This window comes from Solea solea, chromosome 1 (genome assembly GCF_958295425.1).
Source record: "Solea solea chromosome 1, fSolSol10.1, whole genome shotgun sequence".
Classification (NCBI taxonomy): Eukaryota; Metazoa; Chordata; class Actinopteri; order Pleuronectiformes; family Soleidae; genus Solea; species Solea solea.
This window is the reverse complement of record NC_081134.1, coordinates 2,721,352-2,777,796: the sequence shown is the minus strand read 5'-3', so window position 1 is coordinate 2,777,796 and position 56,445 is coordinate 2,721,352. Positions and strand designations below refer to the sequence as shown.

Genomic DNA, 56,445 nt, shown 5'->3' with positions numbered 1-56,445 from the left:
CAAATGTTCAGTCGGATCCAACGACACGACCTTCAAATGACATAGTGACTCTGTCACGAAATAAAAACAAGCACAATAATAAAAATAAAAGTGGGTCGATATAGAACAATGTATAATTAACAATAAAAAAAAAAGTAGTTAAATCTATTTATAAAATCCACCTGCAGCCTAAGATAATTAGTTAGTACTTAACCCAAACCTTAACTGAACTTAACCAGTTGCTCAGAAATGAGGTTGTGCCTCATTAGGACCAGGTTTTAGTCTCAATGGGTGACTACTGGTCCTGACATGGTCAGTGTTTATGACAGACAAATTCCTTAAGATAATAGTACATACACATGCTTGCAGTCTGAATTCATCAGTAATCCAAAAATATCTCTCACAATCTCACTTTGATTTCAACATCGAATTAACAGTATATCTAATGTCTAATATCTGTCTCACACACAGAGACACTAAAGAGACATCATGCAATCATGTAGCCAGTGAGGGCCTCTCCCTCTCTTCCTCCTGCTGCTGCTGCTCGACAGCGAGACTATGGGATGTTGTGTTCAGCAGTTAAGTGGGCCGCTGTGACATTAGGATCCTCTCACCACAGAGCACTTTTCTGCTGACACCAACAAAAACTCATAATTGAGTTTTTGGTCTATTCTCACGCACATGAGCCTCGGTAAAAAAATAATATATATATATATATATATAAAAATAAATCACAGAAATAAGATGTTCCCTGTATACGGTCGTTTACCCGTGACGCTCTTTTCTAACCCGTTAATGAATTTACCTCGACGTGTTGCAGCCCGACACGGAGTCCAATGCAGACGTGGGCGTCACCATCACCAGTCACGAGCGCGTCAACGCAGATCCATTAGAATCCTGAAAACATGCGTTAACGTCCGACACTAAGCAAAGGAAAGGTTTGGTTGATTCTAATGATTCAGTTAGACTGAAAACAACTGTTTTACATGCTTGTGTTTCATGTATAAAACCAAGTCACGGCAGTTTCATGTCACTGTGCTGTGATGACTCCACCCACATTGAGGAGGAACCATTTCGTAATGGAAAACCAACCAAAGAGTGTAGTCTAGCTGTACGGGGACCGTGCAGTGGAAAAGCAGCGTTACGGACGGTTTCAGCACAAGTTACCAAAAGTCTTTAGTGACCAATTATAAACTTTATTGGAGGTTGTACACAGAACTCTGACGTCTGAATCGAAGATGTTTTCAATCATTATCCAAAGTTTAAATCACTAAAATGACCTTACAAAGTGCAATTTTCTCCTTAGCGACAACAGACAGGAAGTTAAGGACTCGTCTTACCATACAGCAGCAGTAAGTTTCCCCTCAATGTCACACAGACTTTATGACGGACAAAGACAACACAAAAAAAAGAGACGTGCTGGTCAAAACACGTAATGCCCTGTATTTTTATTTCATTTTGTGACAATTCAAGAGGATTCTTAGTCTTTCCCATGAGTGTGTGTGTGTTTGGTGGAAGAGACTCTATATATAGTATATATTAAAAAAAACAAAAACAATTCATGAATCAGCTGGGCCACTGGAATGGGCATTGGGACTGTGGTACAGACAAAGAAAAACTACAAGTAGCCTTGTTCAGTACCAAACTCTTCACAGAAGAGAGCATTTGTTGTTGTTTTTTTAAAGGTTTTTTTTCTTTATTTCCCAAATGAAGGCACCCGATAACTTGTAGTTCATGGCTTTTCAGCCTTCTGGAGTTTTTAAAAGTAGACAAAACGATCTTTATTCTGTATTTTTTTTTTTTACCCCCCCAATTAATATACATCTTTGTATTATGTAGAAGCTGGAATGATAAATGTCAGTTACTGCATGGTTGTTGTTTTTTTTACTCCCTTATAATTGTTTTTTTCTTTTTTTGATCAAGTAACAAAAAAATGAAGTCTTTTCTGAGGACAATAAAAAAAAGAAAAAAAAAAAGTGGGACATACAAAAATATCTGTTTATAAATGTACGGGGAGGTGAGAGGAGGGATCATCTTTGAGAGAAAACCAAAAGAAATAAAGCCAGTGGTGAAAAACCAGAGGCTGAAATCATACAAAAGCAGCATCAATCAATTAAAAAAACAAAATTATATAGTGCTTAAATACATCAGAAGCAGCAAAGTCTTCTGGGAAAAAGAGTCTTTAATCCCCATTGTTTTGTTACTTGTCTCAGAAATAATTTACGTATGGAAGAGCTGTGGAAACTGACAAAACTGATGCCTGCGACAAACAACATCCACACCCGCCTGCTGTCCTGCGTCTGCACATGGACACGGAACCACGCCCACCACATCCAGGGGGGAGGAGGAACGTAAATATGCAGAGTTGTAGTTCAACGCTGAATACAGCAGGGGGAACCAGTGTGGGGGGGGGGAACCAGTTCAACAATGTATATTTAAAAAAAAAAAAAGTTTGAATAAAAAAAAAACTTTTGTAAACACGGCACAATAAATAGATCAAACAGCAGGTTCCGCACCATGCATGTGATGACATACATTTCTCTGTTCACCTCATACTCGCACCAGTTGCAGTTTGTCGTTTTCTCTTTTTTAAATTTGATTTTCTTTTTTAATATCTCGAGTGCAAAACATCACAAATGAACATTTCTGTATTCAAGTAATGTTATATACAAGAAGAGGGGGGGTGGGGGGGTGGTGTTGGGGGGGGCTGGGGGGGTTGGTATTACAAATATGCAGTACTGTACATATAATTGCCATATTAAGAATTTACAGACGATCTCTTATTAACAGTAACAAATAGGGGAATGTGGGGGAGGGGAGAGAAGAATTGTACGAGATGAGCATTGCAATTAAGTCCCAAACCGGTTGCCGTGGAAACCCAGCCTCGCTCATCCTGCCACCACTTGCATTCATGACTCACAAATGATGCATAGCACCGAAAAAAAGCCGACGGGGGGGAGAAAAAAAAAAGGGGGGTGGGGGGGTAGAGAGTCACGTTTGAGTCCGCGCTGCGTATAACGCGAGGCTACGTAACCTCCATGGCCACTGTGTTCTCTGATAGACTGTTCAGTGCTGGCTTGTCTTGTTCATGATTCTCCCTGAGGACAGAAGAGGAGAAGAGACATGAGACATGTCGTCAACATCCAAGGCATCTTTAATAAACACTTATTAAACACTTCAGGAAGCAAACTTTAAACTCAGACTTTGCACTTTAACACACTTTCAAGATGCAGAAATGCACTTGTTTTAAGGAAGAATAAAATAAATATTTTGTTAAAATAACCATTATTGCAGTGTTTATACAAGTATTATACTATAGGATAGTTTATCAGTATCAGTGCGATACTGATCACTGGATCGGATATCGGACAGATCCAAATATATATATATATATATATATATATATATATATATATATATATATATATATCACATGCTTCACTATGCACAGAGTGTAACTACATATCAGCAAAACCATTTTTAGCTGAGTCATATTGTTTGGAACAATATTGTTCTGTTGAAATGACTCGGCACTAATGTGTTGTTAACAGCGTTATAGTTCATATATGGTTGAAAATGACTGTAGAGGAATATAATTGTATTGGTAGATACTGGAGTTTGTGATATCAGTATAATCCAAAGAAAAGTGGTATGGGGACATCCCCAGTTTATTCTAGGTTTTTATTTGCATATTTATATACATAAATGTTATAAACTCTCCCATATTTACTAACAAAAATAACTGAATTAGACAAATATGTGCACACATACAGACATGTAAGACGTCACAAACATGTCTCATCAGTGTTGAGTTTTGACGCTTATTATCCGACGCCCTTGTTCATTTTCACTGTTTATGCTTTGATAGAAAACGAAAAGAAAGTTTCTACTCACATGTCACTATGATTTTTTTTCACTCAACAACGAACGGTCCTCACCTGGGCACGATGTCCAGCGCCGAGGCCGCGGTCGTGGTGACCTTGGGTTTCTGACAGTTGGCGGTGGCGTGGGTGAACTTTAAGGCGGATGACGACATGGAGGCGCTCAGTGTCCGGGGGGCGTGGACGCGCTTGCCGGTGGGGACGCCCAGACGGAGGCTGTTATTGTTGTTGTTTCCCGGCAGGACCTGAGTGGTGGCGGTGTTGGTGTTGTTGGCGGGGTGGGCTGTGCCATTGTTGTTGGAGCTGGTGGTGGTGCAGGGGTGGAGCAAGGCGGGTGTCAGGGAGGTGGTGGGAGGAGCCGGGGCGGCGGGGGATGGGGACACTGTGCTCGAGAGGTGCAAGCCCTTATAGACACCTGAGGGGTCAGAGGAGGGGGGGGAGGGGCAATTGGGGGAGGGGGGTGTTATGACAAGGGGAGGGGTTTGAAGGTTTTGATTATTGAATGGTCTTTGATGGCAAATTCCCAGCTGAAACTGACTGTACTGGGACATGACTATGATTATATATCAAATCATTTTTAAGTTCACCATCAGTTTCACAACACAGGAGATTTGAAATTCAATATTATTTTGAATCTCTGGAGTAAAGTTCACATTCAATCTGTAATGACCCGTTTGAAAATGTGTGCTCCAGTCTCATGGACCATTTGAAGTAGTACCCCTTAGGATCCAGCAGGGGGCACTCGTAGGATTCCCTACCATTAAGATCCTGTTTGAATTCATTCAAACTATTACAGGTCAATAGGATTTATTTTCCCCTCAAACTTGACTTTTATAAAATCTAGCACTAATAACTTCTTCAACTTACTGGAGGATAAATAAATGTGTTTTCTTTCTTTGCACCAGAAACACAATAAAAATATCAGAATAAAATTGATGCAATGGCAAGATTGGCTGTCTTTTACTTTTGTGTGTGGATCATTGATCACAGCACTTCCAGAATAATCTCACATTAAAATCCAGTTAATCTCCTCTCAGTTTTCCTCTTAACGCTCACTGCTGCCTGACGGGGTGTCGGGTGTCGCACATCTTTGTTCTGTCTGCTTTGTGTCATTATCTGAAGTCAGTAATTGGAGTTCATTGAAAGAGCAGACAGTGATTACTCCACTGTCATCATTAACTATGTTTGGCACATGTTTTTGGACATGCGGTTATACGAGGTGCTGACACAGACACATCTCTGCCTAAATCACTGCAGGCTTGCTCATCATGAAAACATTTTAGCTACTTCTAAAGCTCACCTAAAACAAAATAAAATAAATAAAAGTTTAAGCAAGGCTATGAGAATATGGAGCTTGCCGTTAGGATTTACATTACAGTACAGCGCAGCCAGATGTGATTATATGTCAGTGACTTAAACAACCACACCTCAAGAAACCACAACAGTCCCTGCAACAGCTTGATAATAATGACCCTCATTCATTCGGTCAACGTTTTTACTGTCATACCTGAGGGGGAGAGGACGCCGTTGACTCCACCTCCCAGGGCGAGCTCCTCCTTGTTCTTCAGAGCCAGCAGTTGGTCGGCGGTGACGAGAGCCGAGGCGGCGTACTGGGCACTGGCCTGGTCCAACGTGTTTGCTGAGCCCTGTAAGAGGAGGAGGTGAAGAGTTAGGGAGGGGAGAACGATCGAGGGGAGGGACGCAGCTCCGTTTGACAAACTGACAAAACACTGACCTGTGTGCTGTTGGCAGTGGCGTTGCTGTTGGCTTGCTGTTGCAGCTGGACCTTTTCCAGCTGCTGTTTGTGCATCAAGGCCAGCTGCTCCTGATGCTGCTGGTACTGTTCGGCTGTAAAAGCTGAGAAAGAAAGAGAGACGATGGTATTTTTACTTATTTAGATTAACAATATTACGCAGGTTTGAAACTACGCATGAGATACAAGCAGACAGCGGTTTCATTAGTAAACATGTAAGATATGCATTGCACAGACTCGACACATTTCTCAGACAAACAACTTATTTTGCTAAGGACGAGGACTGAGAGGGAAAGTTGAGGTCAGAAGTTATGGTGTGACACATTCATGTAAAGATACACTGCACAGATGACTGAGGTACATGCAGCTGTTTGAATCCAGTTTTACTCTTCATCTTTATCCTCCTTGTTGCGCAGTAACTCACTGACAGTGATTATGTACAGAAAGGTATTTTGTTTTCAGTTCTGTTGAACTCAATCACACCCAGTTACAACAGGTTCAACAGTTTCCCGCACCAGCTTTCCAGCAAACCTTCAAGGTTCCTGGCAGCGTGCCCCAAATGCAAAATTATGCAGTTAACCAACCCACTCAGTACAGTGCTGTTTGTTTGAATGCAGAAAAAGCAAGGCTCGGTTAGCAAAACTACAACTCTACTCTCAGACTTCTGTTACAGGGGAGATATGACTGGGACAAATAACTGAATATACACCTACAATATACTCTTGGCAGCCTGTTCTGCCCATGTCTAACTTTCAGCCAAAATTCACAGTTCCACTACAAACCACAAGCTCCCAGAGTTTGAGAGGTGGCGATTTAATGGGAGAGCTGATGGGAGGGGGTTGTAATGAGAGCTATTGCTAGGTTTTCCACACTTCCACCCTTGCATTTCCACTAGTCAAAAACCTGCTCAATCCCAAGTTTGAATTGTTTTTTTAACATCTTAAATCAGTAATCACTCCCAGGTCAAATCAGCTTCAGCTCTGATTGGCATTTATGGGAAATCAAGACCCACTAATTTCTTTTTCAATGCACGAATTCTGACAGTGGCCTTATTTTCCCACCCAACACCTAAATGCTCTTTCATCTTCGGGCCACGACCACAAACAGGGAGCCTAGCAGTTTTCCACGTACATTTCTAGCCATCTTTACTTTTTTGTTTGACTGTAATCTTCAAGAAGCCACTGGGGTTTTGTGTGTGCACTGCATTTTGAGCCATGGCCCGATTTGCATCCCAGCAATTTAACCTGTCACGAGGTTTGAAATGTTTTCACCGGTTTTCTATTCATTATAAAGGCCGACTCCCACGCTTCAGAGAATAACATGACCTTGAACCTCAGTGTGATGATGATTCATTTATTCCCAGTAAGCATTTCAGCTGTAGACTTCACAAGAAGCAGGTTTCCTCACTCTGCTTCTTAAAGTCTGGCACCACTGACGTATGAGACACGCGTCACACTTATTGTCATTGAAATATTTGTAAAATCATATTCCATCTCTGCCCTTTTTTTTAAGGTGTTTTGCATGTAGTTAAAAAAAATTCCAGCTAATCAATAGGCAGTTAAAAACAAAACTTTTGTAAGCTCCTTGTAGAGGAAAAACCCACCACCTGCACCGCACTCACAATAATACCACCAGAGAACTGAGGCATTTACTCTGCATTCAACACTCACACTACACACGGACACCCTGACAAATCCTGTGCATCTCATGAATTTATCAAACCCAGTTTAATTGACAACTTGTGGACAGAGTTGGATGAAGTGAGGTGAAGCTGTCTGAATGCCAAGCAACAAATATCTAATTTCACAACAAAGCTGGAGGACGGAGCGGATGCCAGACGTGCTATTAAATTACTCCCAACATCGGAGGGAAAGAGGCCACAGTGGGGCTGGGCAGAATACAGATTTTCTTATTTTTTGTAATATCAATAAATTTTCAAAACGCAGTACAGAATTTCACAATTTTGTTAATACCGCTACTAAAGCTGTGCTCACATTTGCATCTCATCAGAAAGCGGCGAGCAGAGGGTCCTCCATCACAGTAAGCGACGCACAGCTCAAGTGACCCCTGAAGGCTTTTGACTGGAGCGAGGAAAAAATAACCCATCCATGTTCAATCTTGCTCCAATGTTACTCACAATGTCGTAGTAGAGCTTTGATTCACTAAGCACCTCCAAATGTTTTTTCTCACCCTCCGACACTTGTGCAGACACACAAACACAGTCACACACCAACAACGGACACAAAAGAAAGACTCTAGATTTGATTTTCGGGGATCAAAGATGCAACTGATGAACATGACATATGCAATATATTAATATTCAGTCACCCAGCCATAGGCCACAACAACCAGCATCAAAATAAATGCACCCTTTACAGTATAATTACAAGAGAATCATAATCCAAGCAATGAGTGTCAGAGACAGAATGTCAAGCACTGTGTGAAGCCTCTTACCGACAACGGGTGATGGTGCAGGGACAACCCTTCCCAGGCGTTGAGAACCAAAGGGTTGTCCTCCGGGTGTAGAGGCAGAGGTCAGGCGCTTCAGGCTCCGACTCAACCTCCTGAATAGCGGGTGGGCGTTATCCAGCTCGTGTAGTGGTAGTGTCCGTGGTCTAAAGTGCCTCCATCGGCATGACTTAATATTCAACAGTATCTGACTGAGGTCCGTAGATGAGTGAGAGGACGAGGAGAGGGAGGAGGAACTTCTGTCCGAGGTATTTGTTTCTGAGGTACTGGCAAACTTGTCGACGGCCGGCGAGCGTGACGCAGGTGTGGGGGGAGGATGGGGGGAGGGAGGATGAGGCAAGTCGAGTGTTTCTGGATCCAGACTGTGGAAAATGTTGTCATAGTCTGTGTGTGCCCGGTCCAGCAACACCCTGAGAGAGAGAGAGAGGGAAAAGGTCAGAGATTCAATGAAAATATAGAGATTAATAAAGTCCAGTGTTAGAACGTGGGTGTTATTTTCATGAAAAGAACAGTTGCTATAAAAGAATGTTTCCAAAAAAGTTTTCAGTGAGCTACTCCACACAGCTATGGAGGGCTGGGTTAGAAGTTGAGTATTTTTGTGGTATCCACTAGGTATCAAAGTTCCCGTGTCACAGAAAATTGAAAACTATGCAAGCAGCATGTTATTTGACGGTGTACAGGAAATTATGTTCAGAGATGGAGCTCATTACCCAAAGGAGATGGGAGTGAATGTCTGTTTCAGAGGCTGGTGCTTGTAAAATGAAGATATAATCGAGAAAATCTATATTGCATAAAATAAAAATGAGCAGAAATTTGCTCCTTGTTTGACAGCAACAAGACAACTAGGCCAGCTAAAATTCATTTTACTCTAATGTTTTATGATAGATTTAATAATACTGGTATTGTAAAAGTATTATTCTGCATTCAGTATTGGCAATAAGTAAAGATACTGATAGCAATATGGTATCACATACCCCGGCCTAACCCTGTGAGATTCAAAATCATACACTTAACATGCCTCATGTTCAGCATAGCATCACACATACCACAACTTAATTACTTTTTTGGCCACTGAAGTAAGTGGAGTGATATTTCGATAGCTGACATTACAAAGAAAAAGTCTGAAGAACTAGGTTTACTGACCTGCCGCCTCGTCCCACACGTCGGCGAGCCATGCCCAGGCAGCGCCGCGGCACCGTGAGTGTAGTGAGACTGTAGCGAAACCGAGCTTCTGCCAAACCGCCCTCCCAGGGTTCACACCACGGCCAGCTACCCACACGGTCCTGACGAGCCTGAACAGAGAGAGGATGGAACATTTATTCACATTTATTCAGATATTTACTCTGTTTGGCTGCTTTCCATCCAAGTACAGTGTACTGTGATGTATGTACTAAATGCCAAAAGTACAAATAATAAACTTGAAATCTGTACAAAAAAATTTCCTTTTGCAATTTAAGTTCAGAAAATTACACAATACATTTCTACAGCAGGAGAATATCAATATACAAAATTGCCCTTCAGCTACTTAATATATAAAACGTAATATTAATGATGCGCAGGTTTAACAGAGCAGTGCAGCAACTCAGTGTTCCTTTTCAAACAGAATACAATAAGCATCAAATTAACCAAGCAACCTTGAGGGAACAAGCATGGGCAGAAACAAAATTCACAAGGGAGTGTTCTTGTCATCACAACTGGATTGACCTATAAAGGCAAATTACCACATTCATGGCTGTCCACACGATTACGCCATTTACAAAGACGCTCGAAACCTCATGTTATCCAGTACAGTGCAAGTCAGCTTATGTAACTTACAGCATAGTACTGGCAGCCTGCCTTCCTGCGAAATGCGTAGGCGCCATCTGGGTCGTTCTCCTCCTCCGCTTCTGATGAGCCTGAGTGCAGCTGTGAACACAGAGGTCAAAGGTCAGTGTGAGGTCAATGAAAGAGCAGTACTGACACCAAAGTCAGAGGCTCTAGTTTAAATACATTTCCCAGCCAGTAATAAGGTTTCGCAATTAGCCGCCTTGGTACAATGTTCTCATCTTTCCATTGGGGGAGCGGTTGTGATTTTTAAACTGCATATACCTGGGAGAAGGGTTCATCATCCGAGCTGGGGAAGTCGTATTGGTTAAGGTCCTTGGCATTGAAGACGACAGGACCTGTGTGGTGGGGGGCGCCCGACGAAAGTGGCAGGGCCTTCTGCTTCTTCTCGTACTTCCTTTTCTGCCGAGGAACTTCCATTTTCTCGGGCTACAGGAACAAGTAGAGATGGGTTGTCAGACTTAAAGCATTATGGGAAAGTTTTGTTTTACGTGCATTTCCTACACCGGGGCGGAGCTTAACCAAAGAAATGTTTCAATTAACTTGCTCCCTTACCTTGGACTTGTAGTCTTTAAGGTCCATGTGGTCCTGGTGTCGGTACTGGTTAGTCAGGGGAACCAGAGGAATGATCTGCGGCCTCACCAGCGCCCGCTCAGCCAGAACCTCTGCCATTACCTCACCACCAAAGTCTGACATGACATTTCTGGAAAAGTAAAGGGAACAAACGATTATTGGCCGATCAGAATAAGAACAGTACCTTTACTTGTCACACTGCATTATATTTCTGTAAGGCAGACTCACCTCTTCTCAAAAATCTCCAGAGTGAGGTGCAGCAGCTCCCTCTTGCTTTTCTCTCTTCTCTTGATCATTTCGAGGATGGTGACGGCTCGACTCAGATCCCTGCGCAGCTTCAGCATCTTCTCATAGGACGCCTCATCATTCTTGCGATTCTGGATATTGAAACAGAAACAGATCTTTTTAATATTTTTACCCATTTATCACCTCAACTCTGATATATATAACTGAACATCAGACAAAAGATAAGAATTCAAAGATGATTACATGAACTACATTTGGCTAAAATTCTTCAAATGGCCACCTGGTGGCGTATTAGTCATAAGGAGGGTTTACAAGTTAGGATGGATGCAAGTGTTAGAATTTGTGTTAAGCCACTTAAATAAAAAAATAAATAACAGACTGGGGTAAAAGCTAAATTAGTGCTATACAGAGTTGCAGTGTTTCTCTTAATCTTGCCAATTGCATTTATGGGTTGAAATGGCACTTTAATGTATTGATTTGCATACATTAAACTTCTTCTTACCACTCTGCTCGTTGGACAGTCTGAACAACGCAGACTGCATCTCACACTTTAATTTATTATTTTTAAAGCAAAAGGAGTCAGAGAGTACTTTTTAAGGCAAATGGCAGTCTAAACAGGATGGCGTTTCATTTGGATTCAAAAAACACATGAACATATGAGCACAACATGGATAACATCTGGACCAAGTAGCTCAAATCTGCATCACAGTAACTTCATGAATATTTGTAAATTACAAATCGAGAGAGCAAATCTTTAACAGTTCACTATTTTGACTGTTAGCAAGTTAACCAACCTTCCTAGTTTGCATCTTCTCCGTCCGTCGTCGAAAGGCCACGTAGGGGTCACTGGTGCTGGAGCCGTCCCGCTTCTCCTGCTTGACAGTGGGAATGAGCGAGTTCGCCTTGCTGCATTTCCTCTTCCGACTCCAGTAGTCGAACACCTCCTTGATGAGCTCGTCATCCTCCTTCAGCAAAAGTTTTGCCTCAGGAAGGCTCACCGCCTGAAAGATACAGACAGTGGTTATAATTTTTTTGAATAAAACATTTAGACACTGGTGAGGGAGACCAATCTGTTTTCAGAGACTACTTGTGCACAGATCTGTATTAGGGCTTTCTTCACTGGGGGTTGTGTTTAAGCAAAGATTCTGAAATAAGGTGCCGACCTGCTGCCCACTGCCTTTCTCCAGCCGATCAATCATCTCTTCGAACTGCAAGAAGCTGATCTCCATCTTCTTTTTCAGCTTGTTGAGGAATGCCTCGTCGTCCGAGTCCAGGTCATAGTCTGGCTGCTCTGCGTCCAAGCTGAAAGCTGGAAGGAGGAAGAGGAAACGCTTCAGATACAAATCTGTTGACTGGCAAAATAGATTGCAAATCAGACATTTCATATTTTCTAGGTATATTCCTCTTATTCTCTGCTACATCTGTTAAATGCATGCAAGTTCTCTTCTATTGTAATCCCAATAGGCCTCGATACTTTTAAATGTCAAGTACAACACAAAGAATATATTTATATATTCACTGTCACAAGTTCACACAACGATGATAAAGCCAGTCAGATCGACACAATTCTGTGTTTCTCAGTTTAGTGTTGTTTATATCGTGTGTCTTCCAGAAACATTCCTGCACTACACAGGAAGTTATTTGTGTCAAACACAGTAAAGTGGCGATCATTCAGTAGCTTGAGCCCTGTCTGCCCATGCACTGCAGCTCTATACACTGATGCTACTTCAGTCAGGTCTGATAGTATTGCTCAACAGAGCCTGTTTTCAGATTAAGGATGCAGCATACAAATATGGTGACAAGCCTTAAAAACATTCTGATGTCGTAAGTAGCACAGTAGGAGACCTTTCATGAGCACTCAGCATGGTCAACACAAACCCATCTGAAGGCAGCACAGTCCAATGATTCTTATAAATTGGCCAAACCACAGCAAGTGTCGCTTTGGGCTGTTTACCATTTCATATTTGAAAGAAAATTCTTCAACTTGAACCAGCAGCACGGAACATGAAGGGTGCTATATCAGCAATTTGGCTCTGCACAGTCAGATATGTTCCAAAGTCAATTAAACTTCGCCAGGTGACGGACGGGCAACACTAAAGCACTTCAAACACCTTAAAAGAAGCAGGTGAGGGAACATACTGAGCGTTTCTTGAGTTCTGAGTATTTGAAAACTTGTCATTCAAAAAACAAGATAGCTTGAGATCCTTAATTTATCTTGAACAATGTGAGGTGGAACTGCAGAGTTAAATATAGGTCTACAGCAATGTGACTCTTGCACAACAATTTGACATGTTTCAGCAGGAAAAGCACAAGTGGTAAAATTAATGATGCCTCTTTTCAGTTCATACAAGTCAGGAGCGTGCAACAGTGAACCAAACTGAGAAAGCTAAAGGAATTCAGCAATCATTGGTAAATAACGTTGTAAAAAGTACACCACAATTTTTTCCTGCATTAATTCATAATCCTTCAAACGAAAAAAAAAAACAATGCATTGGAGAAACAATGTCCCCTATACCCTAAAAAGAACAATATCCAAACGTTAAATCTGCCATTTCTTTATATAACATTTCTCATGGCACGCCATTATAAATGAAGCACTGTGGTTCACCCCCAGCCAACAATTCATATTCTCCAGAAGTGGAAAACATTCCGTTTGGTACAGACCACAACAAATGTTTAATTATAGTAATCACTTTAACAACTTCTTTCCCCCCACAGCACAGACATTATGAATAGAAAACAGATAACCCATGGACATGCCAACTACAAATATTCACAATATATATTTAACTTGAGATGCAGACATACCAACATTTACTGTGAAACACAGAACATTGTTTTTGGTTGGAGCAAGATTGTCAAATATCTAGTTATACTTTTTATGTCAAGTATTGGGTTTTCATTTGCTATTCAATGTTTTTCTCCCTCAAAGCAGTGAGAGGGCCTCAGTTTACCTCAGCACTCATGGTAAAGCAAGTTTACATGTAATGTGTGTGCGTCAGCAAGACAACACAATGTCATTTACAGAATATAAACATAATTACTCACTGCAGCACAGCCAAATGTCTACACAAAAGGACCTCAGCCTTGTCAGAAAATATTAAATTTAGAAGTGCTGAAACAAAACTGAGGTGTGCAAGATTGACATGACAAAAAAACTGAAAACATATTGGTAAGCAAACCAATATCGGCCAATATAATTACCCTGTCACTGTGGTGAAAGCTGCTTTTCTTCTGCTGTATGAATATGATAAAAAAAAAAAGACATGCACTTCTCTAGCACCACTGTAACGTTAAACTGGTCATTATGTGTGATGAGACAACATTAAAAAAAGAAGCTGTCCATGAGGTCAAACAACTGCATCTATATCATCATTATTACAAACAGCGCTGGGCGGCTCACCGGTCATACTAAAGACCGTTTTCGTATACTCCAAGAGCAGTATGGGAAAAACGGAATGTGGCGCAGCAAAACACTGTTCGAGGGGGGACCCTTTTCACTGCTGCACACATGCAAAGGTCTTGGCTGAAGAAATAACTGTGGTAGCAATTGTAGCAATAAGAAATGTACTCGACCACCTTAGCAGAAAACATGCCCGAGCGCACCAAGAATATTGACAGAAAATTAGCAGACACAGCGTATATATGCTCATTAATAAAAATACTGTTGTATAGCACAACCATAGACATTATGGAAAAAGGAGCAATATAAATTCTTGGTCATAACCCCCCAGCACTAATAAACAAAGACATTTTAGTGGGTAACAAATGGAGTGAACGTCACACTCAGTCAGTTTTTTTGTACAGTTAACGTTAAGCTACACTTTCACCAAGTTGGTCACAGTTTAACGATGTACTGTACACAATCACAGAGCTAATTTAGATACAGTCAAAGCCTGTCTCTCTCCCTCTTTCAAGTCAGCAAAACCTGTCGCCTCAGAGCGGGAGTCTTCATCTCCTCCTCTTTAAGAATTTCAAATATTAACTACAGTGGCTTATCTGTGCGTTTTTTCATCTGGGTAAGTCTGGGCATTCATATAGGAGAAGGTGCGGTTACTCACAGGTGAACTGGTGTAACCACTGAGGGTTTTTATATAGTTACAGAGTTTGAGCAGGAGTTATGCCAACTATGGTTTTGCTTCATCAAGACATATTTTTAGACACACCTCAACAGCCCTGAACAAATGACAATTTAAGTCTTTACTCCTCAAGTTATCTTTATTTTTTCATGTTCTTTTGCACAATTTTCTGAAATATACTGTATAACATGTGTAGTGGAAAATCTCTGCCTTTGCATTATAAAAAAAAACGATCACCCTGCATCTGTTGAACATTTAATTAGCGATGCATTGAATGATTATTATGAAGCAAGAATGACTAGGGGGTAACAGACAAAGGATTATCTGGGTGTTTATCATGTTCATAGAAGAAGAAAATTAATGTACATTGTAATTTTAATAGGACAATGGAACAAATTGTGTCTCTTGGTTATTATTTTGGTGTAATGGGAGCACAAACAGAAAAAAATGTATAGAAGCTATTCATTCAACAACAGCTACATGCCAAATAATTCTTCCCACTTCAGCTTTAAAAAGATAAACTCAGGACTTAACTTACGTTGGGCAGCCATTAAGGCCACTGTGACCATCAAAGTTTTACTTTGCACAAACAGAAACCATTTAAAATGTGAGGGAATTTCTGCACAAAATACTAAACTTTCAAAAACTGTAAATTACTTGCAAATTACATCCAAACTTTAATGTTTCAGAGAAGTTTATAACCCCAGAGAACGCACTGAAATGTGTCTGTCTGTCGGCCACTTGATATAACATTTGTAATTTCACCTTCCAACTGATAACTGTGTCTCAGTTTGGGCTTCAGCAAATTGCTTTCCTTTTAAAAATGTGGCAAATGCTTGTGACACAGCTACAGTTACTGAACAAAGCAATCTAGCAAAAATGCCGTTACTGAAACTGGAAATCTCTCACTCATTTCCTTCTGACAAATATTTAACAACTCAGTTAAAGTACAAAAACACATGCCTGAAGCCATTAAATGGATCACTGACACAAATAACTAATCACTGTAACACGAGAGTCACAATAAGGAATCAACATAATTTCAGCTTTTCTGCAGCTTAACTTGTGTAGCCAGGAATCAGCTCCATACAATTCACTTTTCATGCTACATGGATTCAAACATATCAGGCCATGGTTTTCTTTGATTCAATCAAATTTTTATAGTCCAAAAGTTAATTTAATGGAATGACATAGGTCTTAAGTGGTGATTTACATTAGAAAATGCTTCCGAATGTTCACTGATGTTGACTTTTCTGCTCGTTATTTTGATCAACAATGCCTAAGAGTCATTTAACGCATTCAGAATAAATGAGAAAAACACCATTATAGCCAAACGAAACAAGTGAGGTACTGAAACTGCAGCATCAAAAACATCATCTCTGCTTTCTGCATCACATATTTGCCATTAGAGAAGCCCACTTACGCTGTATGTGAATTAGCTGCTTTGGCATCTTGAAGTCCCCGAAGTAGAGGGAGTCGTAGTAGGTGATGTTGCTCTCTGCCTCGGGGACTGGGATAACCATGTTGTCCCGCTTCTCGCCATATACCTGATGTGCCGAGATGGCTCGCTGGAGATGGTGTTCCTGCAGAGACAGAGGCACAGGTGATCAGACACACGGATCAATGACAGCGTTCTCTTACAAGACACAAAACTAGACCATACAAATCAAATGGTTAAGACAAAAGAGGGTGTTACCATACTAATTAAAGAAAGCTGGTAGGGTTTCTCTTTGCGGAAACAATGCCAAGACAAATTATGTAACTATTAATAAGCTTTAGTTCATAATTTATAGAAAATGCTTTTACAGTTAGTGTTTGTTGGAAAAAAGACTTGAGGTCAGTTTTAGACTAAATTATCACATTTGTCCAATACATTTGGTTTTTTTTTTACACCCCAAAAAAACTTTTTACTTTAGCATTAAGACAAAACTTTCAATATCAATTAAACTACATGGCAAACTACATGGTTATAAGCAATTGGATGTTTCATATCAGCTGTGAAAGAGTGTTAACTAATTAACACAAGTGTGACAGAACAAATGCTACACTCCATTTATCCATGAGCTTCAGCAGCTAAGTCTATACTTCCATACAGAAACACCACTACTAATATTCTGTACCAACAACACTAGCAAAGAAAATCTAGAGCTAGTTTCAATTTAGCATGTCATAATGCAACAATAAGGATTACCAAGTACTAGACAGGTTGAACCTTCAGCTAGTTTGTGAACCAGTTGGAGCAAAAAGTACACCCAACAATGGCTGAATCTACACCTGGAAAATGAGATGCGGAGGGAAACTGCAGATTACATAGTTACAAGATGATTAATATTTGGCATCCAGACCATACAATAATCTCTGAAAAGACAATTCCACTACAGAAACAGAGAGCCGTTAGACGGAATAAGCCCGGTTCAAACATTGACACTGTCACTCAAGGTTTTAAAAGTGTTTGAATCATATGCGTTTTTGTCTCCAACTCCAACTCAGTTAACCTTTTCTACATGCTGCAAATTTGACAAGTGCCTGCTACTGCCAAGCCTGCCGAGGGGGAGTGTGCTGAAGGGAAGGCACACAGGCTGATGAACTGGTTTGCTGGCATGCTGCTTGTCTGAACAGTCCCAGTCAGTCGTAGTAGTAAGAGCCTTTGGCCCAGAGCCGGGCACCAAGCCACTGGCAGGCAGTCTGTCAACAAGGCAGCGTGCTGCTGGCTGTGTACAACAGCTCTCTGGGGAGAAGGTGTGTGTTTATCATTTCCCCTGCGGCTGTCAAAGACACAAGGGTAGGTGAGTATTTGTGTCAAGGGAAGATGACAGAATACATGAATTAGTCAGTTATTAGGCAAGTGTGTGTGTGTGCACGCCTGAATGAAAAAGCACAACATTGTGCAAATGCAGCTGATCTGTTATTGAGGATGAACACTTAAATGTTTTCAAAACTAAAACACAATTTAAAACAATTAGGACATCTCATAAGCTTAATTAATTTATTCTACGTGATAGTTGATAGTGTGTTATGCAAATTAAAAACCTGTGATACAAAACAGCCTGAATCCTAAATAGTCATTAGTTTACATTAGACTACAGGTTGGATAATATTTCCATTCATGTATTAATGCTCTATCATGTCTTAAATCCTTTACACAATGAAGATCATACTGAATCTAGACTGAAAAAATGAAAACATATTGCAAGTCAAATTGCATTGTCTGACTTTCCCCCACATAACTCATTCCCAGCTGTTCTGGCTGCATATTTGGTGTTTTAAAAAAAACAACTAGTTTGTTTGTGTGTGTAATACATACAAGTAATGAGGATATACAGCATTAGCATATATGGAACACATTCATTCAGATTCAACCTATACCACTGACTTCGACAAAGAGATAGCAGCAGGAATTTGACTACCAAGTTTGCCAATGCTGCTCAAACAGTATACCCGATACCCGTTTCTTATTTACAGATAATATAACCCTTCATATTGACTACTACTGTGGCTATGTCAAACCATCACCTGCAAGCATCTACACTACATACATGATCAGCCCCAGTGTGCAACTGGCCAGTATTTCAAGTTGTTGCTATATAATATTATAATTGTTATAATTCTTAAAACAAGTAAATGTGACATACACGCGCAAATGGCACAATATGTTAAAGCAATAAGGATAACCAGATTAAAAGAAAATCGTAATTTCGAAGATGTTTTCTGCTTTCATCAACTGCCTAATGTAACAGATGGACACGACAATAAAACCCGACTTGTCTCAATCACCAACTGATCCATTAACCAACTTTCAGCTGTAGCACAAAGCAACATTATGCATCTTTACTTAGTCTCCACTTTTTTTTTTTATCTCTGTGCAGATGTAGGATGGAAGGAAATGGGTTGATCAAGTAACGATTATATTATTAAACGCACAAAGCTTCAAGTTAGTTGTTCAAGAACAGTTATTTAAATTAAACGTCTGCTGAATGAAGAGTTCCTAAGTCTTGTAGCTCCTGGGACTAACACTTCTAAATGATATGGCATTTCCACCTTACATTTTTAAAAGGCTGTTTTCGCAAAAGGTTTTTCTTCTGAACTGTAGCAGGCACCACGTGGGGGGGAAGCCAAACTGTTTTTACAGGTTAAATCAGGCCAAGTGTGCTGCTTCTCAGAAAGACCTCAAGCAACATTGAGGACACAAGAGAGCATGGATCAATTTGTGTTTTTACAGCACTAAAAACAGACAAGATTTGCAATGTTACAGCATTTTTATAAAGCTGGCCTTTAAACTGAAAACGTTAGACATATTTCAGCACAATGTGTAACAATGGACTTGACTTGTTTATTTTCAGCACCTTAGCTAAAACCTGTGTCCATCCATGGTCATCTGGCAAAGAGCTCAAGAAAAGGGCTACAAGCCTTAAAAATAATTTACACGATTAATGTACAGTAAGTGGTGCTGGCAGGAAGTAACACATTTCACAGTTAAAAACAAAAAGAATGTTTGGAAAGTAAACTTTCTAGTGTGACCTTCTGTTTTTCTCCATGTTGATTTAGTTTCAGTCTACTGCATTAAATCTGATTTAATGCCTCCCTGAGCCCCATATTCATCAACACCATTTGGACTTCTGGGACGAGCAATATTCTATGGTCTGTTAAACCCAAAGGCAATGACGGTACTTTACATTTATGATGCCATGTGCTGTTCTGAGCAAGTGGCTTGCATAACCCCTATGTTCTACCCTGGTTCCTATATTCCCCTGCAGACACCTAAACCTCGGGCTCAACATTTCCACAATGGAGGGAGAGACTCATAAATCAAACAGCCTTCAGCAAAATCACGTCAGCTGCCAAACACAATCAAGCAACATGTTTGTTTACTTTCCCAGACTCGGCTATTTGCCTGAGAATAAATAAAACTCAGATTGGGGTGAGCGGTCACAATACAGAACGTTGAGTAGTGCCCTCACACGCACAAACTTTTTGCTCCTCTCTTTCAGTCTTGCCTTTTCAAACATACACGCAGGAGTCCAGAAATAGCCTTTCTAAAATGACCATATCGATCACTGTCAACTCTGTCGAGGCAGCCAGAGCCGCATCCACCTTCTCTGGTCTCGCCTCGAACAGATACTGTCCCAGACACTGTAAATGCCACTTAGCATGATGGACAGCGACAGAGAATGGTCTGGTAGGGCTGTCGAGGGATGCCCAGCTACAGTATAAAGACCATGATAGCACTGCGTGGGAGAGAAATCATTTTTAACACCCCATCCAAGTGCTGTGGGAAATTAAGGGCAGGCATCAGGCTGTGTTTTTGGCTCTTCTAACTGCTAAGCAGTTCACAAAGTAACAAACTTTCCATTAAACAAAAAACTTTGGATTGGAAAACAAGGCAGGGCGGATTCTACTGGACTATTTTTTTGTTTTTTTCCCAAACCTGAACGTTTGCCTGTGATTTTGTAATACAGCTGTTAAACCTATTAATAGCAAGAAGCCAATGTACATAGAAGTTTTCCATTCATGGGTCATTGACTGGAGAATTAATTCACTGGTCAGTCTCAGAGATGTTCCAGCTAAGGTTTGCCTAGGTGGCAAACTGGCTGCGGAGTTGGTTTCAAGAACTTCCAAGGCTGATGTTAATTTCTCACGTTGCCCCTATACATCAATACACAACCATCACCAGTGAAAGAGAGGGAAACAGCTGACAATGGCAACTTTCAATTTCATAGCAGGTCGACTACAAGAACTTTGGACATGCGACATGCCCTAAATTCCGACCCAGCAAGGTCACACAGCAATATACTGGGGGTCTGCCAGACTTGAATTACGTGTGTCTGCGGGTACAGACAGTTTCTGGCAAAAAGACTAACACAAGAGATGCCTGTGGGTTCCCGCCACTGCCGCAGACATTGACCTCACTTTCACCAAAACCTAAACACAAGACAAAGCGCCTAGCCCAAAACAAACATGCCGCACGTGTTGAGGGAATTGCAGTGATGACGGCTCTTTGGTCGACCATCACTACAAACACACTGCTCGAAAATTACAAAACCACACGTTAGATGGAGACAGGACGTCTGCGAGGCTAAAAAGCAGTAATGGGGAAAGCAACCTAGTAGTGCTTACTTAATTTCTAAAAATTAACAGGAAAACACAGACAATTAAGTCATTATGTGGTCTATTTCAAGCTGTACATAGATATTGACTTGGGATGTACAGGGTTACCATACATTCACCTAGTAGACCACCAAAAATGAAGTGTGATTATAGTGGTGACAAGAATAAAATTTCTTACAAAGCTGATCTGACAAAACAATTCATAGCAGGTAGCTCCAAACACTGAGCGGCTGCCATGCAGCAAGCCTTAGCCTACCTCAGTTGTGATAATACAACTGTTGTGTAACCAAGCACTCCTGCTGAGTACAGACACAGACTTTGAAGTGACAGCAACCCTGCACACCCTTCGCCTCTCTACTCCTGCTGCCCTGATCCTCTCCAGAGCGCCACGTGCTGCTGGTCTGCCAGCCTGCTGTGCCATCTGACACACTGAACCCCAGACACTGAACTTCCACAAGAGCGGGGAGGCAGCCTGAGTGCATTGTGTATTCAATGAATGAACAGTAGCAGCAAAGATACCTGTAGTGTTATTCCCCATTTAATTGCCCTTTATATTTGAACATTAGTCAAGCCCACTGAGACAGCTAGAAAGCTGTGCCCTTGGAGAAACTAATATATTGCTAATGAGAGTCAGAATAAGGGCCCCACTGTGTCACACTGTAGGCTGATAAATGATACAAACAAAATAACACAATCAAATTCCAATGGGGTGCATAACTATACAAACAATCCAATACATAGATAGAACTACAAAACCCATGTGATGCGCTAGAAAACCCTGAGAGGCAGACTTTATTTCACTGCCTCTGTGGCAGGTGCGTCTTCAAATTATACCATCATATCAATATTTCACTTTCCAAAGGTCAGAATATAGCAGCAAGCCTTTTTTAATCAAAATAGCAAACTGTTATTAACTTAAATGTACAAGCATTAGTGATTATAATGTTAAAATGGGCTTCAGTGTACCTATTGAGCAGCTCAAATGCCAACACTAAGAAACCAGTGAGGTGCTTAGCTGTCACAACAGATGTAAAAGCAGCATATACATCAAGACAACTACAATGAAAAAAGCAACACAAGTTAATGTTGCCATATTGTTAGCAGTCCTAGTTTCCTAAGAATGAATCCACTAATATGCATGACTGAGAGCTGCACAAATGTTGTTGGATGTTTTACCCAGCTGTGCAAAACAGAGGCAGTACATGTTGCAACAACTGAATGACTACCACTGCAATACAGTGTGGGATCACACATAAATAAACATCAGGGACATAGTACATGCACATCTAGATAGCATTAAGTGCTAACCGCTAACTGCACATTCACTGTGACAGGTTTCACTGCAAACCTGGTGAAAACTTTAGCAACACGCTTACAAACGCACACAACACAACCTTTAACAGCGGCACATTTTAGCTGTTTCCCCAAATATATGGTAGCAGTGTTGACACCGTCTGCTAGTGGTACAGATGCCACATATAATAAGAAATCACTAGCTCCCCCTTGCCCTGGTCCTTCGCAATTACGCCAACACAGGGCCCAACACTGACAGACGAGACAAAATGTCGGCAATGCTGAAGTCACATGACTCCTTTGTACTCAAGACATCGCCTTACGCAAAAATAACCCGCTCGAACCGGGAAATGTTATCAAAAAACAACACAGCGTATACACACTTTTCCAAAACCACAGCTCAAGTCCCACACAACCGCCATTTACAACAGAAATCTGTCGTGTTTCATTTCAGAAAATTGGCGGCCATTTTGTGAAAGCTGGCGCAGAAAAAAGAGGGACGCCTTTGATCGTGTAAAAATAAAATAATAAAACCAGAGCGTATATTTTTATATTTTCGAACAGTAAAAGCATACCGATTCCTCTTCTTTCTCCATCCCCGTCGGCATCTGCGGCACTGCCCGGTTAATGGATGCATATTCGTGTAGGTCTGGTAAATCCTCACAACGGAAGACGGGTAGTGGCTTGGAAGCGTCCAGCGCCCGCGCCCGAAACGACAATTTACTCATTTTTCACAATTCGAGATGCAATATAAATCTATCCGATCTCCTAATATTCACAACGGTAACGAGTAGAGCTTTCATTGATGTTTCTGTGCGGTTAATCTCTATTCTAACATTCGAATTGTTGTAGCCTGTATTTAGGGCGTCGCCGACGGAGCCGGGGGAAGGCCCGGATCTTGGTCGCTCTCTCTCGGTCTGTTTTTTTCCGACGCTCCGCTCCCTACCGTTGATTCAGTGCGCCATGGACAACATGGCGGACATTTAAAACTCTTTTGCGCTGTTTCGCTCGGAGCGGTCCAACCCCCAGTTCGCGGACCGACCATTCCCACACGGTCCCGGGCGCTTGCGCGTTGCGGGGGTGGGGGGAAGGGGGAACTTCACTGGCAAACTAACTCCTCTCCACACATTCAGATGAATTATTTAAATAAACATTACGCATGGCCGGAATATATATTGCAATTAAATAGGTAAAAATAAACGTCTCATATTTATGAACCCCTTAAACAAGTTAATTTAAAACTTGCATGAAAACGTCAGAGACAAATAATTATCAGCACACCTGACTGACATTTATGAATTTAAAAAAAAACAATCCAAGTATATACAAAAGTAAATGTCAAGAAACACAAACATTTTTAATAAAATAAATATTTTTTTCAAATTCTGGTATATACACACACACACACACACACACTTTAATACTTACAGAATTACTGATGTATGTATGTATATATATATATGTATATATATATATATACACACATACACATATACAAACACACACACACACACACATATGTATATATATATATACACACATATATATATACACACATATATATATATATGTATATATATATATACACATATATATATACACATATATATATATATATATATATATATATATATATATATATATATATATATATATATATACACACACACACACACACACACACATACTAACTCAAAAGTAACTTTTTTTAAATGATATAAATACAACTATATGATGAAGCTTTATTATCTTGTAGTTGGGTCGTATGCCGTGTTGCAGAACTAGGGGAACTAAATCATTATTTCATAACAGGCCAACACCCAAAAATCACAGAAGCAACAGTTCCTGCAAATTGATCTAAGATTTTTTACTCTGGTCCACAGACTTTTATCAGCAATGGTGAACCCATCACACACGATGGAGAAAAATGCTTATTGTGGATGAAATGCCTCATAGCAACAAGTTCACAATATTAACAATGCTGCCCTCTTCTGGTCCAGCAGATAAGATCTTGATTTAAGGGCTAGGAGAGGACTCATGTTTTTCTCACATACAATGGTGTTCATATGGCACACAAACATATACTGCAAACACCATTTAGTGAATGTTTCGGTTCAAAGATAAGAGAAGAGTGCTGATGTAGCTTCTATGGTTACTTGTCATGCAACACAACCTGAGCCAAAAAATGTATTTATCAAGATTAAGCTCCGTCAGTAATTGACCTTACCTGTTACCTGCACCATCATCATCATCATCATCATTGGGTTTTAGCCAGGGTCCACCCAGGTGAAATTAAGCTTCCTGTTCCACATTAAATCCACATAATGCATCTTGAAGACCTGAGAGCAAAAGGAAAATTTAGACAAAAGTCTACATGAACAAAAAGATATTAGGACACTAAATTGTAGAAAAATTGAAGCCAAGTAAACCAGAAAATAGAAACCCAACCAGGACCCTTTGGAAAGTAAAAAAAGAGGCTTATCAAAGGCTCATCTGGGTGGAGCAAAGAGAAAACATTAGTACACCACCTGTATATAATTGTCAGCAGTGCTGAGAGGTCGGGCACTCCAATGACCACACCTGGCTGGGTTGCACTAAATGGACTTGGTGATTAATTTCTCAAGAAAGGTGATTCCAATTTTTAGCATTTGTACAGGTTTCTTCTATATTATTTTTATTTTTAAACGAGAAAACAGAAATTATGTTCAGATATTGTGTTCCTCAGAGGATGAGTTCCCAGTGCTTTGTGATCGCCTGACCTCCCCTTTAGTGCCATCAAATCCTAAATCCACTTTCATATGAAAAGCCATACATTTTCTCTATTTTATTAAATTCAAGGGCAACATTTTAGTCCAAATGGACAGAAACTGAGGCAACAAGAAACGATGACATAGATGTCCGTAGATTAGCTTCCTGCTTAGTTCTTAATGCCCCACTTCGATTCTCCACAGTGGACAAAAAGCTCTGTTAATATTCACTTTCAATCTCGCTTCAGTAGCAGTCTCATAACTCAAATATTTTAGGGCTGCAACAACTATCCGATTAAATGGTTATAAAGGGTTTTTAAATAATTAAAACAAGCTTTCTGAATTTTGAGCTCCTGAAATGTGAATATTTTCTGGTTTCATTTCTCCATTTGAGAAAGAAATGATTTAAACAGAAAAAACACTAACAGAAGGATGCCGAAGTGGGACAATTTGATACCCTTGACAATCGATTTACAACATACAACTGTGATGTACTGAACTGAACCAAACTGTACAACTTTGTTGAAATGGGACTTTTCTGTGAGAGTAATTAGTACCAAAAAGGGTGAATCTGAACACACCAATTTGTTGATGTTGTGTTCTTTGTTTTTATGTAGTATATTAGCAGTTTACACTGTGTCACACAATTTATATGGCAGACGCAGCTATCGCCATAGTCTACACACCCCACAATGGAAACACAAGCCAGGTAGTGTTTGCTGTTAGGATTACGGTGCACCCAGTGTCTACATATGGAACTTCATAATGTTTGCATTGTGATACACATCTCACTGATACTGATTTCTAAACCTTTTCACACTCAAACTGTCTCCACTGTCTTTATTTTGTGTGTTTTCTGTATTTTTTTCTACTTTTACTGTATGTGATGTAATTAACCTGTGATGCCAAAGAGAAATGTCCACATCTGTGACCAAGAAATATTAAATACTTAAATCAACATCCTTTGTATTGTTCAGTACAGTGGTTCAAGCTTTTAAATATTGAGCTCTTAAACACCATTATGGCCATTGTTAAAAAAAACAGTGGTATAAATAGGCTGAGTCAGCTACAGGCCAATTTATTCCCAATAAGATAATTTGCTCTCATCATCACATATACGTCAGACACTGGTATATAGGAAATTAGTTTAAGATGGAGCAAGTGATATAGTGCTACCAGACGAAGCTCGTGTAACACAGTTTGAGAACCATGGGTTTATAAAAGGGCATAGATTCCAGTGTGAGTTCAGGGCATACTTCAACCTTTCAAAAGGTTAAAAGTATGTTTTATGGCTGTCAACCTAACAAACGAGCATTTTCATACCACATACTTTGTGCTCCCTGACCTACAAGTGTCCCATATGGGTGGAGTAAGTCGCCCAACAAGCAGGCTTCTTCTTTTTCAATGGTATTTTTGCTGTCTCACCTTTTTTTTTTTTAAATGAAGTAAACGTTAAAAGAATTAGTGATTGAAAGCAGATCGTTAAATTGATTAACTCCAGTTACTCTAATCCTGACAGTGCTGCCAAACTTTATTTTTCTACAAAGGGGGATGGGGGCAGAATTACTCATAAACACCCCCACCTTTTCTTTTTTTTTTAAGTCCTTGCAGGGAGGAGAGGTGGGTAATCCAGACACATGCAGGCCAGGGCCGAGCAGTTCCCTGGCAGACCACAGGAGCTGCCTGGCACTGTTCAGCCACACACCCATAGAGAGCAAGCCTGTGATCCAACAATGTCACATTCCAGACCAAAAAAACCGATGGAGGAATAAAAACAGACAAATAAAATCAGCCTATGTCGTGCGTTAGCCTCTCTAAAGACTATTCACCTCCGCCTCCTGCTGATGTCTCCCCTCCCTGCTGCTGCCCAGATCAGGTTTCTGACAGAATAATCCTGTCGTATAGGAACAACTAGTCAACTGGGTTTCTGCTTTATCTCCAGTGAAAGGCATTATCGATCGATATCACGAGCCACTGTCACTGCGAGGTCAAACAAAGTGATGAGGAACTCGAGCTGAATCGAACCCAGCTGACCAGCCAAGGAATCTGATTGCGTGTATGAAATCATCTGATGCCAGAAACACTTTTTTTCACGCTGGGCCTTTTGTTTTGTTTATTTATTTATTTTTAAAAGCAGCCCCATCGATTCAAGTTAAAAAAAAACAAAAAAAACAATGACGATTAAAAAAAAAAAATACTCACCAAGTCAATAGTCCAGGACACGGCGGAAGTATAAAGACAGATGGACAACATTTTGTGCAAGTCAGAAGTAAAAGAGGGAGAGAGAGAAAAACGCCAGAGAACAGCAACACGACGCAAGCTAGCCAAAGGAGGGGGAGCCAACTAACAGCAACGCTAGCCACAGCTACTTCTCCTGAAAAAAGAACAGCAAAGGCGGTTGTTCCCGGTGACGAGAAGCCGCTGTCCGCGTTATGTCCAGCCCGGAACGAAGCAAGAGTCTGTCGGTGGAAAAAAGTCAGTGTTTTCCTGTCGATGTATGAAAGCAGCCTCAAACTAGGAGAGGTGGAAACCAAAGTGCTACTGTTGGGGGTTAACAACTTTGCTGTGAAACACGGCTCGTGATTGGACAAGCGAGGCTACCAATCACCGGTGGAGAGCCCCCGGGCCTTGTGACGTCACGTTCCACTGGAGATGGAGCGAAACGTGATTGGCTGACGAGGAGTGAAGCCGACAAAAGCCAGAGAAGCCTGAGCTTCAGCCATTTTCTTCCCAAACGTCACAGGTTTGAGACTAATAAAAACATTATACATATTAAATATAAATAATAACATATAAATATCTAGTTTGAAAAAAAAAACTGTGATTCTAATGCAATTGTTCCGTGTCAAAATGATGACTTAAAGAAGAATCTCATTGAGGATATCGAAAGTTCTAGCTTGTCTATTTGACCAGGGCAAACTCCTCCCCCTGCCCCAAGTTTTCTCGACCTAACCACTGTAGTGTGACTAGTGGGGAATTATCAGTGTGTAAAATGAACAAGGTGGCACTTAAATGCATAAACAGGCAAAAATAAATTAAAGGCAGTTAAGTGTTTAAAACAATTATACCAATTGTGACAATAATGGGCTGGAAAGACATAATATACATTCAATTTCCACCCTTAAAAGGTTTAAGAGAGAGGATCCCGGTGTTGCTTTCCAGTTCAATTAAAAAAAATATTCACACCAGCACGTCTGTCAGTTTCCTCTCTGTTTTTATCGCATTACTGCTGCAAATCATAATTTCATATTTGAGAGGTGCACCAAGGCTTTTTAGATCCACTGTCATTCAGTATTTCTGACGCTTAACAGCTAGCTAGCCCCATGGTTCTCAAACTGTGGTACTTACAGTTCTCAAACTGTAAGTACAGTTCTTATTTTTACACTTATTTTATGCATATATGTTATTTTAGTCGCTTGTAATATTTATATTTTTCTTATGTATATTTATACTTTTTTTTACAAAAGCATCTCTTTTTTACTTTTTACTTTATGCTGGTGTTTTTTGAGTGGACAGCAAAGTAAGAATTTCATTGTACAGGGAAACGTGTTTCTTTACTGTGCATATGACAATAAACACTTTGAATCTTGAATCTTGAATCTTGGGAGAAAACTCAGAGATACGGTTCCACTGCATATACCAGAGTATGTGATTGGCGTAGAGCTGAGGAATTTCTACTGAAGTGTATAGAAAATTAAATGTGCTAGTAAATCTAGTGTGTTGGAAGTGCCATGAGCTGTGTTATTGGGTGGGTGTCACATCATGACCATCCATCGTCTTCCTGCTTCATCCATCACATGAGGGTCAAGGGGCTGCTGGTGCCAATCCCAGCTGATATAGGGCGAAAAGCAGGGCACACCCAGGACAGGTCGCAAGTCCATCGCAGCATTATAAAGAGAAACAACATTCTAGGCAATTTAGTGTCCAATTAAACTCTGCATGTTTTAGGACATGACTGGAGAAAACTGGAGAAAACCCACACAGAAAGGCCCAGACTGGGAGGCAACAGTGGCAGCTACGTGTGGCCCTAGGTCATGCTCATTTTATGTTTAATAAAATACATTTCTTACATATATCACCTTTAAACATAATAGGCATTAAAAGTTAATCAGTCGTATAATCAACAGTAAACTAGTGTTGGGCAAAATGAATTTGGTGCAAATACACTGCATTTGAATGTAGTAACTGACTGTTGACGTTTCTCACTGGTTCACTTTGTAGACTCGTCGTTACAGTGCATGATTTGGGCTTTGACTACTTTTTGCTCCAGTTTTCTATCTCTACACTCCTGAGGATATGATTACAGAGAAGACTGGGAACCTTCACAGATGTGTCGTTTCATAGCATACTGCAGTTTAGTTCAGGCTGAACAGATCAAACACACACACACAGTCTAACCTTTACCAGTTAATTAATAATACACAAAACAGTAATCCCACAATATCTTAATGTAGGGATAAATGGTTTTGAATATTTATTCAATAAATAATTTCAAAAGTACAGAATTGCAAATGTGACTGTGTTGTAGAAATTAAAAAGGCACTTAAAAACAATGGTGATAGGGGTAACCTATTTTTAATTCCCTTAGCACTAATCTTTTAATCTAAGTGACATTTTACTATTGGTTCATGTTCAATAAAAAACATTTGATCGAGGCACCAACAAATGGCTGGTAGGAATAACTGACATTAAAACTGGGAGCTTTCCCCAATTCATGTTCCACAAGTAAAATAAGGCATTTTAATATAAGCAAATTTAGTTAGCAAAACAAAATGAAGGCATATTCTGCATATTTGGCATTGCTGTGAAGAATTAAGGACCTGAGTTGGCTTTTAAATTAAGTAAAGTAAAAACCCGGAGCCAAACAGTTAAAACTACTGTACACTGATGTCCTTTCACCCAGAAAGGCAACCCAAGAAAATATCTTATAGATAAAAGACCTTTCAATTGATTGTTCAGGATTTTAGAAAAAACACTAACACTAACTCTTCGACCTGGTTCTGTGAATACATATATGGCTTTACACAGAACCCAAAACATACTGTACACAATTCATGGCTGCCACACACGGCCTACTGGCACTCCATCTGAAGAGTCCAACAAATGGCGCTTCTCCATTATACAGTTCTAGCACTACTTGACTCGACTGTCGGTGTTTTTTTCTGCTTTTCTATTAGTGATAGTACCTGGTACCTGGAGCTTTATTTGGTACCTTAACGGAGCCACCCAAAACGACGTTGCGGCAACCCACATTGAGGAGGTACTATGAAGTAACGGAAAACAACGTGCCTGATACCACAACCGAACAGTAGTAGTGCTAGAACTGTTTAATGGAAAAGCGCCATAAAAAGAGAGCAACATTGACTCAGTCACATGATTGGAACCTCCTCTCAGATGACAAATCAGTCTGAACAAGTTTGCTCACTTGAGGTTGTGAGTCAGTGACTTGATTGCCGTAAATGTTGTATGCATGATTCGTTGGAAAAGGAACACTTCATTTGTTGCCCATCATCAAAATCAAATTAAACCCTCAATTAAACACTGATGGCTTCACTGTTCTATGAAAAAGGCACACTTGGGCTTTTTTCGTTACTTTGCCAGTCCCGTGGCAGGAAAAAGACAAAAAAATAGAATCAGTTCACAACACTTTTCTCTCAAGTTCCGCAGAGGCATAAAATCAAACAAATAAAAAAATACAAAACCCCACATTTACACAGACTGTACACATTCAAGCGATGCATAGAAAATAAAACCAAGTTAGTACAACACACTGAAATAGTGGCAAAATGCTTTGCTATCATTTGGTGGCTACAACAAAAAACAAACAAACATCAACAGTGAGAACAATAGAAAACCCGCCCCTCCCTTTCACCCAAGCCCTCTCTCTTTTCCATACAGTGTTGTCACAAAGAAGGCAAAGCTCCATCATTTGCCCTCGTACTTTGGGTTGACGACAGTTGTTACAGCACTTTTGTAGATTGGATTCTCACCCTGAGGAAGAGAAAAATTAAAACATGTATGAGTTAAACTGTGGTAAAAAAAACAAAACATTTTTTTTAATGCAAACTCTTTGTATTTCAAACTGTTAAATGTGGCATTTGTTTGTAAAGTAACTGGCAGTTAATCTATATATTATATATATATATATATATATATATATATATATATATATATATATATTGAGAACTTGGTCTTCACGATGTTTCTGACACAAATGCTGCGTTTCATCATGGTACGGTCCAGTTAGGTACAGTACGGTACAGTTTTCCAATGGTAAAGCCCTGGGTCAGGCTTGCGTTTTGACTGAGAACCTTCACGCAACCATCAGGCTTTTATGTACTCTGGTACCCAGAGGAGAAGGTGCCAAAAATGCAATTTTTCAGGTACTATTCCTAATGGAAACACAAAAACATATATACCTTACTGTACCAAATCAAACCGTTCCAGTCAGTGGAAACACGGTTAAAAGCACTTTTGTAACCACTTCAGAAAAGTTAAATGATCCAGTCAATAACCAGCTTGATAGCACAGGTAATACAGGATAATCAATGTTAGGTTTAGTTAAATCAGATTATAAAAGAGGGTAAGGATAAACACACGTGTAAACATAAACTTCATCTTTCTCACTATTTTAGGGGAAACAGTTTGTTTGAATTTCGTAGCTTTTTTTGCTCTGAAAACGGACTTAAAACCAAAAAAGACAAAGTGTGACAAAAGGACACAGCAACGCCACCATCTGGTTAAATGTGCCAACTTCACAACATGCGACCACAAAAACGTCTGCTTCACTGCAGCAGTTTGACACTGAAGTCACTCAAGCAATAAAACTTCACAATCATGCAAGTTCACGAAGCCAACAACTGATACAAACGTTTGACCTAAAGAGCAGTGGATTTATTCCCATAGCTGGGATTCTGGAACTGGTTAATGGGACTCTTGTAAATAGGGTTTCCTTGCTAACATGGACAAAGAAAAGTGACAGAAGAAAGAAAGGGGGAAAAAAACAGAAGAAATTGGAATAAACAGGAAAAGTCTGAAGGAAAAACAGAAAAGATTAGGAAGAAACTGTACAAGTATTTAATTATTGTGTTGTTCTATTCTAGTTTCACACTTTCATCATGATTTTTCACTCAATATTTTTCTGTTTTTAGCAAAAACAACAAAAAACAAAAAGTAAAAATATAAAACATAAACAAGTGCCATGAAAACTAAAAGACAATCCCTCTTTAGTTCCACCAAGGACAAAATATACTGTTTTATTCTGTTCTTCCCATCATGTGGTCATTGATTGCTTCTCAGATTTAACTACTGCTCTTGTGACCAACACAAAAAAACAGTGTGCAGTGGTGTAGTTTTCCACTAGTGTTCATCATCAGCCCTCCTCTTTCTGGGCTTCACTGCCTTTTATGGTGGTGCAGTTGTCGGTGTAGACAGTGAGAGGCAGCACTGTCGGCTGAGGCAAAGGCCGCTCCCCCAATGACAGAGGACCTAACATCATGGAGCTCAGGTCGATCACTGACAGTGAGGAAATCAGAGATGATCTCTGTTCTGTTTACAAACGTGTGTGATGCCTTTGAATACAGTTAAAGAGCGAGAAAACCTTAACGTTTTTCTTAATGAATACTTAGAAGGCTGATCTGATCTTGGTGCAGCTCTGCAGCAAATGAGACAACACTAGTTTGGAAACAATATTTCAAGAGTGAAGAGTGATCATTTAACAATCTGCTGTTTCAAACTCACCGTGTCCCACTTTGCGTTCATCTTCTCCTTCTCAAACTTGGCAAACTCTCTGCGGTCGTGGATGATCATGAGCAGTTTCCAGATGAGCAGGAGAGCGAGGCCGATCAGAACGATGCCTGCTACCACTCCTGCCACGATAGGGATGATGTCAGGTCCTGCAGGGCATTCTGAAAACAAATGAAAATTCACAGAGACAGCATGAAATGGGGAAAGATCTTTCACTTGAATATGTGCAAAGGCCAAATGTGAGAGAGCCTTGCATGTACAATAGTAAATTACTGACTCCTTTCCGGTCACATACAAAGGGAGTTAAACTGGAACTCATTTAAGGAGACGTTTCATCCACTCTGTCATAACTACATTGAAGAAACTTATATTTATAGTGCTGTGTTAACTTCATTTTGCTACAGAACATGGACCGATGCGAGGAAATTAATATCCCCTAGTAAAAACAAAGAAAAAGCTGGTACGTTGCTGCTTTTCTTCTGTTTTGTGTCACCCTGAGCTTCTCAATTTAACAATTTATAAATATTTGAGTTTAATTCATAATAAAAAAAAGAATTTGCAATCCAACTCTACCCAAGTTCTCCACCACGTAGACCTCCTTGGTGTCATTCCTGATGGCATAGGTGTAGTAGAACCAGCAGTCGTTGGCGTCTCGCTCTTTGCAGTGAGTCAGTGGGAAACTCTGGTCTGTGGGCTGGGGCAGCTTGTCGCGATCCTTCACCTTGATCAGCTGGAAGTAGCTGCAGTCCCGCTCGCATGTGTCCTTCTTCTCACCGGCCTCAAATGCTCGGCACTGCACACAGTCTCTGCAGAAACACAGTGGGAGGGCCGGTTATAAAACAGCCTATAAACCCTGATCGGTGGAGTCCTAGTAATAACTTGTAGGAGGCAGATAGTAAATTGCTATGGTGCAATATGTACTACTTGCAGCGATAACTCAATTAATTACTAAATTAATTGTCAACTATTTAAGTCTTTTTTAACAAGCGTTCTGATTTTTCAACTTCTTAAACGTGAATATTTTGATCTGTGGACAAATCGAGGTTAGGGAAACACCAATCAACATTTTCTGTTATTTTATTGGACCAAACAAATAGCCGATTTGTCAAGTAAATACAGTTACTTGAGAGCTAATGCAAGTAAGCTATCATGCTCATTCTAGCATAACATAATGTATACATCTGTTTAAATATGCATGCTAGCTCATCATAGAAAATGCCAGACCAATATTAATCCTGTTTTTATATCGCTCTGTGTCTGAAGCCTTTTTAGCCAAAGAGCAACTTTCTTATGGGAGTAAATATGCTTGACCTACTTCCTGCCATCTTGCCTTCACTACCTGGACTCAACTGCGTGCCACGTGCAGCTCGTTACTACTCAAGTTTACTGTGGTGTTCAAGCAGAACTCATGAATTCATAATAACAACATACACATCATATACAGGAAATTGTAGACTCTGAACCTTTAGACAACAGAGAGTTAACAAGCTGTTGAAATATGCTTTTCTCATGAACACGGTAAACAACACATTTATAAAACAGGGTCTGGTGTTTACGATGGTGCTTAAATCCAACAGGCAGGCAGGCTACCAAAACAGACGCCTGTTAACAAACAACACGCAGGAGGGTGACGTCACTCTCTGCTCAAGACATCAGTAATGTGCCATGGATTTATGTAGATATCAGGGCTGCAACTAAGAGTTACTTTCATAATCGATTAACCTTTCCTCGATCAATTGTTTGGTCCATAAAATGTCAAAAAATGTTGATCGTTGTTTTCCAAACCTCAAAAAGGTTCATGTTCTCAGATGTCTTTTTCTGTCCACAATACAAAATCGATTTAATGATTTATTTGTTATACAGATTAAGAAGAAGAGGCTGAAAAATTTAGAGAGTTTATCTATTAGAAAGAAACATTCAAACCAGTGAATCGATCCTCAATATATTTTAGTAGTGGATTAATTGTAACCTTTTAGGTTACTGAGATACCCTGAGGCAGAACAATGTGACAACGTTTCTTGTGTTTTAGCCTCGGACTCACTTGTGCTCAGTGCAGACGCCGGGGCAGGTGGGACAGATTTCACAAGTTGGACCCTGGAATTTGGGGTTGGTGCATTTGCAGATTCCACATTCGCAAGTACCACGGCCGTTACAGATCTGCCCGTTCTTGGCGAGGCAGGTGGAGGTATCCAGGGAGCAGTCGCAGGCACTGCCTGTGTAGTTAGCGTCACAGACGCACTTCCTGCAAACACAGCGCCCGTGTCCTGGGTAAAGCAAGGACGAAGGTTACGACAGTGCTTCAATAAAACCAATCTGAGTGTTTGAAAATACACTATTTGTACACCCTTACCTCCGCAGAGCTTGTTGTTGGAGCGGTCACAGTTGAAGTTGTCACACTCGCAGTATTTCCCACTGTAAAGCTCTGCTGTATTATCCCGCTTCTTGCACTCGCAGGTGCCGCAGACGCAGTCACCGTTGTTGCTGCAGATATCTGTACCGTTGTCCTTCCTGCAGTTGGCGTCCAGGTCCTCTGTTCGGACTTCGTCTTTGCTGCACTCACAGAGTCGTCCAATACGCCCCTCATTACACCTGGCACAGAAGATGGAAGGTGTGCATTAATAATGTAGAGAACGTCGCCACAGTGAGCAGAAGAGAAATAAACAAGGACATTCCTAAATGACACATTCATTTCAATTCAATGTCTTGCAGCATCTTTTAAAAACACATCCAGCACAACCAGCTTTAATATTCCCGCTTGACGACTCACTTGCAAGCTCCACACTCGTAGGTCCCGTGGCCCTGGTTGCATATTTTACTGTTGGCTTCTCCGTCTGCGGCGCACTCGCAGTCACAGATGAAGTTCAGTACTACCTCCACCTCCTCGGTGAAGCCCAGAGGTTTAATTTTAATTGTCTCCGATTTATTGTGTGCTGGACACTTCTGTGATTCGATGGAAATCACAAAAGACACCTGGAAACCAAAGGAGATTACAGGGTTATTAAACCTAATGAGGAGGATACTTTGAATTTTTTTTTTCACAAGTTCCCTCAAAAAGCAAGGAGCATGGTGTAATATAAGGCTGGAGCCACACTGGATGCGTGTGCCGCATGTCTGCATTGTGTTTGTTTGGTGTTTCATTGAAACAGCAACACTACCCATGGATCAATTAGTGCTACGGTGCCTTCACACCTTTTGTGTCAAAAGTCAATGCAAAGACACGAGACGAAATGTGGCAGGATTGTGTCGACCCAGTTGAAATATTTGTACTTCGGGGAAAAACTGTTTGTATTGTTGTACCAGAAGTGGAGGATAGTTGTTTGATGTGCACACCCTGTGTAAGACCAGGTGAAAAGGGAGTGGGCTTGGGTAAAAATGAGAAAGTAAGTTGTACGCCTCAGTAACTTCTGAAAATACTGACCAGCCACTTTATTAAACTGCTTCTTCATGCACATATCTTATCTGCCAATCACATGGGAGCAACTTAATTAATTTAGGCAAGTAACCATGATCAAGATGGCCTGCTGAAGTTCAGACAATACAATCAGCGAGTGTATTGGTGTGTCACTTGGTCAAAATCACTGCTCCTTATAACAAAGAAATCATTAAAACTGAATAACCTTGGTTTGTGGACCAAACAAGACGTTCAAGAACATCACCATCGACAGATTAATTGATCGTTAGGTGTAGTCCTTCAAACATTTTATTTTCTATTATCATTTCGCTAAGTGTACCCATAATACCAACCTCATCTCCGATGGAGATGTTGGAGCATTTCCTGCCATTCTCCTCTGGTCCCTCCACTCCGTTCTTACAGATAGACTTGAAGGCGATGGACACGCCCTCTGGCAGCCTGGTGTGTTCCAGAATAACCTCAGATGACAAAGACTGTCCAAAAGACAAAAATTATTACATACTCACTCTCACACTGTATTCATGTAACTCAAGTATTATGTACATGGGTAATCGGGAAGATGGGTAATCTCTATGGATTAGTTTAATAGTTTGAGGTATTTAAATCAGTAATTATCTCGTAAACTGCAGACAGTTTGACTCACATTGTAAGCATCGATAATGAGTTTGATCACATTGCTGGAGTTGGAGGACAGTGTACCGACAGCTGACTTGGGAATGAGATTCTTCAACTCCTGTAAGAGTGGAAACATAATAAACAAATGTTAAATGTGCAGCTCATTTATTGCACAACATAAATTAAACAAAATAGAAAATTATATAACTGAAGATGCTTTAGTACAAGGGCAGCATATGGAAATGAAGTCTACCTTGTAAACAGGTTGGAATTCCTCAGTAACGGCAAAGATGGTCTGGATGTTGTGGTCACTGAGTTTCTGCACCAGATGAGCAATGGAAGGGTAGTCCTACACACATACACACACGTACAAACATATTTATAAATACTAATAAAACACAAGCTCAAACGTGGGTCTTACGAGAACAACAGTAACATAAATATTTCACTGTAGGGAGTGAGAAATAGGATTACATACAGGATACAGTGTGCACATTAAATAAAAGTATGGACTACATACATAGTAATGGCTCATGGTGTACATGTTGTTCTCCAGGTGACACCTGCCATCGTTGGGGAGGACGATGCCACCCAGTTTACCGTCGCCAGCGAAGTGGAAACCAGCATCGGTGGAAAACACCAGCAGACGAGTCACGTTTCTCCAGCCTATGTGCTCCTGAAAAGATGAAAACAGACTCCCCTTATTTAGTATTTTACTCTTTTACAATACACTATACTCTAGATACCTCAAAATCAGACTACAGGTCTTTGCACACCTGATTATTTTGTGTACATTTATCTGTGTTCGGATTTGTATAAGGTAAATAAAGCTTTCACGTCCGGGATGGAATTTTGCTAAGTGATATTCGGCTTTTTCGCCCAACAAAAGGAAGACTTTTAGAAGTTTTGCTTCTGATGGGTCATCAATGAGTAAGTCACCCTCTTACCTCACACACCGCCACTTGCATGATGGCATCGAAGCCTCCCTCTGGTGAGTCCAGGTTTCCTGAGATCTGCTGCTGACTGACCAGCTTGTTGAACTCATCTCCGTTGTTGGTCAGCTTCAGAACATTCTTGTAGCTGAAGGGACTGGTACAGTTCTGGTTCCCTGTGCAGGGGTTGATGAGTCTGGCTGGTGTGGTGCTGATGTAAGGCATGACTGTCTTCTCCACAAAAGAGCCGAATCCTGAAAGGGGGCAGGAAAGCAGACCCAGAAGAACAAATGTTTAACTTAAAAACATTTGTGCTTCTACAGTTTTTCTGTTGCTGAGTCAAGTTTTCCTCACCGATCCTAAAATCTGAGGTGATCTCCCTCATTTCCCTCATCAGGTCAGTACCAAGGTTCTTGACATTTTCCAAATCATCTTTCATGGAGAAGGAGAGGTCCATAAGGTAATAGAGGTCGATGGGGTAGTCCTCAGCACGCTTGAACTTCAGCTTGAAGGTCTGGGGCTCACCTTTAGAACATGACAACGTTAACTGTAAATTATGCAGATTATGGAAAGAGACACCAGAAAAAATTAAAGAAAACTAAAGCCAATCACGGAATACACCCGTGATTAACTCTGAGTTTGACTTTTCTTGTTGAATGTTTACCAGATCTGAGTGTCAGGGAGAGTTTCTGTGGCTGGATCTGGGTGATCTGCTCAGGCTTCAGCTTCTCAGTCTTATCCTTGCGGTTGGTCACTTCCTTGTTCTTGTCGATGGTGATGCTTCCCCGTGGGTTCTCAATGTTTGCACAATTTCTCTTCTTCAGCGACTCCAGGTCATCACAGCGGGCTGACTTGGACTCACCCACAGTGAGAAATTCCTGTGAAACAGCAAAAGAGGTCGTTAAAATGTGCACTCTCAGGCTATTTCAGTTATTATTATATTATATTATTCACTATGTGCTTAAGGTGTTTTTTTTAGTTGCACTGACAACTGGCAAAGCATGCGCTCTTAACTGAAAACCAGACAGGTTGGCTTTCTTTGAAAACATGGCTGCCAGCTGGAACAGAGGGAAATATTTTAGCTCCTTAACAAAACTCCTTAGCTGCTCAAGTCTCTGGTCTCCCTCACAATTCCCTCCATAACCTTGAACCTGTTCAGAATTCAGCTGCCCACATCATCACCAGAACCCTGTCATTCCACCACATCACCCCCATCCTACAACAACTCCACGGGCTCAACTCCCGGTCAATCTCAGAATTCAATTTAAAATTCTCCTGCATGCCTTCAAGGCCATCCACAAGGCCCTCTGTACCTCTCCGACCTTCACCCCCATCTCTGGAATTCAATCCCACCAGACATCCGCAACTCTGACTCTCTTCCCCTCTTTAAATCCAGACTCAAATCCCACCTGTTTAAAATAGCCTACTCTCTGTAATTCCTCTCCATTTTCTGTTTACTGTCATCCTGTTTACTGTTTTTTTTTTTATTGTTGTTTGTGTCCTTGAGTGTCAAAAAGGCGCTTATAAATAAAATGCATTATTATTATTATTACATCTAAATAACAGGTTGGCTTTTGGGCATACGGCTAGCACTGAGAGCGACTGTGTCACAGCCACTGCTGTCAGTGGCTCAGACAACCACACTTCAAAAAACCTGAACTATACCTTTAAGCTTTGTTGGGAAGATGGGAGCCTTGTGATATAACAGAAAAAAATCCACTGACATCAATTCCCCAAGCACAAAATTATAGAGGTAATTATCACAGGTGATTCATGTGCAGAAACATCTGGACATGTCTTTGGAATTTGTCTTGGTGAGTTCGACATGAAGAAACATGTCAACAACTCGCGCAGTAACATAATACAAACTGAAAACATGTTACAAGAACAACAGGAGTTTGCGTAAAACCCAGATCAGCCAAAAAAACTAAGACTGCAACACCAAAAAGTATCAGTTCTACTTCTGTGCTACATCCACTCAGAGACTCACTGACCTCAAAACTGCTGAAATAATTTCCAGGATCTTTGACATGACATGAGTATCTATGATATTTCAATGAAGCCCATTGTAAACCAATGCAGTCTACATAAACCTCCATAAACTGTCTGCTCTGTGAGCTGTTGCTGGAGAGCAGCAGGGGATAAGGAGAAACAGATGACTGTGAAGCTCGGCTTAGAATATAGATTGGACGCACATGATATTCCACAAGCCCTAGTGGAGGAGATCTTGAGACAATGAACTCAGTCAAAACAAAAAAAAAAAACGATGCTTTGACCCAAATCTTTCGAAAGCACATGATTTACAGATAACTGTTTTGTTTTCACTGTAAACATGCCACATTTAACAGGACAGCTATTGTTCTGAAGTACAGTGAGTTACCAGATGATGAGAAAATAAGGCACATTAGACGAGGTGATACAGAGAGCTATTTAGTGGGCTTGAATAGGCTGCTCATTGAGAGAACAAGGGGTTAGAAAACTTACATTATCCTCTGCCTAAACATGTACACTGACAAGTTCTTATAAACTTGGATAGCAGTATCCTTCCTTTTTGTAAGAAATGTGCTAAATTAAAGATATTGTTCAACAAGTTTTAGCCACCTCTTTTCACGTTTGAAGCATCTCTTTCTGCATAACTTTAAACAGTGATTCCTAGACTGGGGAATTGGGGTTTGGGAGTTACAAGGTGAGACAAGATGCCATGCCGTCTGACACATGCTGCATCGGCCAGTAAAGCGTGGATATGACAAAGGAGTGGGTAATAAAACATGTGTACTGAATCCATCAATCCGTATCATTTATTTATGTATACATATAGAAACTCAAAGGTGCCGGGGGGACTTGGCTTGTGTTTTTGTGAGCGTAAGGCACAGTTCACCTCTTTTGTGATACAAATGAGAGCGACGACATTGTAACAAGCATCTGTTGGGATGCTCCTCCATTTTGTCCTGCTTGTTTTTCTGGCTTTTCTGTATTTTGATCCTCATTTATCACGGTGGCTCCCAGGTTTCAGTTGCTTAGTAACGACAGATGCGATGGGAACGCAACACACATGCACCTTGGTTAAAAAGACCTCTGGCGTCTGTACTCTGACCCCTGAATGTGCTGTTGTGTGTTATGCACTGATTTGAACCTACTTGATAAAGGGACAGTTCATCTCAAAGGCTTTATCCTAATAAATTAATATTTTCACTGTGTGTATGTGCATAAATGTAATAAGGTATATTTAATCAACATGGTGATTGCTTGTCCATCAGAATTATTATAAATTTTACATCACAAGATGAAATTCTGGAACATTTCTCATTTGTTTGTGCTGAGCTCTATGTAATTTAGATATGAACGAACATTTCATTGTGGCCTCATGTTCATGCTTTGGTGAGTGAGTATTTTCCTGCGCTGTGGTCTGTTAGTTCAGTGGTATATATTGCTGCCACAGCACATACATCTGCCTCGGCTGCAGAAAGCATGTAATTAAACTGGATTATTATTGAGCCAAAGTTTCCACTGTGAGACAAGAAGCAGAAAAACTCAGTAATAGTAAGCGTGTCTTATTTTTGTAGATTCATTTGTTATTTGATTTCCTTTTTTTGTTTATTTGAGGAAATGAAATTTTGCTTCAAATATCAGTAACTTGAATTCCTGTCTTGCAGGGGGATTTGTGTCCTTCAGTCTATCAAGTTGGATAAACATTATTCACATACCCAAGCAGCTTCATGAGGAGCTATGGCACTGAATAATAGCAACATGTGATGTCATAGTGAATTTGAGTTTTGACATAAAACATCTTCACATCACTTTTAATCAAATTAAACATCTGTATGAAGATTTGTCACATTATTATTATTATTATTATTAGTTTTTGGGGTTAGGGTTAGGGTTTTTTTTTTAAGTCCTTTCATGAAGTGATGATTTGAGAATTACATTACAAAACTACATTGATAATTGATTAATAGTTCTGCCGTTTCAGCAGGGAATCATCAATCTGTTCTGGTTTTTCTGGTTTGTGGACAATACAATGCCTTAGTAGGTTGGGAAACAATGTAATAAATGTTATAAAATTTAGTGCGATGACTGTACTGTTTCATGACTAACATTCAACAAACAAAGCACAGACGAAACTCTGACACTGCAATGCCCACAGTTTAAGATTGACCAGATAAGTTTTCATTAAGGTGATGAAAGATTTCAGTTCAACTCACTGCATCCGAGCACCATCCACATGACTCGGCGACCTGGATGCATTCCCCGCATGACTGCGTGTTTGCTTTGATGCATACGCTTCCCTCTGAAAAGAAAACACAACACAGGTTCCTCTTAGCCAAGATGAAGCGAAGCTGAATTTCCATTAGTTCACTAACCAAAACCAGCTTTAGCTTAAAAAAACTAAACAAAAAAAAAACCTTATCCCAATTCTAAAAAAAATTAGTCATTCTGAGAGAAGCTCAAGGCATTTTACCAACAGATGACTTCATCTTGTTAAAAAAAAGGAAACCTCAAAAGGCCCTCAATCTGGAACCACACAGCTATAAAACCATGAATGAAGACATAAAACATTTGGAGGGTTTTAAGTCAAACTAAATTTAGTTTTATTCTATCAATGCATTTAAATCCAATCAGTGGGCAATATACTGCAAAAGAAAGATTAAACAACACAAATAAAAGACACATGCTACATATAAATTAGATGACATTCAACATTCAGCCAAATATAAACAGAGACATGACACAATGTCTGTATTCTCACCTTGCTGTGCCCAGCTGCCACGCAGAACAGCTGATAATGATGCTATTAACAATAACCGGAAGTCCATCTGTAACAAGAAAAAATTAGATGAGTCAGTGCTGGTGCTCGATGACACATGTACATCTACATGTGAAGCATGTTGGCAGTACATTAGTGTGTTGAAGAGTGGAAGGAAATGCACAAATCACTCAGCAAGTCATTATTTCCAACTCACACTTTATATGCAGCTTTTTTTATACGCAGTTATTTTTTCCAGTCAAGCTTCAGTTTGATACTCATTTTGTAATGGAGCAAAAACACATAAAATACCACAGAGATATTACCTGGTCTACCAGGTAATATCTAATCCAAGAATGACAATTCAAAGATTTTTATGCACTGCACTGCATTGTTTCAAACTAAAAAAATCACATTGAAAAGGCCTAATTGTTTAGTTCAGGTAAGTTATTTTATGCCCTTTAATACAAAACAAACACTGTATTTTCATATATATAGATGCACGACACGATGGGCACCTGAACTGACTCGAGGTTAATTTAGTAAACACTATAAGAAACCACAGGTCACACAATCATTTCCTCTTTGAAACGTTCTCATGGCTCAGTAACTTAAAACAAGATATTTCACACTGACATGGTTTATGACCACAGGCAGGCAGCAGTATGAGAAGTTATTCATTTTGACTTTTCCCACATGTGGAGGTTAGCTGTGCCCACCCACAGTCAGCTGGCATCAGCTGCTTCTTCAACGCCTCCACCAAGCAAACGTGCTTGTTTTATGAAATGTGTTGCACAAACTGCAGACATGAAGAGATAAATATCTCTTCTATCTCAACGCATAAAACAAGAGATAAGACAAGAAAGAGAGGGGAGTAGAATAGAGGTGTGGCCAGCCACTCACATTCACACTTAAGTTGCTTTGAGACATGCACTGAAGTCCAAACAATCGTAGTAGAACACCCTGTGCTGAATGTGGTAACGCAAGTGTCTGCAAAAGTCACTCTGGAAATTCTATGGAGGTTCTCCTGCTTTTGTTAACTCATATATGTTCGTCTTATGACCATGTCCAGAATCAATTATGTGGCTATTACTCAGAGTTCATGTCTGAAAACAGCTTTAAAGGTGTGACCAGTAATACACTTACAGTTAAAGTACTGTAGTGTTTCATAGTTTCTATATTCTGAAAACTATTACTGGTCTAGAGTTGGAGAATCTTATCCAGTATCCCACGACACTTCAGCCTCATCAAAGAAGCGGTACTTTCTACTCATGAGATTAAACCACCACCAACAGAAAGGGAGTGAGCCAAAGAAGGAGCTTTTAGGATGTCATAATTAGTCTAGGAGCAGATAGTATAGAGATGACTGAGACAGAGCAGCAGGAGCATCTTTGATTTAACATTTTAAGATGCCAAGCTGTCAGTAAAAAAATGTTTGAATAGGAAAATAACTGTGGTGCTGAGGATAAACCACCCAGACACAAAAGAAAAAAAACTTGAAATAATCAGAGACTAAAAAATAAATCACAAACCAAAGGAGGCAAGACTTTTAGACGTGGGTCAACATTTTTAAAGCCCCAGCTCAGGTCGCAGCTCCATGGCAAAAAAAAGAAGTAGGTGTGTTCCTGTGAATGCGAGTGTTCCCATATTTGGTCAGGCTGCTTCATGCCGCCCTCCGAAATCCCTCTGCAATTCCCCTAAGTTCCAGTGAGACACTTCCTTGACTGTGTCCATTCCTCAGCGTCAGACATGGGGAGCAACTTTGTGTGAATTTGACCCTGTAAGCTACAAATAGGAAACCAGGCAGTGTTGATAGTAGCACAGTCAATCGACATATGTGTCAGTAAATTGAACATTTCTACTCACAGTGTTAAAAGAGGAAACCAGTTGCTAAGTCACTGAAAAGGTGCAATATTTGCAGCAGTCAGTGTGGGTCAGAAGGGACAAAATAAGAAGACGGAAAAAAAACAAGAGAAAAGCCACATCCTGTGAAATGACTTCAATGTAAGTTTGCTTTAGTGGTTATTAGCATGTTGCTGCAGGAAAATATGATGATTATAAGACAATATATGCCACACTGAACAATTTGAAGAAAACTTTACTTATAAAAACATTTGTGACAGCTGATGAAGAGCGGAGCTTTTTTATGGCTCTTTTTAATCAGTGGCTCGGGACGACAGACGGAAATTATTTTTAAATCATTCTTTCTGTCGATCAACAGAAACTGCCCCTCACAAATACTTCCCCTGACACAAACTAGAACTCCAGGCAAGAAGGGTAACATTCAACACACAATATACCCAACATAATTAATTCATAAAGTTAAAACTAAACCGAATGGAAAGACTTTCAGCACGATGAAGCCTCCTCCCCAACATTCCTGAAGTCAAGCTTTGTTTACTGCTCTGGGACTCGTCCTGCTCAGTGCTGCAAATTGCAGCGAGCTGACAGATGGGCAGGCCTTTTGTGTCTCCAGTTGCCCCAGTGCCACATGATGGCATTCGGTGGAGGCCTTGGCATTTATGATAATCATTGTTCCTGGCACAGACGAGGTTTACTAGTTGCAGTAATCTACATCTTCACCATCGTAAAATAAAATTATATCTATACCTGCTGTTGTGTTAATGGTGCATGTTTTATATTAGCTCAGAAGTGATGAGTTTTACTGAATTCTCTGGCTTGAATAACGCATCCATGCCCCCTCAGTATTGTCTGACCAGTGGACAAGGCGGTGTCACAGCTGATAAGCGCTGCTGACACAGTTCAGGGTAAAACTGCACCTTCTGACTGTTAAATATGATAAAAGAAAAGTTCCAGTTGTGTGGTGAATTCAGAGAAAATGCTCAAAAAGCAGCTCAGTCAGTTAAACTCACTTAAAAGCTTAATTTTGTTTTCTCTTTAATGCTGACTCTGAATTGACTCTTAAAATGTAATGTGAGGGGTCTTTGCTGATGTTGAAAACTGACATATGTGATTCATTTATGTTGTCATTTGTTGGCTTCATCTGCAATGACCTTTAAGGTCAATTTAAATCATGGCAACCATATATTTGTTTAATTAAGGACTTTTTGATTCCTCTGCATATATTCCCTCAGTAGTTAAGTAGCGTCTATGTCTTTCACAATGATGTTTTTTCTCCCACAAAAGGTCTTCACAAAACCATAAATCACTGAAGCATGTGGGTCTAAAAAACAGTTCATTTATTTAATTTTCCGATTACGTGGCCAATGCTGAATCTAAATTTCCACCATAATAGAGTGGGATAGACACATGGTTCATCCAACCACCTTCCATGTGTTTTTTGAAAGAAATCTGCTATTAACAATGAAAAATGCCTTTTTATTTATATAAAATGAGAAAAATATATACTAGAAGCTAACAGAGATAGTTATTGAATAAAAAAAAGATAGATTGCCAGTAGAAAATGTATTAACCCTTCTTTTCTTCAGCCTACAAGTCTTCACGAGGACGGACCGAGAGCTTAATATTTAGAGAAACTGGAGTAAACTATGGAACCATGACTTTGTATGGTCAGACTGCTGAGGACAAAGGCGGCAAAGACGCTTTGTGTTTCCACTGCTGGATATTACCGCTACCGTTTTTCATTAACAATCCAACCTCTGTTGATGGTCACCAGAGCTGCATATTCTAATATAAATACATTAACAGAGGAAGGGGCTTCTGCCAGGGATTTCTCAAATATGGATATAACAGTGTACTTATGTAATGCAAGGATGAGAGAGTACATCCTAATCCTACTTTTAACTTCAAATGTATATAGGACATAAGAAGCTTTTTCAAATCACAGAGCAGCTGTAAAATGTGCCACGTTACTGCAGAAAAAGTAAATTTAATCTATTGGTGTGCAAAAACAAATCAGCTCAAGTATTGTTAGGAATTGTGCACAGTCCTGGACAAATATTTCATCAAGAATGTCTGCAGCTACTGCAGCTGCTGCTGCTGTGGGGATTTGGCAGACACTCAGCTCTTCAGTGTCTCCTGTCTGCCCTCAGACAAGAGACACTGATATAATACATATTGATATAGAATTAGAATTAGTAATATTTGCCCACACAAATTAGTAAATTAGACCTCTGCATTTAACCCATCCTTATTACACAACAGTAAAGCTGGGCACAGGAGCAGTGGGAAGCACTTATCTGCACCCAGGGACCAACGAGGGACTGGGTGCCTAGCCCTTGGCACTTCCTGGGATTTAAAGTGGTGACCTTCCGGTTACATCCCCCAATTCTTTTCCTGCCCATAATTTGAAGGGTTTTAACTAATGGTGAGTTCGTCACAGTGTGTTGTGGCTGTGTAATGCCCTGCCCTGACCATTAATGAAAACTAACTGACCAATTTGTTTACTTGATATTCAAAAAGAATCTCATGTGAGGTAAATTCAATCATGTGGCTCGATCAACAGACACCAGCTGCAAATAAATGTTACCAAACTTCATTAGATTTAAACTAGGGCTGCATGATAAATCTTTAAAAAAGATTGTTGGATATTAACCCACATTTTCAGAATTGTCAAGTCTTTTTTACTGATCTAAGTTTGGCACTGTTTGGTTTGATTCTTGTGCCTCTTCCTGTGACGGCACGTGGCAATGCACGGCAATCTGACAACGTCACGCAAAGTATTGACTCAGCTCGCTTGGAACCAAAAAAGTACCAAGTACCAGTTACTATCACTATTGGAAAAGCAAAATAACCGTGCCGTGCTGTGTGGAGGCAAGTCTGTGCTAGAAGAAATCACACTGTTTGGCACTTGAAAGCCTCATTTTTTGTTCATGAGCGCAATAAAAATTCTGATTTGTGAGAAAAATAGCGCCAGAGAATCGTGATCATTTACATTTTTTCCAGAATCGTGCAGCCCTACTTTAAACGGACTTAACATTAGTAGTGACCAATGAACTCATAGGTGGTGTTTGTGTCAATAACCTGTTTGAATTACTAACTACCACTGCTCAAGAAAACCCTGGTGTTGTGTTGTTCCAAAAAACAACGTCTGGCTCTGGAGCCTTTCCCCGGTCAGGAGAGTGTCTCAGTAATATACTGGGTTTTTGTTGCGACAGCTCGGAGTGGCTAGGAGAAAGGTCTCATTAGCCTGTGGTGTGTGGGTAAGGAGTTTATCAGTGAATGTTGCTCAAGTGAAATAATTGTATTATGTGACTGAGAGTCAAACAGCCTTCCTGACTTTACTGTGTTGCTTATACAGGTTTCAACAGACAAGCTTGCTGTTGTCTGAAGGTGGAGCAGAGCACATCTGTGAGTGTTTAGTCACCCAAATCAAAGTCCATGTTTAGATTGCTAAATATGACCACCTTACAAAATGTAGGCCTGATAATACTGAGTCCACCATATACAAGCTCATGGAATATGTGCAGGTGTTACAAATAAAAAACAGCTTCAGTATTCTTTACCAACCAAGAGAGGAAAGACATGGGGACAAACATGGTTAAAAATCATATAACTTGTTTTAATTATTTAAATAAAATACTTAAACGATTCATCGATTGTCCAAATATTGGACGATTAATTTAATAATCAATTAATTGAGTAATTGTTGCAGCCCTAAAGCAAATAAATATATTTGCTTTAGAAGTGGGCTTTGCAAAACGACCCTGTCCTTAGACCCTCTTTTTGAGTAAGGAACTGAATAGGCATTTAGTAAAGGACATTTTATTGTAAGTGTGTTGTCCACGTATAGGATTTCAAAGGCTTAACAGTTTTTAACAGAGGATTTTGTGGAAAAAATAAAATGTTGCATTGTAGTCCCATAAAATGAAACAAAATCAACAACATGGCTGAAGCAATGAGTTGGTGTATAAACACAGACAACATCAATGAAATCTATTCATCGCAACACTGTGTTTATCTAACCATCAATAACAAAATCAACATCCACATGATTATTCAAATCACTTACAACCACAACTAACTCCTCATTATTGAGAAGCTACACAAGGGACAATATTTGGACTTTGGGTACTAAAATCTACCTTAATAACCAAATAACATCTATTCAACAATACATGCAGAGAATATTTAAGTATTTGCTACTATTACGGTTCATGCATTCTGTGTTATGGGCTATAACCAAAAATGACAACATACATCTGTAAAATGCCATTTCATGGGCACCAAAAGCATAAAACAGATGTTGTCCCTTGACTGTCAAATAAAATAATTCCAGTGTGTTTTAAGATCATCAATGGGGCACAATCATGCAAAGAACCTTTGGGAAAAGCACAAACAAAGTACAAGGTTGTGTTCAACAAAAGTCAGGGTTGTTCACATTGGGTGGGTCATCTGTTAGTCCACAAAATGAGTTAAGTGCCCACCCCCCCCAACAATGTTGTTTGCCACCCAGTTGGCCAGCTGGCCCCCCGCCTACTCAGTTAATTTAGTCCCCGAACAACTTTGCACTTCTCTGCATCCATTTTGTTGATTAAACCACACCTAGGCACCACTTTGCTCCCCAACTGGCCGTTGAGGGATCAGAGGAAGATCTCACTTCCTGCTGCAAGCACAGCTCATTTTAACGGAAACCAAATCTAATAACAAGAGCAATAATTCCTTTATCCAGCCCAACATCTGTCATGTGGCCTGAAACTGAAGGTCTGTCAGCCTAGAAGAATGTTAACAGGTCCGTTTCTTTGTTTTTTAGAGACAAAGCAGGAAAAAGGTATGTTGGTGTGTTAATATTTAATTTCCCTTTTTTCCTCTTTACTTGTATTTCTGTTTGGATTTTTTAATAATTTTATCAGTCTGGCAATAAAGTAATTTAAACAGATGTTTAGAACCTGTATGACATTTAGGCAAAACAAAGTGGTGCTTTCATTAACAAACAGTAAAAACACAGTAGCCAGTGCTTAAGATAGGATAACACTTAATTGAACAGCTGACTACAGATGTTAGAGTGGAATGAACTTAAGAGACCTATTTGAGGTTTTTCTGTCATATGGAGGAGATCCTGATCCACAGGCCTCCTCAGAGAGATGAGATAACACATTCCAGCTTCACTGGCTCCGTACAACCCCATGGAAAAACTATGTCATTGAAAAATGAGCTGCTTTGAAACTTTTCTCTGACTTGAACCCCGAGTTCACTTGGCCGGTTAGGTATAAACTAAAAAATGCATCACCATCTGTTCAGCAGAGGGACAGAGTCAGATTAGCAGACTAGCTGGTGAACACCGTGGAGAGAGAAAATACTTTCCATATACAAAATAACATTTAAAGGTGGATGCTGCTCAGTGTAATTGACTTACACCCTTCAGATGACCATATGCCATGCAATGCTAGAGTACTAAAACTGCCGCCACATAATTTCCCTTTTTAATGGTTAAAACTGTAATCCACAATTTTTAAATATAAAAGGAAAGTTACATTCAAATCATTGTCAAATGAGTTCACACAATGCCGATTAGGTCTATCAGGTCTGCGTGACTCTAGCCGTGTTTACACTGAGTGGAAGGTTTTGGTACAGTTCGGTATGCATTTTTTGCATTTCCATTTTGGCACCCTTCCCTTGGGTTCCAGAGTAAAATGGTACAGTACGGTGCGGGTGGAGCTAGACTGTCTTGAAGCCGGTGTTTCTTCAACACCTGCAGTCTATTCTCATAAAAAGCTTTAAGTCTTGATCAGACAAACAGACACAAATGGAGCAGGGAAAAAAATGTTCTCCATTGTTGTCTGTTGTGTCGCATTTGATGTTGTCACACCGATACAACATCACGGTATGTATCTCGCTGACACAGCCGCCATAGTCCACACCTACCTATCAAGTAAAGGTACTGTTCTCAGTTGAAATGCAAATACCAAACAGAACCATACCATGATGGAAAACCAGGCATCTGTGTTTTTCAGTATAGCAGTATTTAGATCTCAAGCGATATTGTCACACTTCACACATGAAGTGCTTAGTTTTATGTCAAAACAACAGCATAACTGCAATAAAATAAAGCCACAAGACTGCAAACATGTTGGAGAATGACTGAAAACTAAATTGTGATTGGGCAACTGTTTTTAAATAAATTAGCCACAGAAATGTAAAAGATTATTTCCATGCTGTGTTCACAACTTTGCCCCCAAAAAGCAGAGAAAGGTAAGTTTTCAGACACAAGGCAACTTCTCAAACATCTCAAACGTCTCTGCCATGAGTTCAGATTTTACCACTGACTCCATCCTCTGTCCAGAGGAATGAGGGATCATTTTTCAAAACTATGATCACATTTCCTCAAACATATCCCACTCCCACATGCTTAGTCTGGCCATCCCTGGAAGAGTCATCATCCATGACTCATATCTGACTGGCTGCCTGGTGTTGAGTAAGGCAGAATGACCGTATAAACTGTCCCAGGCGCTGCTACCTCCCGGACAAGCACAATTCCCTGTGTTTAAACATAACAATGTAACTAAGGGAAGTGACTCAGTGAACTACAGGGAGCCTACTGGATCTACAGACACATCTCTACTCATGTCTACAGTTCTCAGGCCTGGTGTATATTGCAGACATCCATGCTATCTGTGCACGCTGTGCAAGATCATAGACATATGTGTTTTCACACCTCGCTATGGCGCTGTTGCTATGTCATTATGATGCTGTCTTTAAGCCATGCCAGGCCAGTAATTAACCCAAAGCATTATATTCCCATGTTACTAAATAAGGTCCTGCAGCAAGAACATGGGGAGCACAGATTACAAGTTTAACTGAACAAATCAAACCTCTCCCTGAGATTCACAAGCAAAAAAACATTCCCTAAGGCTACAATTCCTTTACAGGAAGTAAACGAGGCAGGCGAGACCAAGCTTGTCCAACTACTGCGGAGTCACTCGTCTTGAATCAGAGCTGCGGGCAAGGCTGAACAAGATACTTTAGATTCTGGTTAACCAACCTGTCCTGCTTTAAGATGCCTTAGTGGGTCTGTATCTTTAGCCACAGTTTATACAGTCCATGATGTAGTGTGACCAGACCGGGGTCCAGCTGTGGTCTCTTTCAGGAAATCCTTAACAAGCTCCACTCAGCACAGATGTTTGCAACCTTGGTTGACAAAGGGATGTTGTTTGGTTTTCTTCTCTATGTATGTTTTTACCCACAGGTATGAAAGTTTGTGAGTAGATGTGATTAAGGGATGTGCTTCTTTCACATATTAAATATGCCAAGCCTTCATTGCTGTCTTCTACTGCAGATGATAAAATGGGCTGAATGTATGTATGTTTGTATGTAAATAAATCTATAGTATAACACCCTTATCCACTATTGATTAGTCAAATAATGTTCTGTTATCTATTTTATCTGTTAATGTGACTGTGACTTCCTTAACTTCCTTGGTTTGTACAAAACCCAGATATATTTAGCTCATTATTATATTAGACAAAAAGTGAGTTTAGTGAGTTTAAAGGGTACTTTAACACCAAATAATGGACTTTAAACCGTCTTTAATGTTAACATTATTATGAAAATCGCTAACTATTCAGTGGTGAAGAATGACTTTAAGTTAACATCGCTTTCACAGCCACACTTCTTTTCTCTTTGCTCACACAAAGCGACCACTCTGTGGCCTACTTTATGTACGAACGCCAAATTGAGATTAACTGAGAAATCTTAAATTCATATACCAACACTTCATAAGTTCTATTGATTAAAAAAAAAAACACGAACTACATGATTTAACACACTGTTATCTCGTTATTATAACACAACGGTTCCAACCGTTAGCTGCTTGTGGTTCACCCACACCCAAAGTTTAGCCCCTGAGCACAGACATTCCTAGCTTCTCTTCTCGTCTTCTGGCCGTTTACGTTACTTTAAACCGACGTAAAAAACACGACGGACGGGTTAAATGTAAAGTAAGATGCATTTACTCACCTTGTGTTGATGCTTCTATGTAGTTCCCGATGTTTTAGAGAAGCATTTGCACCCGAAATGTTTTTTTTTACGTAAACTGAACCGACTACTGAGTGAGAGTGAAGACTAGCTAAAGCGGTTCTGGTGGTTCGCTTATTTTAAGCTAATGACCGCACCGTTCCGTCGTGCCTGGTCCGAGACACTTTAAACGCGGAAAGTAAAAAATTAACCCTTATTCATGTGTAAAATCTAATTACGAAGGGAACAGTCCCCGACTCGCTTCAGCACGTAACAGCCGTGTCGGCTCTGGTGCTGCTTGGCTGCTCCTGGTGAGTCGCCTTTCTTTTTTTCTTTTTTTTAATGCCCCACTTGAACAAACCTCCTTTCTTGTCTAAACCCCGCCCACGCGGGAGGAGCCGCGGTACGTAGGGGGCAAAGGAAGAAACACACCGGTGAGAGGTGAACCCACGCTAACCTCGGATGTGGTGAAGAGCTTCATGTACTATGAGATTACACGCATTACATACAGATCTCTTATTAACCCGATTAAGATAAGAGTCTAATTAAGATACTGCACATGTAAACAACACTTTCTGATTAACCCAAATAAGACCATACTCCGAACAAGCATTAATCGGATTTAGACATAATGTATTCTGAGCATATTATCTATATGCCTTAATCAGATTACAACAGATTATGCTTTTATATGTAAATAGGTTGACGAAGGCACTATTTGGAATTTCGATTCATCGATTATTAATTTATTATTAAACTGTTTTGATTATCTTGAGTATTAATTTTATTAAAACAAGCCCAAAGTTTGTTTTTTTAGTGTCTTAAATGGGAATATTATTCCGTTTCCTTTCCCCCATAAAACAAAGAAATAATTGAAACTGTACAATTGGGTTTTGTGGACCAAACGACAAAACAGATGTGAGAACATCATTATTTTTGACCAAACCACCAATAATTAACTGATTAATCGATTATGAAAATAATTGTTAGTTGCAGCATTAGTGCAGTACCTAAAGAAGCACAACACTCTCTCACACATCTGTGCCTAATACATAATGATAACAATAATAATAAATATAATAGTCAAAGACACCATCATAAAATTGTATTAGTGACTAATGGAAATACCATAATCTGAATGTTTTATTCAGAATAAGGTCAATAATCAGATTATTGGTGTCCATGTCACGATACATGGTCACAGTTAACGAGGTATGATAATAACCTATATATATATATATATATATATATATATATATATATATATATATATATATATATATATATATATATACCTCTTACATGTACCTCTATGTAGTCAAAGCCTACTTTTATTTATACCTAATATGAGGTTTTTAGGTCATTTAATTAAACATTTTCAATTCAAATATATTTTTAGAATAAACAGCACCAAAGGTCAACCTCAGCTGACCTTTGGACTGTTGATCAGCTTCAAAACACACTTCCCAAAAAATGTGTGACGGCAGACCACTTCTGTTTTATTGGTATATATAGACTCCCTGTAAGCAAAGGGTACATTTCTTGGTAGTTTACTGCTTGTTTTGCATCAACATATACACTAAATGAATGGACACAAATTCACACAGAAACACTTCAAAATCTTGAGGAAAGTCTTCCAAGAAGTAGTGTGGAAGCTGTTATAGCTGCAAAAGACCGAACAACTCAATATTAAAATATTGTATATGTATTCAAATTGGGGATGGGACGATACCACTTTTTTGTGTCTGATACTGATATCACAAAATTGAGTATCAACGATACCAATATTAGTCCCATACAGTCATTTAAGAGCATTTATGAACGTATGAGGCCGTTGACAACACATTTGTGCTGAGTTATTTCAAAGACTTAATTCTCCAACTGTGTAACAAATACGTGTTCTCCCAAAAAGAGGAAATACAGAAACGGCCCCAACGTGACTCAGCTAAAATGCTTTTGCTTATTTTTATTTACATTTTTACAGCCTGTGCAGAGTAAAGCAGATTATTAAAGAGTTGTATTGGATTGGATTTCACATTTCTATCTGTCCAACATCCGATCCAGTGATCTTGATCAGTATCGGACCGATACCGATACTGACCAATACCGATTCCCATCCCGAATTAGAATACGTCATTTCAGTCCCTGTTGCTGTTATGGTCAAGCGTCCCAATACTTTTGTCCATATAGTGTACCATGTCGTCTTCATGTGATATTTTTAACTAATGTAACATAGGATCTGCATGATGTTGACAGTGTGTTGCCTTTTTAATTAGTTTTCAGGGTTTCAACTTTCTTCACGTGCTCTGGTTTTAATTTGTCACAGCACCATCTGGTTTAATGGGAACAATCAAATCTGAGATCTGCCAAGAAGAGTTCGTCTGTTCACATCACTTACACTTTTAATTACTAACACGTTTTTTAGGAAAACCAGCCCTTAGTGTGGTTCTTTCATCAGTTTCCAATCTTTGGACTGTTTATAGACGTGTTAAAAATTGTCAGTTGCTGTTTGTGATTCCTATTCAGTCATGTGTTCACTGGCATTGAAACGTCTCAGTCATAAAGTATAATTTTAAACATGTGAACACTTAAAGTAAGTAGTCATAGAAGCTGTTTTAACCAACCATATTCTACTGCTTGATCCTCCACATGAGGGTCATCACGGCTGTTTTAACCATTCAAACGTTATTTACACATAATTTAATTGTAATAAATATAAAATTTAAGAATAAATAGATCTGTTATCATATGCTTTAATTCATTTTTCTTTAAATTTTACATTATACAGTAAATGTTATAATTACTTCCCAAATATAATGAAGTCCCAAAATGGCAACAACAAAAAAAGTCAGTCTAACAGTCACAGAAAAGTTATAAATTATAATGTCATTATTTTAATAATGATACTCCAAATCAAGTGTAAGTAAGGAATTGGGTTTGTTTTTGGGGTCAAATGTTGAACAAGGTCCCATCGTTACATGGGATTAATTTCAACAGAGTCATTACTTACTTGTAACAGTGTAACAGTACAAATACTTTCTTTAAAAGTACAATACTTTACTTTGTTATTTGAATTTCTAGCAACTTTTACTTCTACTCCACTATATTTCCTCTAACTCTCTTTGTTACTCATTACTACCAAATAGAATCAGAAGAAGAAGAAGAAGAGTTGGGATTATGGTCTGTATTTATGTAGAGCTTTTGTAGTCTTGATGACCTGCTTCACACTATAGTTTTGTCATTCATCCATTCATACGCTGCAACATGGGGTTAAGTGTCTTTGCTCAAGGACACATATAAACTAGCAGAGTCAGAAACCCACAGCTTTCCAGTTGAAAGACAACTCGCCCTACCACTGAGCCATCGTGGCACAAGTACATTTCGTATCATGACGAAAATGACTTTTGATACTTAATGTCATATACTTTAAGACTTTTACTTAAGTAGTATTATAAAACATGACTTCAGCTTCTAGCAAAGTCATTTTCTGGTAACATACTTGGACTGGTTGTATGTAATTCCACTTTTTAATTCCTTAATTAAGCATTATGACAATTATAAACCTATAAACAAGCGAGTGAGGCAGACAATTTGTAAATCAGACGTAAACATTATGCAGTTTGGTGGGAAAAGTTAAAGAAGAAGTAAAAACCCAGAGAGCTCTCCTCTATAGTAACATTAACCAACAAACACTTCCCTGTTTTTTTGGTCAGCGAAGCTTTGAGTGAACTCAGATCGTCTTCCCACACTGAGGTTCTATAATCACTGTATAAGGCTGCGTGATGAGAGGGCGACAGCTGATGCTGCCAGCTGGACAAATAACACATGAAGTCACCAGCTCCATTACTGCACTTTACATCAGCGCGCATTCATCCAGCCTCATGCCTCAGATCCTTCACCCTCCACTCCTTTATTCAGCATCAGCTCCACACACATTCAAACACTGATCTCTGCTGTCTGCTGTGTCTCAACCTCATGTTTTCTCCGGTTTTTGCCTTGTAAAACACAGACAGACAAACGCACAGACAGACAGACAGATACATGTACTAACCATGTAGGAAGGAAGAAAGAACGAAAGAAAGAAAGAAAGAAAGAAAGAAAGAAAGAAAGACAGACAGACAGACAGACATAAAGTGAGTCACAGTTGTGTTGTCAGACGAACCATCTTGGGCAG

General features: G+C 39.8%; 2 protein-coding genes across 5 annotated transcripts; both read right to left on the bottom strand.

Moving 5' to 3' along the window:
- Positions 1-1,412: 1,412 nt before the first annotated feature.
- LOC131460221 (enhancer of polycomb homolog 1-like) lies at positions 1,413-27,503 on the bottom strand. Of its 3 annotated transcripts, XM_058630531.1 has the most exons (15): positions 27,152-27,503; positions 24,430-24,541; positions 16,228-16,387; positions 11,889-12,034; positions 11,520-11,726; positions 10,708-10,856; positions 10,462-10,609; positions 10,171-10,335; positions 9,898-9,987; positions 9,226-9,374; positions 8,068-8,492; positions 5,596-5,717; positions 5,368-5,506; positions 3,918-4,275; positions 1,413-3,077 (listed from the first exon to the last, which is right to left on the bottom strand). In XM_058630531.1, the coding sequence occupies exons 3-15, from the start codon at positions 16,325-16,327 to the stop codon at positions 3,005-3,007; spliced, it is 2,271 nt and encodes a 756-aa protein (XP_058486514.1). In that variant the 5' UTR covers positions 16,328-16,387; positions 24,430-24,541; positions 27,152-27,503; the 3' UTR covers positions 1,413-3,004. The 3 variants fall into 3 exon arrangements, with proteins under 3 accessions (XP_058486514.1, XP_058486504.1, XP_058486495.1); XM_058630521.1 differs by lacking the exons at positions 24,430-24,541; positions 27,152-27,503 and adding an exon at positions 22,778-23,246 and having other exon boundaries at positions 3,874-4,275; XM_058630512.1 differs by lacking the exons at positions 24,430-24,541; positions 27,152-27,503 and adding an exon at positions 22,778-23,246.
- Positions 27,504-29,410: 1,907 nt separating this feature from the next.
- On the bottom strand, positions 29,411-52,608 carry LOC131461527 (integrin beta-1-like). 2 transcript variants are annotated; one of them, XM_058632844.1, is made up of 17 exons: positions 52,275-52,608; positions 42,402-42,468; positions 41,857-41,942; positions 38,319-38,532; positions 38,009-38,179; positions 37,670-37,908; positions 37,243-37,398; positions 36,976-37,071; positions 36,751-36,840; positions 36,440-36,580; positions 35,463-35,665; positions 35,046-35,284; positions 34,737-34,959; positions 33,269-33,501; positions 32,690-32,856; positions 31,828-31,905; positions 29,411-30,940 (listed from the first exon to the last, which is right to left on the bottom strand). In XM_058632844.1, exons 2-16 carry the CDS (start codon positions 42,466-42,468, stop codon positions 31,828-31,830), a joined length of 2,403 nt encoding a protein of 800 aa, XP_058488827.1. In that variant the 5' UTR covers positions 52,275-52,608; the 3' UTR covers positions 29,411-30,940. The 2 variants fall into 2 exon arrangements, with proteins under 2 accessions (XP_058488827.1, XP_058488834.1); XM_058632851.1 differs by lacking the exon at positions 31,828-31,905 and having other exon boundaries at positions 52,275-52,607.
- Between the last annotated feature and the right edge of the window lie 3,837 nt (positions 52,609-56,445).

Bases quoted from the DNA above. Each gene is read 5' to 3' on its own strand.
- LOC131460221 (XM_058630512.1), bottom strand. From the start codon at position 22,930: ATGAGTAAATTGTCGTTTCGGGCGCGGGCGCTGGACGCTTCCAAGCCA. The intron at 10,610-10,707 runs GTGAGTCTGCCT...TTACTTTTCCAG, and splicing joins CTGGAGATTTTTGAGAAGAG to AAATGTCATGTCAGACTTTG. The intron at 9,375-9,897 runs GTAAGTTACATA...CTCTCTGTTCAG, and splicing joins CAGGCTGCCAGTACTATGCT to GCTCGTCAGGACCGTGTGGG.
- LOC131461527 (XM_058632844.1), bottom strand. From the start codon at position 42,468: ATGGACTTCCGGTTATTGTTAATAGCATCATTATCAGCTGTTCTGCGT. The intron at 38,533-41,856 runs GTGAGTTGAACT...GCTGTTTCACAG, and splicing joins GTGGATGGTGCTCGGATGCA to GAATTTCTCACTGTGGGTGA. The intron at 37,072-37,242 runs GTATGTAGTCCA...GTATGTGTGTAG, and splicing joins ACACCATGAGCCATTACTAT to GACTACCCTTCCATTGCTCA.